The sequence below is a fragment of the Trichechus manatus genome, unplaced genomic scaffold (genome assembly GCF_000243295.1).
Source record: "Trichechus manatus latirostris isolate Lorelei unplaced genomic scaffold, TriManLat1.0 scaffold00132, whole genome shotgun sequence".
Classification (NCBI taxonomy): Eukaryota; Metazoa; Chordata; class Mammalia; order Sirenia; family Trichechidae; genus Trichechus; species Trichechus manatus.
The window spans coordinates 5,348,175-5,420,263 of NW_004444068.1; the positions used below are offsets into that span (position 1 = coordinate 5,348,175).

The 72,089-nt window shown below is 39.2% G+C and overlaps 1 protein-coding gene across 1 annotated transcript; it reads left to right on the forward strand.

Annotated features, from left to right (window-relative positions):
• The first annotated feature begins 11,009 nt into the window (after window positions 1-11,009).
• Window positions 11,010-45,282, forward strand: ZMAT3 (zinc finger matrin-type 3). Its single transcript, XM_004385091.2, has 6 exons — window positions 11,010-11,198; window positions 14,666-14,992; window positions 36,913-37,032; window positions 40,301-40,467; window positions 40,589-40,689; window positions 43,040-45,282. Exons 2-6 carry the CDS (start codon window positions 14,723-14,725, stop codon window positions 43,249-43,251), a joined length of 870 nt encoding a protein of 289 aa, XP_004385148.1. The 5' UTR covers window positions 11,010-11,198; window positions 14,666-14,722; the 3' UTR covers window positions 43,252-45,282.
• The last annotated feature ends 26,807 nt before the right edge of the window (window positions 45,283-72,089 follow it).

Below are 72,089 nucleotides of genomic sequence, written 5' to 3' on the forward strand. Positions count from 1 at the left end.
TAAGACGACTATTATTCAAAGTTATACATACACCAAACACTAAGGCCAAAGATGAAGAAATTGAAGATTTTTACCAACTTCTTCTGTCTGAAATTGATTGAACATGCAGTGAGGATGCATTGATAATTACTGGTGATTAGAATGGGAAAGTTGGAAACAAAGAAGGGTTGGTAGTTGGAAAATATGGCCTTGGTGATAGAAACAATGCTGGAAATTGCATGATAGAATTTTGCAAAACCAATGACTTCTTCATTGCAAATACCTTTTTCCAGCAACTGAGGTCCAGCAACTATACACGTGGACCTCACCAGATGAAATACACAGGAATCAAATCGACTACATCTGTGGAAACAGACAATGGAGAAGCTCAATATCATCAGTCAGAACAAGGCCAGGGACCAACTGTGAAATAGATCATCAATTACTCATATGCAAGTTCAAGCTGAAGCTGAGGAAAATTAGAAGAAGTCCACAAGAGCCAAAGTACAACCTTACGCATATCCCATCTGAATTTAGATACCATCTCAAGAATAGATATGACATGTTGAACACTAATGATCGAAGACCAGATGAGTTGTAGAATGACATCAAGGACATCGTACATGAAGAAAGTAAGAGATCATTAAAAAGACAGGAAAGAAAGAATAGACCCAAATGGATGTCAGAAGAGACTCTGAAACTTGCTCTTCAACATCGGGTAGCTAAAGCAAAAGGAAGAAATGATGAAGTAAAAGAGCTGAGCAGAAGATTTCAAAGGGCAGCTCAAGAAGACAGCATAAAGTATTATAATGACATGTGTAAAGACCTGGAGATAGAAAACCAAAAGGGAAGAACATGCTTCTCAGCATTTCTCAGGCTAAAAGAACTGAAAAAAAAATTCAAGCCTCAAGCTGTAATACTGAAGGATTCTAAGAGGAAAATATTAAATGACACAGGAAGCATCAAAAGAAGATAGAAGGAATACACAGAGTCACTACACCAAAAAGAATTGGTGGGCGTTCAATCATTTTAGGAGGTAGCATATGAACAGGAACTCATGGTACTGATGGAAGAAGTCCAAGCTGCACTAAAGGCATTGGTGAAAAACAAGGCTCCAGGAATTGATGGAATAACAATTGAGATGTTTCAACAAATGGATGCAGCACTGGAAGTGCTCACTCTTCTATGCCAAGAAATTTGGAAAACAGCCACCTGGCCAACTGACTGGAAGAGGTCCATATTTATGCCTATTCCCAATAAAAGTGATCCAACCAAATGTGGAAATTATCGAACAATATCATTAATATCACACATAAGTAAAATTTTGTTGAAGATCATTCAAAAACGGCTGCAGGAGTACATTGACAGAGCACTGCCAGAAATTCAAGCCAGATTCCGAAGAGGATGTGGACTCAGGGATATCATTGCTGATGTCACATGGCTCTTGGCTGAAAGCAGAGAATACCAGAAAGATGTTTACCTGTGTTTTATTGACTATGGAAAGCCATTCGACTGTGTAGATCATAACAAATTTTAGATAACATTGGGAAGAATGGGAATTCCAGAACACTTAATCGTCCTCATGAGACGCCTGTACTTAGAGCAAGAGGCAGTAGTTCAAACAGAACAAGGAGATACTGCATGTTTTACAGTCAGAAAGGTGTGCATCAGGGTTGTACCCTTTCACCATACCTATTCAATCTGTATGCTGAGCAAATAATTCTAGAAGTGAGACTATATGAAGAAGAACGGGGCATCAGGATTGGAGGAAGACTCATTAACAACCTGCAATATGCAGATGACACAACCTTGCTTGCTGAAAGTGAAAAGGACTTGAAGCATTTACTGGTGAAGAAGAGAGACCACAGCCTTCATTATGGATTACACCTCAACATCAAGAAAACAAAAATTCTCACAACTAGACCAATAAGCAACATCATGTTAAACGGAGAAAGGATTGAAGCTGTCAAGGATTTCATTTTACTTTGATCCACAATCAACACCCATGGAAGCAGCAGTCAAGAAATCAAAAGACACATTGCATTGGGCGAATCTGCTACAAAAGACCTCTTTCAAGTGTTAAAAGCAAGGATGTCACCTCAAAGACTAAGGTGCGCCTGACCCAAGCCATGGTGTTTTCAATCGCCTCATATGCATGCAAATGCTGGATGATGAATAAGGAAGACCGAAGAAGAATTGATGCCTTTGAATTGTGGTGTTGGTGAAGAGTATTGACTATATCATGGACTACCAGAATAACCAACAAATCTGTCTTGGAAGAAGTACAGCCAGAATGCTCCTTAGAAATGAGGATGGCAAGACTTCGCCTCACTTCCGTTGGACATGTTATCAGGAGGGATCAGTTCCTGTAGAAAGACATCATGCTTGGTAGAGGGCCAGTGGAAAAGAGGAAGACCTTCAACGAGATAATTGACACAGTGGCTGCAAAGATGGGCTCAAGCATTGCAACGATTGTGGGGATGGCACAGGACTGGGTAGTGTTTCGTTCTGCTGTACATGGGGTCGCTATGACTCCATGGCACCTAACAACAACAACAATGCACACATTCCTGGCTGACGTCAAACAAGGCAACATTCTGCCTTGTTTCAGCGCTCACATTGTAAACGAGTATCCTTTTTGCGACGTATTCAGTGTCATATACATATTTTTTGCATTTTTGTATTTTTTATTGATGATTTCACTATTTGAAATGGCCACGAATATAGTGCTGAAGTGCTGTCTAGTGTTCCTCCTTGCAAAAAGATTGTGATGTGCCTTATGGAGAAAATACATGTTAGATAAACTTTGTTCAGGCATGAGTTACAATGCCGTTGGCCACAAGTTCAATATTAATGAATCAAAAGTGTATATTAAATAAGATGTCTTTAAACAGATTCAGACATAAAGCAAGGTTATGTACTGCTCAATTGACAAAAATGTGACCAGAGCTTCGTAGGGACCTAACTCTGTATTTCCCCTTGGAGCGATGGGTCAATATTCTTGAATTCAATGTTCACGCCCACTTTGTAGAACATAACTACTGTGAATAATGAGAATCGACTGTATGTTCTCTTAGCCTAACAATCCTATGAAGCTGGTCTTAGTTTCTCTATTTTCAGATAAGGGAACTGAGGTTCAGAAAGTAACCATACTAGGAGAGGAGATGGGTATGACTTTGGACAATAACCTAACCATTCAAACTCATATCCTTCATTTGTAAAATATATAAAATAATATCTACAGCACTGGAAATGTGAGGATTATATAAAATAGGGTACAAAACCTTTAGTACAGTTCCGGATGTAGTATGCTCTTATTACAAGTGTCCTTCCCGTTATTAGATAACACTGAAGGACCTATGCACAGATAAGAATATATGGATGCATAATGAATAGATACTTCCTCCAAAGAGTATAGTGATTGCAAGAGTGAAAGATTAGGAGAAAGGATGGCCTGACTTTCTTTGTCATAATGGGTGTATGATATTGAGTTTACACTAGTGATGTCGATGGAAAAGAAACAGTTGGAAGCTAACTGTTCCGACAAAGGGAGACGTACTATTAAAACAAAAATTTGTTCCAGCATTTTTGAGAATTGTCAGAGAAGTTGTACAGGTTGAGAGAGGGAAAGGGATACTAGGTCAGGAAAAGCATATGGAGTTTTTAGGAAAGTAGCTAATTATTTCTACTGGTTGTAGATCTTAAGACCTACATTTGATAACCTGACAACTCATAGGATACAGAAAGGGAATGATTGTTATCATATTAAAAATATTTATGTTCTCTCTTGCATTCTGCCTGTAAGGAAGAGTGTACCATTCTAGCAATAGTAAAAGCAGATAATAAAGTTATTTTAAATGCTTTAGTATAATACAAAATATTAGTGAATTTTGTATATGCCAGCAATAATTACTTAAAAGAAAACAGGTTTCATTCACTAAAGCAAAAAATAATATATATTTACCTATTTTTATAGTAGAATAATGCATCAAATATTGTATCTATGATAAAGAAAATCACAGAATCTTACTGAAGTGAATAAGAGTCTTATACGGTGGCTAGAAAGACAGTATTGTAAAATTTTCACTTCTCCTCAAATTAATGTATAGGTTTGATGCAGTTTGAATTACAATCCCAATGGGAATTTTTCTTGAGGAATTTAACAATGTGATTCTAAAATTAATCAGTAAGTACAAAAGCAAAGAACAGGCAAATAAAATTAAAAAACAAGAGTAAGGAGATGTATATTTTTAACTATTTTAATTTTTATCAATGTAATCTATATACAAATAATAAAAGGCTTATATTAGTTATTATTGCTGCATAACAGATATAGCAGCTTAAAACAACAAACATTTATTATCTCTCTCAGTCTCTGTGGTTAGGAATCTGGGAGCAGCTTAGCTGGATGGTTCTGGCTCAGGGCCTCTCATGAGGTTGTTGTCAAGATGTCACCTGGGGCTGCAGTTATCTGAAGGCTCAACTGGGACTGGAGGATTTTCTTCTTAGCTCACTCACATGGCTTTTGCCAGGGAGGCCTCGGTTCCTTGCTATGTGGGTCTCTCCACAATGCAGCTTGAGTGATGCAAGGATCCTGAAAAGCACAAGCTGTTTGTTCGTCTTTATAAGTAGCTCTTTTAGTAGGTTCATATTTTTATCTTTTAGGAGCAAGTATTTCTTGGAGCAAGGCATTAGTTTTTTGTTTTTGTTTTTTTTTGCTTGTTTCTAGTTTCTTTTGACGTAGGTACAGGAAAGTATACATGGTCTCAGAATCATTTAACACAAAGACAGGAAAGTATATTTGGTTTCAATATTGTTTAACATGAGGGCAGGGAATTACATTGGTTTAGTTCTTAGATATGTGAAGGGAAGTACAGGAGACTTGCTATAGATGTACTTAAGAGGGACTAGTAACTGTGACTTGGGGTTAGAGTAAGCTTCATAGAAGACATGTCATATAAGCTGAGACTCAAAGGATGAGTAATATTTTTATAAGTCAAAAAATGTCATTAAGTAAATGACAAACTGGAAGAAATATTTTTAACATGAAATGACAACAGGTTAACATTTTCAGGAATGCTTACATAATCAATATGAGATTACTCACCAAAAGAAAAATGATAAAGGACAAGATCAGACAATTCTCAAAAAATGACTGCAAAAATGAAATAATCAAAGAAATAATAATGACAGCCTGTCATTTCATTGTCTATCAAGCTGCAAGGAAGAAAAAATTGTAATATGCAATTTTGTTGTGTGAACAGTGAGATGATTACACTCAGTCATTGCTAGTGGGAATGCTGAGTGGGCCATTGTATCTGGAAGGCAATTTGGCAAAATATATTAAAACCTTTAAAAGTTCATTCCCTTTGATCTAATAATTTTATATTCTAATAATTCATTTATAATAATTAAATTAGTCAGAACTTCAGATCAAGATATAGAAACAAAAATGATTGCCACTGGAGTGGTATTTATTTTAGTGAAAATTTGGAAAGATCCTCCAAATCCAACAATAGTGAATGTTTAAATTATACTGGGTACATTGGATGAAATATTATGGAGTCATTAAAAGTGACATTTCCTAGGATTAATTATTGAAAACGCTTATGATATAAGTGGAAAAAAGTACATATATAACATAATTCAGTTTCACTAAAATGAATATTTTTAGATGTGTGGATAGAAACCTGAAAGCAAATGGTGCAATTGAAAGTGCCTGGAGTGACTCCAGAAAGTCTAGATTTTCACTTTACATGTTTCTGCATTTTCTACAAGAGGCTCTAAGCTATATTTTCTTCTATTTTTAAAGGTTTATTTATTGTAAAATATGGCGTGTTGATGTTGTTGTTGTGTGCCCTTGAGGCGATTCTGACTCACAGCGACCCTATAGGACAGAGAGCTGCCCCATAGGGTTTCCTAGGCTGTAATCTTTATGGGGCAGTTCTACTCTGTCCTATAGGGTCACTATGAGCCAGAATCTACTCAATGGCAACAATTTTCTTTCTTTCTTTCTTTTTTTTAGTCTTTATGGGAGTAAATCACCAGGTCTTTTCTACCACAGAGCTGCTGGATGGGTTCAAACCACGACCTTTCGGTTAGAGATTTTTGTTGGATTGTGTTGCTTTGATTTTAAAGGGAGGGAAGGAATGGTTAGGTTGAAAAGCAGAGGTTAGTGGTGAAAGACAAAACTTTTGTATGCTTTGTCCAATGACTGCAAGAAAAGAAGTGTATCAAAAAGATGTCTTGCATCATGGCCTGAGCATGAGAGTAAAGGATGTGGATCTCAAAGGATAATGCAAATTTCCATACAAGAGGGGATCTGACCTGACAAACCACACGGCCTGTGGAGATGGGCTGATGTTTTTCCCCTTTCTGGCTTTGGGTACAGCATGGAGATTTCTGGCTTAGATTCCTAAAAGCTCAAACTCTGACAGCAAAAGTGTCTTAGAACCATCTTCTTGGTAAACAAACTAATAGAAAATAAAGGTTTTTCTCAGTATGGAATTTAACATAATGAAAAATAATTAGCTTCATTTTAAAATGAGAGTTTCCTCCTGATAAATTCAGAGAGTTTCTCATATAAAGAAACAACATTTCTATGAAGTCAGGTATTGGAATCCCTATTACAGAGGGGAGGAGACAGAAATACTTTGTTCATTCATTTATTCTTTCATCCATTTATTCAACAGTGATACAAATATACAGGTTCTGATATTTCAGGTCATAAAACTCCAGAGTGCAAAAAAATTAATTTTTTAAAAATAATGGAAATTAGTCTCAATGCTGTGACCCTATTTTTCCTAAATTCAGAAAATTTAATTCAGTCAATTCTACATGCACTAGTGTTTCCCCCAAATCTCTCCTGTCCCAAAGTCACTTCTGGTTAAAATATAATCACTTTGGAATGATCTGCCTCCCTCTTGTTCTTCTGAGGGTAACCTCTAAGTATTTTTGTGCTGGGGGGAAGCAGGTGGCAAGGGGAGGTATCTGGTTCTGCAAACACCCCTTGCCTTTGGCCTCAGAGGCTGATGTTCACTTCCCATTGCTTTAGAGTCACTGATCCATGCACTGAGCTCCATCCTTCCTCGTTCTGACCTCTAGGCCCTTCAACCCTCTACAATCCTCTCTCAGCCCCTTTGAATGGTCTCTAGTGCCATAAACACTAAAGAGAAAACAGGCTTTGGGCATTCCTCTGACTCTTCATGCCCAGATTCTTCATGCTAATATGCTGATCTCTGCTGGTTTCCTGAGGGGAAACCCTAAGACCTTGGTGCTTTTCTGATCCCCCCTCCTCCTCCCTGGGAATAGAACTCAGATCCCTTCTGTCTTCAGATCTTCAAACTCATCTGGAGGTTCAATTATTTGTAGTCCCAAATTTTTTAAGCGAATTCCAGGGGCTATGGGGGGGAAGGCTCAAGGCCCTTCTGGGGTTATATATTAATAACTCTGGGATAAGAAAATTGATTCACTATTTACTGTTTGTGGTTTGTTGTTGTTAGGTGCCATTGAGTCCATTCCAGCTCATAGCAACCCTACATACAACAGAACAAAACACTGTCCATTCCTGCGCCATCCTCACAATCGTTGTTATGCTTGAGCCCATTGTTACAGCCACTGTGTCAATCCATCTCATTGAGGGTCTTCCTCTTTTTCATTGACCCTCTACTTTACCAAGCATGATGTCCTTCTCCAGGGACTGATCCCTCCTGATAACATGTCCAAAGTATGTGACACGAACTCTCACCATCCTTGCTTCTAAGGAGCATCCTGGCTGTACTTCTTCCAAAAGAGATTTGTTCATTCTTTTGGCAGTCCATGGTATATTCAATATTCTTTGCGAACACCGTAATTCAAAGGCATCGATTCTTCTGTTTGTGGTAGGTTGCATTATTGCTTATAATTAATCACCCCCCTTCCTGTAAAAAGATTATAATTCATGCCCATTGCTATGTGATTTGCCTATGAAAACAGTAGTCTTCCTTCCACTGACTTTGGATTTGGACATATGAAAGGCTTTGGCCAATGGAATGTGAGCGGAGATGTCATGCTGCATTGGAGAAGAAGCTTTTAGAGGCCTTGCAAGTTTCCACCAGCTGTTTGTTCTTCCCATCTGCCATGAGAATTGCCAAGTCCCATGTAGGGACTACTTCTTCAGCCTGAGTCCTGGAATGAGAAAACCCATGGAGCAGAACCTCAACTGACTCACAGCATTTAATACAAGCAAGAAATAAACCATTGTGGCTATAAGCCTTTGAGATTTTGGAGTTTTTTTTTTAATAACGAAATTGACTAATATGTTGTTTATGACATATTTTTTTCTTTTCTTAGCTCTTTAGGAGCTGAAACTCATGAAGTCCAGCTATTACAAATGAAAAGTCCTAACTTGTGAGACTTGTGTCACTGCTATGAGCTTTAAATGCCTATTAAACATATGAGAATTACCTCCTTTATCCCTGAGGCAGGGAAGGAAATGCTCTAACTGTAAGGCCAGGAGTAGAGTACAAAGAAGCGTGTGTGTGTATTATCCTGATATACAAAAATGTATAAAACAATGAAATATAAAATTTGAAAATTCCAAGACAGGCATCCTTCCTACATTCAAGCGGTTTAGAGGGCAAATTAGGTGTCTTAGTTTCTTAGTGCTGCTAAAACAGAAATACTACAAATGGGTGGCTTTAATGAACAGAAATTTATTCTCTCACAGTTAGGAGGCTAGAAGTCCAAATTCAGGGCGCTAACTCTAGGGGAAGGTGTTCTCTCTCTGTTGGCTCTTTCCATCTGCGGTTCCTCAGTTCCTTGGCAATCTCCATGTGGCATTAATCTTCCCTAGTTTGTCCTTGTTTGCTTCTGTGCCTAATGTGCTCCTCTCACATCTCAAAAGTAATTAGTTTAAGGCACACTGTACACTAATACGGCCTTACTAACATAACAAAGAAAACTCTATTCCCAGATGGGATTATATCCACAAGTACAGGCGCTATGATCATATTCACATGTGTGTTGTTGTTGTTGTTACGTGCCATAGAGTCTGTTTCGACTCATAGTGACCCTATAGGATGGAGCAGAACTGCCCGATAGGGTTTCCAAGGAGCAGTTGGTGGATTTGAACTGCAGACCTTTTGGTTAGTAGCCGAGCTCTTAGCCACTATGCCACCAGGGCTCCATCCACATGTATAGGGACTGCTATATCCACATATTTTGGGGAGACACAATTCAATCCATAACATTAGGTATATCTTTAAGTAACTATAGTATGAAGCAATAAGTCTTAATTGTGTCATCAAAGGGGCAGAGAAAGTGTGATGGGGGCTCATGGAAGAAGAGGCCTCAAAGGGTTTGGAAATGTAAGGAGTGGGGAGGAATGGCATTGCAAGTTCAAGATGGAGATTGAACAAAATCATGGAGGCAGGGAAGTGAGCAGCCTGGATGGGGTCCAGTGAATACACATGGCTGGCCGTGGTTCAATGTTTAGGGGACAGGTAGAAGGTCAGGTTGGAAAGGGCTGAGTGGTGGTGCTGGCTAAAGAGTGTGGACTGTGAAGTTCTGTGACTGGCTAAAGATGATACAGAAAAAGAAGTGGAAAGGGGATTTCAGCAACATTTAAAAAAAAAAATTGTGACCATTTAAAATTTTGACACATTAAACATGTGTACATAAACAGTTGGGAAAACAATTCAGAAAATTCTGTGTTTTCTACCTAGCCATGATGGATTTGTTTTTGTGTTGTTTGTTGACATGGAGACGGCTCCAACTCAAGGTGACCTAATGTATAACAGAAGGCAGTGTTGCCCGGTCCTGCGCCATCTTCATGATCGTTAGTATGTTTCAGTCCATTGTTGCAGCTATTATGTCAGTCCATCTTATGGAGAGTTTCTCTCCTTTTTACTGACCCTCTGCTTTACCAAACATGATGTCCTTTTCTAAAGATGGGTCTTTCTTAATGACGTATCCAAAGTAAGCAAGCCAAAGTCTTGCCATCCTTGCTTCTAAGGAGCGTTATGGATTACTCTGCTCAAATGGCCTGTCTGTACTAGTTGTGTGTGTGTGTGTTTTGCTCAATGATCACTGTATTTGTGAAATCATTTTTGGAAAACAGTCAGTATGGTTTGTTGGTGGTGGTATGACATGGGGTATTTCTCAGCCCAAGAAACAGCCTCAATCTCTTCCAGTAGTTGGCCTACTACTAAGGTAGCTTCTGCTATACTTAGATCTCCTTGGTATTTTAATTAATGATTAAAAAATAACCCAAAAATTTTCATACAGATGAATTTATAAACTAATAGAATTTTAGAGCTGGAATTTCCCCAGCTCATCTCTCAATGTCAACCCTAAAGATATTCAGGTTGATTATTAGAGGATGTGACGTTCTAGCTTTAGCTAGTTTACCTTTAGCGGGGTCTCTTCCTCGTCCGTCCTGTCTTGCAGGTGAGGCTCTGGGGGTCAGGAAAAAGTCTTCTCTATCTTCTCCCACTGTAGTGTAGACGAGAGGGCAGAGGTGCTTATGTATGGGATCTTGTGCGACGGGACACCACTGAAGAGGCAACTTTGCTCTTCTTCCTCCATTCTGGGCAGGGCATGGAAAGACGTGCAGTTTAAAGATCTGTCGCAGCAGTTTAAAGGATCCTGGATATTTTGGCTGTTCCACTCAGCCACCATAGCCGGCTACCAGCAAGCTGAGGGAGGGGTTGGAATGAAAAAGGTTTGGATCTCAAAGACTGGAGATGAAAGTTGCAAGAGGTTACCCAAGCTTCTACTATGGGCCAACTTTCCAGGGTACATGATGCCTTTACGTGCTGTCTGCCAGGACTGGCCGCGGTGCATCCTGCATTGGACTCGTGCCTTTGTTCCCCACCCCGGCCCGACACCCCTGCGCTCGTAGTCGCGACACCTGCTGGCTCACCACCCACCAGGGATGCAGAAGCCGCGGCCGCCGAGGGCCTGCTCCGCCAGCACATGCGCAGTGGTGACGCCTGCCCGGCGCCCAGTCTCCTCCTCCGCCGCCTCCAGGTTCTGCAGTCACTTCCTGCAGCTGTTTCCTTCTGTGTCCGGTTGGACTGACTTTTGACAGTCAGCTTCAGCTGTGGAGGGGCTCGGCGGAGGCCAGCCGAGAAAGTTGCGCCGAGGACTGGCGGAGTGGAGCCGGTCCAGCGGGCGCCTGCTGCGCCGGCATCCCGGGGACCGTGGGGCCGAGGCTCCGGGCGCGTGCCGGGGTTCCGGTGAGTGCGGGCGACGGGGAGCCTCAGGCGGTTGTGACCTGTATGGGAGCGGCGAGGACCGGCGGCTCCTTCTGGTGCTGCGGGTCTACCTGCCCTCCACGTGATGGGGTTGCGCTGCTTGGATTGATTTAAGCATTTCACGTGTACCATTTGGACGGTGTCTGCGTGCAGCTGCCTTGGCCCTCGCACTGCCCCCGCCCTGTGGGAGTCGGGGATTCCATCTTCCGTGATGGCATCCTTACGGGATTGAGGTGTGTGCGTGCGTATGTGTGTTTGTATGCACGCACACCTTAGGAATGTAGAGTCTATGTGGGCGATGCTGAAGTATATGTAGCACTGATTCAGATATGTAAGCCGTTCCGTAGGATTAGGAAACCAGCAGGGCTGGGATTGGCAAACATTCGCCAATTCATCAAGGCCTCCTCTCCCCCAGGTTCCTGCGTTCTTTCGGATTCTTCCTCATATGATAAACCTTGTCTCAGCTGATGCTTTTTTTCCCCCCCCTCATTTCTTTTCTCTGCGTTCTGACGACCTCTGAGTAATGCTCACAGCTTTTTCCTCATATCCAGAATTCCCAATTACAGTCTGAGGGGCCAGTAACCTGCTCCTTTATTCTGTTCTCTCTCCTTCAAATGAGAAAGTAATTGTCTTTAGTACAGTATGTGGAAGTAGGCCCCAGCCCAATCATGAAAACTAAGTATGATACTTAATTTTCTTTAAGCAGGGTACATAGTGAAGCTCTGGTTTTCCCCTCAATCTCTTGCAAACCAGAACGTTAACCATCGTAAATCTTTTATTTATGCCACTTCAAGCCTCAAATTGAATGGTTTTTTAAGATCTGAGGAATATTTATTTGCATCACCCTTCCAGTCAGTCTCTTCTAATTTGTGCAGCAGTTGAACGAATTGGAGTTGCATATGCCTTGAGTCTCTATTCTACCATTCCTGCATTCTTTGAAGGCTTGGTTTTATTTATTTTAGATTGATATTTTATGCTAAGCTTTGTTTGCAAGCTTCGTAATACCAAACGTAGTTGCCATATCTAGATCTTTTTTGAGTTGACATTATAATTTTGATTGTGAAATATACCAGAAGAAATCAATGTTGAATATCTGGCTATTCTCTAAAAATTATAAAGATAAAATAATTCAGCGGATCTTCTCACCTCTGGAAGGAGGCCTTTTGTACTTCTGTGCTTTGAGAAGGGCTTTTATTTTGATGAAAACCTATGGGCAACACTGGAGGAGACACATCCTGAATTTCCTCAAGTGAGAACGAGCTTTCAAAAAACAAGTTCAGACATGTCTAGGCAATTGGTAGCATTTGATTTTCTCTTTATATTGCCGGTAGCTTTTATCCAGATGTTTTGCCGTCTCCTTTACCTTCTCTTTTCTGAACTAATAGCACGTTTGGGGCAGTTTGGCATCTGTATAACCCAGTACAAGTGGCATGTGTGGCCTTTTAACATTATGAATTTATTATAATTAGATAGCTGAACTTTGTTTCCTCGGTTTCCCTTTTAAAACATCCACATCGGTCATCAGTCTTTGCTTTCTGCATGTGTTTGCTTGATTTTATTGAGAGGAATGATTGCAGAGAACCTGAATTTTTAAGTGTTCTAAATCTGTATTGCTTTACTTTATGTTCTCAGAGATATGGGCAACACACTTCTGCTTAAGAATGAAATGATATTACTGTTTTTCTAAATATTATGATCTATGAAAAGTATCATTAAATAGTATGACCAGTAATGGATGAGTTTTGCCCTGAACTACGTTATTTCCCCATTGCACAGATTTCCTCTGCTGCCCCCAGACCCTGAATTTAGTATAAAAGTTGTAACTTGATTGCAACTGCTGGGGACCTTGTACTTCTCAAATGTGGTAAAAGAGACTTTTAACTTTTTAAAATTTACCTGGTTTGTTTTAGTAAATCTATTATTGCTGTAAAACGTACACATTTCCGTTGCAAATGGAAAATTTCAGCTCAGTATTTTTGCAGCTTAAAATAGCCGTAGTCTGTTGATCAAGAAAAGAGGTTTTTAATAATGTTGAGAGAGTGGAGGGAATAGTGGATTTTGAAATAAGGATTTCAATTTGGGTTAATGAGAATCTTGGGAACTGGAAGTATGTACTGTGGTTCATTTTGAGATATCCTGGTTCGAATATGCCATCTCGGTGGGAGGCAGGAGAGATCATGCCTAAAGATTGGAGAGGGAGTAGAACATATTGGGTCTTTTCTGAGGGAAACAGAATAGGGGCGATCAGTTATTTAATAAGAAGGGGAAAGGAAATAACCTAATGACTGGGAAACTGAAATTATATTGGGACTAATGGTAGTGTGATCCATTAACATGTTAGATATTTACTTGATAATTTCGTGTGTGTGTGTGTGTGTGTGTGTGTGTGTGTGTGTGCAGATAATTTGCCTCTAGAGGGAGAGAAAATATTTTTATTTTACAGGGGACTCATAAATACTGTCTAAGGCTATATGATGTGGAGTCCTAAAATCAAGGGCCTGCAGGGAGCAGGCTGAGTAGGGACCGAGGTGACCTGGAGAAGGCAGTCCTGGCTACAACAGACTGTCCCTCTCAGCGCTACCTAATTGTTTTCCATGTAGGAACATGGGTCAAGTGTTGTCAGATTGTCTCTTTATCAAGAGAAGCCAGGAATCTCTCCGTTTTAATATTGATAACAAGTTCAATTTAAAAATGAAAGCAAACCAGAACACTGTATATTGAACACTGTATATTCCAAACAGCATATCTGTGGCTGTGTGTGGCCTGTAGGCCGTCTGTTTGCCATCTCCGCTGTAAGGAGCCATTGGCTCAACTATTTAAATATTATTACTTGATCAGAAGGAACATTTTTATTTATTTCTGTCATATTTTAACTCTGGGTTAGTTATTCCTAGAGTTTCTTGATATTTTAGATAGTTCTAGAATTGTTTTAAGGATTCTCAGTGATGATACTCTTTATTTCACTCTTTTTGATATAGTTGGTATGGAAAGTCTAGTTTGGATGGAAAGGAGATATTTGCTAAGGTTCTTAGCTGATGTTGTTTTTGTCTGTGCATGATTGACATTAACAGTGTTTGAGTATAAGTGTGCCTGAGGGAAGAGGTCTGGACTAGGTGACCTTTGATGTCCATTTTAGCCATGTGACTTTTAGATTTAATTAGCCATGGATGCAAAGCTATTAATGTTCATGGGCCAGAGGGGCAGCAGTTGGAGCTGGGCCAAGCAAAATAAAACTAAATCTATAAAGCTATTCTCAATGGAAGGGCAGTTATGTCAATGTGGACTAAGAAACAGGGAAAGTCTGTTAGATGAGGCAGAAGGGAAGAAAGTCCTAAAGATGGGTTTGGAGAAAGAAAAGAAGGGGTCAGATGATGTGGTCATTTACATGTTGTACTGCTAAGTCTGTGAGGTCACATTTTTAAGTGAATATTCTTTTGCTGTTGATTCAGATCTAAAGCCCAGACTTGTCATCATCCACTGGATTATGCCCAACGCTTTTCTACCCAATGATCCTCTTGCAACACGCCGGGCTTCCTCCACCTAAGCGGCCCTCATCCTCTCCTCCTATGTCAGTTGCCACCAGGTCTACAGGAACCTTGCAGCTTCCGCCACAGAAGCCTTTTGGGCAGGAGGCTTCCTTGCCTCTGGCAGGGGAAGAAGAGTTACCTAAGGGAGGGGAGCAAGACTCTGCCCTGGAGGAGCTGTGTAAGCCCCTGTACTGCAAGCTCTGCAATGTCACCTTGAACTCAGCGCAGCAAGCCCAGGCTCATTATCAGGTAAGGGAAGAAAAGAAAATCAAGCATTTAATGGAAAGACATTTCAGGGCAGTGCCCGTTTAGGAATTGTCTCTCCAGGTCAGACCAGTTGTGCCTGGAATAATCAAGATGGCTTAGTGAACAACTGAGTATTCATTTGCTTGACTGAAAGCTTAATGTTCCTACTTTAAAAGAAGCCATCACTTTTTATGGAATGGGGTGTCAAATAATTTCCTACACTTGGCTGTGTGGCATCTGATAGCTTACTATTCTCTGTAGACAAATATGAATCATCTATGCTGGTGTTCGAACCTGTGATCCCAAGAATAAATATTTGAAACATGATGTACCAAACTCAATTCAGTGTCAAAATTATTCAGAAGAATTAGTCTTACATACATTACTTTCCAGCTATACAATTTGCGTCAATTCAAGGTTATCCCTGTGCATCAATTTTACGCTTTCCCTTTTTGACCTCTGTGTCTTTCTGTATATCCTGTCATTGCTAAAGAGAACACAGGTTTCTTTCTATAGTGAGAGTAAAATGACATTGGAGTATTGAACCCTCGCCCTATTCATAATAAGTGGACTCTGATTTCCTTTAGCCCATTAGTGTGTGCTGATACTTATTTTTAAGATTTAAAGCTTTCACCTCCATGTAGAACGGCCAGTGGAAAGGATAATTTTAAAGAGTATTATCACCTAAGAACGAAGGGAAATTTTGGCCAGAAAGAGAGGGTACAGTATCTCTTTTTATTCTAGATTGTTGTCTGTATAAAATTACATATGCAGTTTCTGTTTTGGAGAAAAGAGGTCTGAGAAGGAATAGAGATCAAATCCTACTGAATGAAGGGATGCCTTCTGGGCCATCATTGATTTGACTGTCTGTCCTCTGCTTGAGTATTTCCAGGGGTGAGACACCCTATGCCAGTGTGGTAGAAAGCTGACTGTTAGAAAGTTATTTCTTTTAATGTGTTACTATAACACTCTCCAACTTAAACAACTTTTATTTACTTTGAATGTAAGTTTTCCCCTCCCCCATACCAAAGACTGGTAATTGTATTACTTTGTGGCTATGCATCAGAAGTGTTTTGATGATGAATTGAGATCTCTGGGATTTAGGGGAAAACATAATATGTTGCTGCCTTGAGTTCCCTTTGGTTTTGTTTTTCCCTGAGGTGCAGCAAGTTGAGTTAATTATATCCCTCTCATCTTGGCACATGTCATCATTGGTTCATCAAGGCTCCCCTTCTGGTTTTATTTTACCTTCTTCCATTTTTCCCAATCCCCATTCTCATTTTCTCCGCATACCCCTTCCCCTAACCGCAGTGGATTGCTATAAGGTCTTCCTTTGTCTGTCTGCCATTCACACGGAGTCTGTGAGGATGATAGCGTAACACTCACTTGGAAAAATCAAGCCTGGGTTCTAAATTTTTGAGTTTTAGCTGTATAAAGCCCATAGAAAATGATAAACTTGGGACCAAACCTGCTTGTGTGCCATACACGTACATAATTACCTTTTAAAAAAGAATTGCTTGCTTTTATGAGGGAATATTCTTGGGCAATGTGTAATTTAAATATGCTTGTGCATGGATTGTACTTATACCTTGTGCCTTTTTTTTTCCCAGTATCACTCTGTGGCTCTGTAGACAACGATGGATGCTTCTAGTTCTGCGTAGCGAGAATTCAGTTTGATACAAGGTCATTGGATGATAAGGCTAAACTGGATAAGAAACAGAATCCATGTTTATTTAGATTTTTTCATTTATTGTACATTTTTGTGTTTGCCCTAAACTTATGAGTTAAGATTAGTAATTCTATTTAATTCCAGCTCCCTCAGTGACACACTGAATAAGTAAATTAGAAAATATAAGAAGTGGGAAGTGAGATTTAGGTTGATTCCTCAATAATCAGATTTTTTAAGCAGTAAAGTTGGAGAAGGGCAGCCTGTTCTGATTTGCAGGAATTCTAGTCATAGGGGACAATTTAAGTAGCCAAAAACAAGGGTAAAATAAGGGAAAGAAGAAGAGGCAAGTGGGTATTAAGAAAGTAGAACCTAATGGTAAATGGAAAGTTTGGATATAATAAAGTGTGTTTCTAAGAGTTTAGAAGCTAAGATTTGAATGAGACTGATGAGGAAGAAGTTTCTTACAGAGAACCAAGGCAAAGCAGTTAATGTATAAAAATTACAGAGCCATTTCATTCAGGTAGCATAGAAGAGGGTTAATCTCCACAGGGAAATCTGGATTTCAACAAGATAGAAATAGTCAAGATGAGAGAGTCTATCAAAGAATAGATCAGAATAATAAATAATCAGAGCATGAACAATGACATAGAGGTGGGTGAACCAACAAAGCAAGAAAGCATGAAAACAATTAGCCTGAAAGATGTGTCAGAGCCTACACAGAGGGTTCATAAATAGGCAGTGATGAAAGAGGCTACTACAGTCAAAGATGACCAGTAAGGCCTACCCAGCACAAGGAATAGGCAGAATGACAATGACTGTAAACTAATGAAACGAAATGGTATAGGATTAAATGAGATGATGGGTTAAGTTTTATTTCAACTCTACAAACCTTTTTTGTAATTTTTAATACAGAGTAATACCAAAGCCCCAAATTCATTATTTCAGTATGTGTGAGGTAAAAGGAGTCACCGGTAGCCTGTTGATAAGCTATAAGTACATTCCTGTGAGATGGTAAATCACTGATTACATTACTCAAAACTTTTTAGTCAGTTGATGCCATTGTTGAAATCTCAGTGTTTCAAGTCACTGAGGGTATTGTAAACAACCATCGCTCCAGTTGGAGTAGCGTTACACTAGAGTCTGACTGTATCATGTTCCAGCAATCCAGGACACACAAGGAAACTGCTCAAAAATTCCTTCCCTTAACCTCACTACCACCTTTCCCTGATACCCCTGGTATTCCCAAGCTAGGTCGGCCTTAGATCGTTATCCATGTGTGTTGTGTCTGTGGTTGCCATGGATTTAGTTTTATTCCTAGGACTTTTTAAACTGATTGGTCTGCTCCAAAACACTCTTGGCTGTTGTTTTATTTTTAACAAGATTATCTATTTTTGCAGTCTCAGAATTATGGCTTTCTTTGTAACTTAATTGAAAATAAGATCATTGGAGGGAAAACAGATCTTCATTGTATTAAAATCTGTCTGCAGGCTCTAGGTTACTTAGGACAAGCCTGGCATGGAGTAACAACACTGTTTCATCAGCATTAATGCCTAGAGGAAGAGCCACTTTTGGATGGAAGATTATTAACATAAATAAAAAATAAGAAGGTACATGGCTCTCTTACTGTTGTTACCCTTCTGGCCACTAACTTGCTGTAGGACCTTCTATAAATGAGTAAAACTTTATCCTCATCGGCCAAATCTGGCACAAAATTCTCCAAAGATACCCTTCCAGATTCAGATACCAAGTAATCTGGAAGGATTTTCATGAAGAAAAAAAATTCAGCCAATTAATGAGGTAACATGAAATGATTCTCAAATATAAGAGTGCTTTCAACCTTGCTCCCAGGTCTGTCACCTTAGTCCGTTTACTGAAGAATGAGTCCTTGTGGATCTCTTGTTTTGCTGTCTGAAACGACCTATTCTTTAGCTCTTCCAGCTCTTGATTTGGTCACATCGAGAGACAGAAGCTTCCTGTGCTCTTGCCATCAGCCGGATCTCAGCAGCTTTCTGCTTCCCTTAAGGAGCCCACCTCTGCCTCTTTCCTTCTCATTTCCAAAGAGTAGATAACCCCTCTCCTGTCCGAGGTGTTCCTCTCCCTGTGCTCTGAATTTCATCACTTGTCAGCCCCTCTCCACCTTGATCAAATTAAAAACATGTGCAAGTCTCTTTCATATAAATAAAAATAACAGCAACGATCTTCCTTTTACTTTTAATCTTGTTAGTAATCTTTCTCCCCTTCTCTCCTGGCCTTAGAGTTCTGCAGGGTATAACTGTCCTCTTTAGGTCTTCATTTCCCACTCACTCCCCAGCCCACCACAATCTGGTTTCCATTCCAGTATTTTACTGAGATGCTCTTTTCCAAGGTCACCAGTGATGATACAGGTCAAATCTAGCTCTTTCTTACTTGACCTCTTTGTAGCATTTGCCACTGGTAACAACTTCTTTAACAATTTTAAAAGTATTTTTGCTTAAAATAATGCCTATAGAACAAAGCCCTTATAATGAAAAGCAATAATCACCAGTTCTCCTCTGTCTATTCTGCTTTCTACATCCCAGCTTGGGTTGACTATATTTTCACTTTGACACTGTCAAGGTCAATCACATTTTTGTCTATTCACTAATCAAATTAAATTTTCTATGCTCTGTTTGCAGATTGATTGCAGTTGTTGAAAATTGATATTCAGCTTTTGCGTTATTATAATTAGGGAAATATTCACTGGTGGCTATTTCCTTCTCTGTTTCCAATGTCATGGTCCTATTTACTCAAAAGAGATGTTCAAATGGATAAACCTTTCTTGGATGCCATGAGTTGCTCAAAATCATGCCTGGTTTAGTTTGCCTCAGGAGCCCTGGTGGTGCAACAGTTAAGCACTCAACTGCTAACCAAAAGGTTGGTGGTTCCAACCCACCTAGTGGCTCCAGGGGAGAAAGACCTGGCGATCTGCTCCCATAAAGATTAGAGCCTAGAAAACCCTATAAGGCAGTTCTACTCTGTCACACGAGGTCGCTCTGAGTTGAAAATCGACCTGACGGTGCCCAACAACAATAACAACATAGATTTGAAGTAGCTTTTTGTCCTTCCTTGAGTTTCTGACACTTTTTTTTAAAAGATAGAAATAGATAGCTACCATTGAGTCAGCTCTGACTCATGACAACCATATGTACAGTAGAATGAACTGTTGGCCCGATCTTGCATCATCCTCACAATTACCGAAATGTATGAGTCCATTGTTGGGGCTGTCATGCCAGTCCATCTCACCGAGGGTCTCCCATGCCCTCACTGGCCCTCTGCTTCACCAAATGTGATGTCCTCCTCCAGCGATGGATCCTGATGATGTGTCCAAAGCAAGTGTGTCGGACAGTGTTCTGCTGTGATCCATAAGATTTTCACTGGCTAATTTTCGGAAGTACGTCACCCTACCTTTCTTCCTAATCTATCTTAGTCTGGAAGTTCCACTGAAACCTGTTCACCATGGGTGACTCTATTGGTCTTTGAAATACTGGTGGCATAGCTTTATGCAAGCCACCACAATATGATAAACTAACAAGATGGGTGGTGGTTTTAACCATCTACTATTTTCTTAAGCTTTATTTTTATGGTTTACAGTCCATTTCATTCATTCATCTTCTTGGAACCCATTGATTTCCTGTTCCTAAGTTGGATTAGTTGCTTTATATTTGGCTCATGACTTCATTGTGTAGCTTTTTGTATTTCCTAGAGTTTCTATAGGGTCTCTGTGAGTCAGAATTGACTTGATGGCAACAGGTTAGAGTTTTCTAATTGCTTTTCTTCTTTTTCCTGTTTTTCTTGCATACAGTATCTTGATTATATCCTCATTTTCCCCTCAAACTCTCAATCAGACTATTTATTGTATAGAATCCCCCTTTTAACCTAGATCCGTCTATCTTCTTGTTCCATTTCAACTGGTTGCCTCTGGGTTTGCTGTAGAGCTGTGAGTTTTGAATTTCCCTTCGTTGCCCTCTGGGATGGAGCCAGTATTTTCCAAATGCCATGTTTTCTTCCTTTTTTTTCTAAATTTTTTTTTTCTTGTTGGAGTACATCCTCACATTACTTGAAAGAAGAAAGAATAAATATGAATGTGTGTTATTATTACACGTCTCTCTACAATAAAACAAGGGGGTAATGGGAAATAAGTTTTTTTCTGAGCCCTTGTCTGCATTTCACCTTCTCATTTGACTAGTAGTTCAGTTCAGTTCTAGGTCGAAAATGATTTTCCCTCAGAATGTTAATGGCTGTATTCCATTGTTTTTTATCATCCAGTGTCGATGAAGAGACATTTTATTGTGTTTCTTATTCTTTTGTGGGTGACCTGTTTTAATTTTGGGCTTTTTTTCCCCCTGGAGGCTTTTAGGCTCTCCTTTTTATCCTTGGTGTCTGAAATTTCACAATGATGGGTGTGTCTGGGTCTGAGTCTTTTTCATTAGTCCTGGTCAGCACTAATGGAGCCTTTCAGTTTGCATACTCCTGCTCCTCTTGAGCCCTGGGGGATTTTCTTAGAGACTATTCTCTCTATCTTCTTTGTCTCTCTTTCTGGAAATCCTGTTAGCTCTATCCTGGACCTGCTGGATTGATTCTTTATTTTGCTTACCTCTTCTCTCTTTTATCATTCCTTTATTTCTTTAATTTCTAAAAGGTGTTCTTGACTTTAACCTCATATTGATTTTTTTATTTTGACAATTTTTGATTTTAAAGATTTCTTGATTTCTGATTGTCTCCTTTTTACTAAACTTGTTTTATAGGGGATTAGTTGTTGTTGTGTGCCGTTGAGTCGATTCTGACTCACAGTGGCCCCGTATATGACAGAATAGAACTGCCTCTTAGGGTTTCCTAAGCTGTAATCTTTATGGGAGTAGATCTCCAGGTCTTTTCTCCCTTGAGTGGCTGGTGGGCTCGAACCTCTGACCTTAACTATTGCGCCACCAGGGCTCCTTAGGAGACTGGTTAAGAACATGAAATCATGGACTTTAGAGTCAGACTACTTGGGTTCAAACTGTAGCCTTACTTCCCCATTGCTGTCGAGTTGATTCTGACTCATAGTGACCCTGTAGAACCGAGTAAAACTGTCCGATAGGATTTCCAAGGCTGTAATCTTTACAGAAGCAGACTGCCACATCTTTCTCCTGTGAAGCCACTAGTGGGTTGAAAAGCTGACCTTTCAGTTAGCAGCTGAATACTTAGCTACTGCGCCACCAGGGCTCTTTGTAGCCTTACTACTCACTACAAAAAAAACAAATCAAACCAGTTGCCATCAAAGTGGTTCTGACTCATGGTGACCCCATGTGTGTCAGAGTAGAACTGTGCTCCATAGGGTTTTAATGGCTGATCTTTTGGAAGTAGATTGCCAGGCCTTTCTTCCGAGGTGCCTATGAGTGGACTCAAACTGTCAACTGTTCATTTAGCAGTCCAAGTGCTTAACTGTTTGTACCACTTAGGGATTCTTACTACTTACTAGCTATATGATATTAGAAACATTTCCTAACTTCTCTGTGCCTCTTGAAGATGATGATGATGAGGAGGAGGAGGAGGAGGAGGGGGAAGAGGCTTGCAAGTTATTATGTGTCAGGCATTTGGAACAGTATCTGACACCTAAGATGGTCCTCAATACTGTTGAGTGATCATAGGATGTAGTGGACCATGGTGGCGTGGAGTGCCCAACTCTGCCACTTACTTGTGGCTTTGGGCAAGTTTTGTTTCATTTTATATATTTTTAAACTTTTTAGTTTGAATATTTTTAGACTTAGGAAACAGTTTCCACCATGGTACAAAGAATTCCCTTGTATCCTTCACCCAGATTCCCTAAATGTTGACATTTTTATGTAACTACAATACAGTGATCAAAATCAAGAAATTAACGCTGATACAATAATATTATCTAATATACAGACTGTATTTCTCCACTTGTCCACGAATGTCCTTTTTCTAGCCCCGGGATCCAATCCAGCATGAAGTGTTGCGTGTAGTTGTCATGTCTCCTTTCATCTGGATAGGTCCTTAGTTTTTTTTCTGCCTTTTACAATTTTGCAATTTTTGAAGAGTATCTTATAGAATGTCCCAAAGTTGGGCTTGTTGGATGTTTTCTCATGATTAAATTCAGGTTAGGATTTTCTTTTTGGTAAGAATACCATAGAAGTGATATATCCTTCTCAGTGCATGATATGAGGAAGCACATGATGTGTGTATGTTGCATTGCTGGTACTGTGAACGCTGATCACCTGGTTAAGGTGGTGCCTGCCAGAGTTCTCCTTTGGAAAGTTACTATTTTTCCTTTTGTGTTTAACAAGTATTATGTGGGAGATACTTAGAGACCCTGTGAATACTGTATTTCTCATCATACTTTTCACTCTGTGATTTTAGCATCTGTTGATGATTCTTGCCTGCAGTGATTATTACTGTGGTGTTTGCCAAAAGATGAGTTTTCCAGTTTAAACATTGTTTCTATATTTATCAGTTGGAGTTTTACTTTAAGGAAGAGCTTTCCTCTTTCTCCCATCTATTTATATATTCATTTATTTATTTATATCATTATGACATTTATTCAATTATTTATTTATACCACTATGGATTTATGGATTCTTATTTTATTCTAAGCATATAATCTGTTGCTGTCATTTATGTGATGTTGAAATAGTCCCAGATTTGGCAAGTGGGAGTCCCTTCAAGTTGATGCTTGTTTCCTTTTGACGTGTCCTTATCTTTTTTTTTTGCATACTTTTTTACTTTCTGGCAATACAAGTTATTCTAGCTCCTCTTGTACTTTCCCCATGTCAGTCAGTTCTTTAAGGAGCTTGGTTTCTTTTATTGGAGAATGATATTTAGAAACCAAAGTCTGGATGCTACGTATTCTCTTTGGTACTAGGATGGCATTGTTTCTAGACCCTCTCAGTGGGCAGAGCTAGTAACATATGTGTATGTGCACATACATCTATATCTGTCTATATGTACCTATATTGAAAACTGAGTTCATACCGATTCCTCCAATTCCAGTATACCAACACAGTGTTTGTTCTAGCCTTCCGCGTTTCCTTATGTTTAACTTCTTTGATATTGAGAAACCTGGGCTTTCATTATCCACAAGATACACACACACACAATACTAGAATATACATAAAGTAATTCGGGAATTGATAATCCATATGCCTGTGAAAAGGAGCCCTGATAGTGCAATGGTTAAGCGCTCAGCTGCTAACCAAAAGGTCAGCAGTTTGAACCCACCAGCTACTCTACAGGAGAAAGACCTGGTGATCTGCTTCTGTAAAGATTACAGCCTAGGAAACCCTATGGGGCGGTCCTACTCTATCCTATAGGGTCGCTGTGAGTCAAAATCACCTCAGTGGCACACAGCAACAACATGCCTGTGAAAAACAAATCTACTAACGAGAATAATATTTGTGTACTGTTCTTTTTGTCTTTAGCCTTACAATGTACAGTCAAAGTTGACTTAAGGTAAATTTTTTTCTCCCTTTCTGCTTCAGCATGGTTACATTATTCATTCCTTCTTACAGTTAGTTTTGTGTGTGTGTGTGTGTGTGTGTGTGTGTGTGTTGGTATTTCATTTTGGGTCTTCCCCCATCCTTGTTGGTTTTGATTTTTTTTTTGAAGTCTGCAAAATGTGAATATAATTCTAATAGAACTATAGAAAAAGATAAACTTAGAGAAGTGCCACACCCCACCATCCCTTGTCCATTCTCACTCCCCTGGCCTTTGTATCTTTTTCAATGACTTTACTCCTCTCTCTAGTTATTTAATATTTTACTGTATGGTTTGTCAGTGTTTAATGATATCCCAGCTCTTGCCTCTTGAAGAATCAGTGAGCTTATGTTACTTTCCTCTGTTTTTTTCCTTCCCATGTTTTTGGTCGCATTGTTGTCCCTATGTTATAGTATGTAACATTCAAATATAAATCTTTCACATTCATTTCCACCTTTGATTTAGTCTTAGCCTTACAGTTAAGAAATTATGAAAATACTCCCTATCAGCCCTTTTGCTGAGATTTTTCCTTGTCATTTTTTGATTGAATGAAGCTTGTCCTCTAATAGATTCCTCAAGAAGGGGGTACTGAATCGATCAGTTCTTGTATGTTTTAAACTGTTTTTCTGTAGTCTTGATACTTGATACAGGGACACTTGGCTGGATATAAAATCCTTGGATCACTCCTAATCCTTAAGTCTTCAGAACACTGCTTGGCACATGATAAGTGCTCAAAAAAGCATTAGCTGCCATTATTATTGTTTTTATGGACACAATATCTTCTTAAATATTACTGTGGGTGCTGCTTTGGAAATAAAGTACCTGAGCCTATCTAAGGTTAACCCTTAGTGTACTTCACTACTTTTGTCCCTCATCTTGTGCCTTTTTGTGGACTGTACTTCTGTAGCCACGCCCTTTAGCTACTGGATTATCTGTTTTGGTGTTACTAATTTCTTTCTGTTATCATGCAAGCAAGCCTAAATAATATCCATCTTAAAAAAAAAAAAAAGAACAAACTGACTAACTTCTCATGATCCTGTGTCCTCCTCTAACTCTATTCCCTGTTTCTCTGTTCCCTGTCATAGCCAAATTCTTAAACAGTTGCCTATTCTGGCTGTCTCCATTTTCACATCTCCCATTCTGTCTTCCTACTACCAGTCTATTGAAATAATTCTTCTAATGTCACTCTTGGCCTCTTCCTTCCCAAATTCAAGCATCACTTCTCTGTCCTCACTTAGTCAACCCCACACTAGCATTTCAGTTGGGGAACTACTCCCATTTTTGCTATTTTGTTTTAAATTGTTATGACTTCCTTCAGACATAAAGAAGTACAAAAATAATATAATGAACATGTGGATTTGCCATCCAGTATTAATTCAATTGAAGCCCCCTTTTATCCCTCCCCAATTATATCCCTCCTATCTTCCAAGATATAGCCACTGTACTGAATTGATATTGTTCCCACATGTTTTTTGTATTTTTGCTACATATGTTTATCCCTATGTAATATGTTGTGTTGTTTTTCTTGTTTTTAAACCCTATATTGGAGTCCCTGGGTAGCACAATTGTTTAGGCACTCAACTACTAACCAAATGTCTGTGGTTGGAATCCATCCAGGGGTACTTTGGAAGAAAGACTTGGTGATGTGCTTCTCTGAAAGATCACAGCCTTGAAAACTGTATGGAGTACAGTTCTACTCTGCACACATAGGGTTGTTGTGAGTCAGAATGACTCGATGAAACTAGTTATATGTCTTCTTTTGCATCTTTGTTCTTTTAATTCAAAATTTTGTTTTGACAATAATTTATGTTACCATGTGTGGCTCTAGTGTATTTATTTTCACTACTGAATATTGCTCAGTCCATGGTATTTTCAGTCACCTTATATGCATGTGAAAGCTGGACAAGGAATAAGGAAGACCAAAGAATAATTGATGCCTTTGAATTATAGTGTTGGCAAAGAATATTGAATATACCATGGACTGCCAGAAGACCAAACAAATCTGTCTTGGAAGAAATATAGCCACATAGCTCCTTGGAATGGAGGATGGTGAGACTTTGCCTGATTTACTTTGAACATGTTATCAGGAGGGACCAGTCCTTGGAGAAGGACATCATGCTTTGTAAAGTAGAAGGTGAGCTATAAAGAGGAAGACCCTCAATGAGATGAACTGACACTGTAGCTACAACAATGGACTCAAACATAACAACGAATGTGAGGATGGCGCAGGACTGGGCAGTGTTTCGTTCTGTTGTATATAAGGTCACTTTCTGTTGTATATAAGGTCGCTATGAGTTGGAAGACTGAACGGCACCTAACAACAACAACATAGTGTTCAATTGTATGAATACACTATGTATCCATTATCCTATTGATGGACACTTAAATTGTTTCTACTTTTCTGCTATTACAAGTAATGCTTCTAGGAACATTCTTACACATGTTTCTTTATATGTGTGTTTCTATTTGGTAATACCTAGAAGTAGAATTCCTAGGTCATAAGGTATCTTCAACTGGGCCCTTTTCTTTTGAAATACCTTGCTCTAGGCTTCTGTGATACCACCCTTGCCTGTTTTTCATCTTACTTCTTAGGCTAGGCATTCCCGATCTCATTTTCTGGATCCTTATTCTCCATGACATTCTATATTGTAGTGTCCTAGGGCTTTGTCTCTGCTCTCTTCTCTATCTCACTCTGTCTAGGTAATCTTATCTAGTTCTAAGGCTTATATACCATCTACATACTGATAAGTCCTTAAATTCTATCTCTAGTCTGACCTCCTCCTGAGCTCTAAGTTGATCTCTCTTTAGACTTCTAAAAGGGATCTCAGACTTAACATGGCCCAGCTCTTCTCCCTTTCCCCACAATGCACAGTGAGAGTCTTCTCATTCTTCAGACTTCAGCTCACATATCTCAGAGAACCTGGTTTAACCCCATCTTCCTCTTGCCTAATGTCTTAGTCTGGGTTCTCTAGAGGAGTAAAACCAGTGAAGCATATATAGATACATTAGAGAGAAATTTACTTCAAGGAAATGGCTCACGCAATTGTGAGGAAATGACTCACACAGTTGTGGGGGCTGGCAAGTCCCAAATCCATGGCTCAGGCTGGCTCTTGTGGTTGCAGGGGCTGATGAACCCAGAATCTTCAAGTCAGGCAATAGGCTGGAAGCCTCTGCTGGCTCACAGGGTTGTGTGGCTTGGCAGATCCAAAATCTTCAGGTCAGGTGACAGGCTGGAGGCCTCTGCCGGCTTCCATCCCAAGAACAGAGGTCAGACGATTGGAAGATTACAGGGGAGAGAGAGAGAAAGAGAGAGCAAACTCTGCCAGGACATCCATTTATATACCTGAGGCAGGTAACTCCCCTTGCAGCTGATTGGCTGCTCACATCAGATCACAAAATGGAAGATGATTACTTGGTATCTCCCAAACCACTGAGAATCATAGCCTAGCCAAGTTGAACATTACATTGATCATCATACTCAGGCATTATCTATCTTCCTATTTTATTTTCTGCAGAGCAGTTATTGCTTGCTCAAATTATCCTTTTTTCTTTGTCTGTTTACTTATGGTTTTCATCCACTGGAAAAGTTGCTTGAGGGCAGGGACTTTGCCTTTGTTCACCATTTTATCTCCATTTTTCAGAATGATGGCCAGCCCAAAGTGGATAGTCAGTAAATATTTAACCCTATTATCCTTCTTCAGATCTATGGATTAAAAATTCTCACCTATATTTGAAGATTCTCCAAACCCTCTTATCCTTGACCTCTAGATTGCTAATCCCCATGCTGCACTGTCTCTCAGACTTTATCTGAATGTCCCACAGCAGTCTCAGTCTCAACCACGACATGTTGACTTTGATTCTCTTCTTCCTCAAAGCCTCCTTCTCTTCCTTCTGTTTTTCTCATTTTGACAAATGTACTGCCATCTACCCTGTGGTTTACCTCCTGCTCACCCCAATATCTAATTTGTCATTATTTGTTTTTACCTATTCTATAGCTGTTGTGCCTTCCCCACTCAGCTTGGTTCCAAGTGCTCATTTTGTCCTGACTCTTTCCAAAGCCTCCTAGATAAATAGCCTCCCAGCTTCCAGCTTTGGGTGTACTATAATTCATCCCTCCTGTTGATTTCAGGATTATCTTTTTCAAATGCCATCTAACTGTTTCACTGCTTTGCTTAAAGTCCATCAGAGGCTCCCTGCTGTGTCTAAAGTCCAAGTTCTGTGTCATGGACAGAACCATTAAGGAGCAGCCCCTGTGGCTCTTGTCTCTAACCTCTTCTCTATAGGCACCTTGAGACCATTTCTCCTTGTTGGCTCCTCAACACAGCAGGCTAGGCCTTTGTTCATGCTATTTCCTCTGTTCACTCTTTTCTTTCCTCTCACTACTTGTCTGTCTGGTAATCTTCCCTTTCAGGGAAGCCTTCTTTCACACATACAGGCAGAATTAAGGAATTCCTTCTGTGTGTCCTCCAAGCAGTTTATTACCTCCATTATGTGTTGTTAGGCGCCATCGAATCAGTTCTGACTCATAGTGACCCTATGTACAACAAAACGAAACACTGCCTGGTCCTGCACCATCCTCACATTCATTGCTATGTTTGAGCTCATTATTGCAGCCACTGTGTCAATCCATCTTGTCTAGGGTCTTCCTCTTTTTCACTGACCCTCTACTTTACCAGGCATGATGTCCTTCTCCAGGGACTGATCTCTACTGATAACATGTCCAAAGTACGTGAGAGAAAGCCTTGCCATCCTTGCTTCCAAGGAGCAGTCTGGCTGTACTTCTTCTAAGACAGAATTGTTCGTTCTTCTGGCAGTCCGTGGTATATTCAGTATTCTTTGCCAACACCATAATTCAAAGGCATCAATTCTTCTTTGGTCTTCCCTATTCATTGTCCAACTTTCACATGCATATGAAGTGATTGAAAACACCATCACTTGGATCAGGTGCACCTTAGTCATCAAAGTGACGTCTTTGTTTTTGAATACTTTAAAGAGATCTTTTGCACAGATTTGCCCAATGCGATATGTTGTTTCATCTCTTGACTGCTGCTTCTATGGGTGTTGATTGTGGATCCAGGTAAAAGGAAATCCTTTACAACTTCAGTATTTTCTTCATTTATCATGATGTTGTTTATTGGTCCAGTTGTGAGGATTTTTGTTTTCTTTATGTAGAAGTGTAATCCATACTGAAGGCCGTAGCCTTTGATCTTCATCAGTAAGTACTTAAGTACGCTTTGCTTTCAGCAAGCGAGGTTATGTCATCTGCATATCTTCGCTGAAAGCAGAGAATACCAGAAAGATGTTTACCTGTTTTTTATCGACTGTGCAAAGGCATTTGACGGTGTCGGTCATAACAAATTATGGATAACGTGAAGAATGGGAATTCCAGAACATTTAATTGTGCTCATGAGGAACCTGTACGTAGACCAAGAGGCAGTCCTTCGAACAGAACAAGGGGATACAGCATGGTTTAAAATCAGGAAAGGTTTGTGTCAGGGTTGTGTGCTTTCACATACTTATTCAATATGTATACTGAACAAATAATCCAAGAAGCTGAACTATATGAAGAAGAACAGGCATCAAGATTGGAGGAAGACTCATTAACAACCTGTGATATGCAGATGACACAGCTTCTATTATAATACTTGGTTCATTTATCCCACAACTGTTTATCAATTGCTTGGTACATGCTATTTCTGAGCAGTGGGGATAAACAGTAAACAACACACATAGGGCCATATTTTTAAGGTGTCTACATTTTAGAAGAAGGGAAGAGCAAGTAAATAAGTAATATTTTAGATAGTGAGAAGTGGTATTAGGATAAGGTAAAGCTAGATAATGTGGTAATGTGATGCAGAGGGAGCAGGGATTTGGGATGTGACATATAGATTGAGTAAGATGTTTGTCTTAGTTATCTGTACTGCTATAACAGAAATACCACAAGTGAGTGGTTTTAACAAACAGAAATTTACTTTTCTTGCAGTTTAGGAGGCTAGAAGTTTGAATTCAGAGTACAGGCTCTAGGGAAAGGCTTTCTTTTTCTGTTGGCTCTGGAGAAAGGTCCTTGTCTCTTCAGCTTCTGCTTCCTGGTTCCTTGGAGATCTCCATGTGTCTTGGCATATATCTTACCCCATCTCTCCTCTGCTCCCTTGTTTAATTTCTTTTATATCTCAAAAGAGATTGATTCAAGATAACCCTGTGCTACTCCAGCTTCATGAACATAACAAAGACCACCCATTCCCAAATGGGATTATAACCACAGGCATAGAGGTTAGGATTTACAACACGTATGTTTAAAACCCAAAACCAAACGCATTGCTATTGAGTTGATTCCGACTCATAGCAACCCTACAGGACAGAGTAGAACTGCTCCGTAGGGTTTCCGAGGAGCGGCTGGTGGATTCAAACTTGACCTTTTGGTTTGCGGGCAAGTTCTTAACCTCTGTGCCACCAGGGCTGCACACATGTGTTTGGGGAGGACATAATTCAATCCATAGCAATGTTATTTGAGACCTGAAAGACAAGAAGATGCCAACTCTGCAGAGATCTGAAAGATGAACATTCTTTACAGACGGAACAAGTACAAAGGCCCTGAAACGAGAATGAATTTGGCATGTTTAAGGAACAGAAATAAGGACGTAAGGCTGGAGCACAATAAGTAGAGGGAAGGGTTGTTGTATGAGTAACTTCTAAGAGGTAGACAGGGCTAGATCACGTACGACCGTATAGGTTACGGTGAGATTTGTTGAGTTTAATGGGAAGCCACTGGAAGAGTTTAAGTGTGGCTGTAACATATTTAGAATTCTTGCTCTGGCTGATATGAGGAGAATTATAGAAGGACTCAAGTGAGAGCAGGGACCAGTTAGGAGTTGTTGACTACTGCAAGTGAGAAACGATAGTAGCTTGGGTTACTGTGGTATCTGTAATGTCCATGGAGAGAAGTGAAATGACTTTAAGGTAGGCTGACAAGACTTGCTGATGGATTGGATGTGTTGGGTTTAGAGAGGGTAGAATCAGGAGGGACACCTTGGTTTTCTTCAGTAACTTGGTGCATAGTGGTGCCGTTTACTGGCATGTTGATGGCCCATGTTAGTGGTAGTGATAAGGTTTTTGCAAGAGGAATCAAAAGTTATGTTTTGGGCACGTTTAGTTGAGATCCCTCTTAGACTTCTAAGTGTGGACGTCAAGAAGGCAGTTGGGTATATGGTTCTGAAGGTTGGGGTGGAGATATATAATTTTAGGGGGTCACCAAATATTGTATTTTAAGTCAACAGAACTGGATGAGATAACCTAAATTTGAGCGAAGGAGGAGAGAGAAGAGGACTGAAGGGAAATTTGGCCACTGCAGAGTTCAGAGATCTGGGATTGGAGGAGAGGTAGGGAAGTCAGAGGGAGTCACAGAAAATAACAGGAAGAGTGTTACAAGAAAAAGGGATTGTCAACCATGTCATGCTGCTTAGAGTTTGAGTCAGATGAAGGCACAGATGTGACCACTGGATTTGACTCTCTGGAGGTCACTGTGACCATGGGAAGAGCTCCTTTAGGACATTAGGGCAGGCAGCTCATTAATTGACTGCTTACAAACCTGTCTCCTCCTCTAGGCTATGTGCTAGTCCTTAGTTTATTTCTTGGGTTTAGCATATAGTAAGTCCCTGGGTGGCACAAACGGTTAAGCATTTGACTGCTACCCACCCAGAGGCGCCTCGGGAGACAGGCCTGGCAATCTGCTTCCGAAAGGTCACAGCCTTGAAAATCCTATGGAACAGTTCTACTCTGCACACATGGTGTTGCCATGAGTTGGAACTGACAAGATGGCAACTAGCAACAACGGTGTGTACTAAATGGTGAATAAATATTTGTCTACAGGTTGAATTTTACCATGCACTTTATATGTATATATTTTTTAATTTTGTTGTGGTGAAAATAAACATACCAGAACATATGCCATCTCAACAAATTCTACATGTACAATTCAGTGATACAACACACTTTAAAGAATAATATGCTGTTTTACCCTCATTTAGAATGTTTTTGAACTGCTGACCCTTTCCACCATTTGATGTGTCAGTCTGAGGAATACAATTTTAATGTAGTAAGTGAATAATAACTTAAACAAAACATGACGAGAAAAGCAAATCCATTTTCACAGATGTTCGCAGTGCATCCTGAAACCTTCATGCTATAGTGAAAAGAGTTGTGCTTCGGATTTGGAAAGCTTGGCCCAGGCTCTGGCTCCACTGCTCAGTCTGCTGGAGGTGTCCTGGGGCAAGTTCCCCATACTTTGGATTGCAGTTCCTCAGCTGTCATATGTGGATAATTTTAGCAGGTTCCTCTTACAGGATTTTTGTGAACAGCAAATGAGCTAACGCATGTGAAAGTCCATTGCATGTTAACGGATATGCTGCAAGAGTTATTTTTGTAAATATAATTGGATTATCCATTGCATTATTGACTTATAGATTAAATCAAAGTGTCATGAAATTCATAGTATTCAGACAGTGGCATATGAGTGGCAACAGGTTGGAGAAAGACATAGATCACTGGAAAATGTGATACTTTTCCATAGATATATAGAAAATTAATTTCTTTTGGCTTTGTTCCCTTATCTCTCAGATAAATTTAATCATTTTGTTAGAACCAAAGAGTAGACTCTTTTACTTTAAGATCTACAGTAAGTAATTTCTCCTTTAATGCTCTTTTTTTAAAAAAATAATTTGTTGTGTTTTAGGTGGAAGTTGACATAGCAAATCAGGTTCCCATTTAACAATTTTTATACAGATTATTCCATGGCATTGGTTACAGTTTTCACAAGGTGTCAGCATTCTCATTATTTCCATTCTGTTTCTTATGTTTCCATTTATTTAGCTTCCCTGCCTTTCCTTGCCTTCTCATCTTGACTTTTGGGTAAATGTTGACTATTTGGTCTCATATCGTTGATTGTTTAAAGGAGCAAATTCCTCGTAGGTGATACTGTTTATTTTATAAGCCAATCTATTATTTGGTTGAAAGGTGACCTCCAGGAGTGGCTTCAGTTCCAAGTTCAAAAGGTATCTTAGGGCAGTAGTCTCAGGAGTTTCTCTAGTCTCTATTGCTCCTGTAAGTCTGGCCTTGTTTAGGAATTTGAATTTTGTTGAACATTTTTCTCCCATTCTATCTGGGACCTTCTGTTGTGTTCCTGGTCGGAATGGTCAGTAGCAGTAGCCATCTAGTCTTCTCATCTCAGACTAGAAGAGGCTGTGGATCGTGTGGGCTGTTTGTCCTGTGGACTAGTTTCTTCTTTGAGTCTTCAGTTTCCTTCATTGTTTTTTGCTCCAGAGTAGTGGAGACCAATATTGTTTCTTAGATAGCTGCTTACAAGCTTTTAAGACCCCAGATGCAACTTACCAAACTAGAATGTAGAAGATTGTCTTTATGAACTAGGTTATGCTAATTGACTGAGTTGTCACACAAGACTATGGTCCTAAGCCTTTTAACCCTGTACACCAATCCTGCGAGGTGTTTGGATAAGTCTAGGAAGTCTTTGTAACTGTGTCCTCTATGTGCTTTTTTATATGTATGAATATATATGCAGCACACACAAACATGTATATACATATGCCTACTGATACACCTATACATGCATGTGCATGTGCTCACATACGCCTTCCTATACACATATATTCATACATATCTACCTTTGTAACCACACATATTTTTTGGTTGTTATTATTGTCATTGTAAAGTTGTATATGGTACTGCATTTACCAAAATTATTCCTTATTCTTGCATACTTCTTAGTATCTTTATTTACCGTGGTCAGGTAGTACAGACTTCACCCATATTTGATATTGCCATTCTCATTGCCAGAAAAACACAAGTGTCTGCTATCTAGAAAATGATTTTCCCTTCCGCTTCCATCCACACCTGGTAACCATCAAAGAACATTGCTTTCTGTGTGTATACCTGTTCTTGACTTTTTCCGATAGTGAAACCATACAATATTTGCCCTTTTGTGATTGACTTATTTCGTTCAGCATAATATCCTGCAGATTCATCCATGTTATAAGATGCTTCATGGACTCCTCATTATTCTTTATAGTTGCGTAGTATTCCATTGTGTATATGTACCACAATTTGTTTATCCATTCATCTGTTGTTGGGCACTTAGGTTGTTTCCATCTTTTTGCTATTGTGAATAATGTTGTAATGAACATGGGTGTGCATATGTCTATTCGTGTCACTGCTCTTATATCTCTTGGATATATACTAGGAGTGGAATTGCTGGATCATAAAGTATTCCTATTTCTAGCTTTTTGAGGAAGTGTGATACCATTTTCCATAGTGGTTGTACCATTTTACAATCCCACCAGCAGTGTATAAGAGTTCCAGTCTCCCTACAACCTCGCCAGCATTTGTTGTTTTCTGTTTTTTTGATCAGTACCATTTTTGCAAGGGTGAGATGGTATCTCATTGTAATTTTGATTTGCATCTCTCTATTGGCTGATGATCATGAGCATCTTTTCATGTGTTTGTTGGCCACCTGAATGTCATCTTTGGTGAAGTATCTGTTCATGTCCTTTTCCCATTTTTGGATTGGATTGTTTGTTGCGTTTTTGCAGTTTTCTATGTCTTTTAGAGATTAGACCCTTATCAGATAGGTCGTTGCCAAAAGATTTTCTCCCAGTCTGTAGGTTCTCTTTTTACTCTTTTGGTAAAGTCTTTTGATGAGCTTAAGTATTTAATTTTTAGGAGGTCTCAGTTATGTAATTTATCTTCTGTTGTCTGTGCATTTTTAGTTGTGTTTGCTAGACTATTTATGTGAAAAATAAGGTCCACTAGTTTTGTCCCTGTGTTATCTTCCAGTAACTTTATAGTTTTAGCCTTAACATTTAGGTCTTTGGTCCATTTTCAGTAGGTTTTGTAGCTGGTGTGAGGTTTGGACCCTGTTTCATTTTTCTGCAAATGGATATCCAGTTTTGCCAGCACAATTTGTAAAAGAGACAGTTTCTTCCCCACTGAAGTTTCTTCCCCTTTGTCTAAGATCAGCTGCCCGTAGTTGGATGTATTTACTTCTGGGTTCTCAATTCTATTCCATTGGTCTGTGTATTTGTCATTGAACCGGTACCCGGCTGTTTTGATTACTGTGGCTGTATAGTAAGTTTTGAGATAGGGAAGTGTGAGGCCTCCTAGTTTGTTTTTCTTCAGTGTTGCTTTAGCTGTTTAGGGCCTCTTTCCTTTCCATATAAAGTTGGTGATTAGTTTTTCCATTTCATTAAAGAATGTTGTTAGGATTTGGATTGGGATTGCATTATATCTATAGATCACTTTGGGTAGTATTGACATTTTCACGATGTTAACTCCTCTAATCCAAGAGCATGGAATGTTTTTCCACTTATGTAGGTCTCTTTTGGAGCTCTGGTGGTGCAGTGGTTAAAGAGCTTGGCTGCTAACCAGAAGGTCGTTAGTTCATATTCAGCAGCCACTCCTTGGAAGCCCTATAGAGCAGTTCTACTCTGTCCTATGGGGTCACTGTGAGTCGGAATCAACTTGACGGCAACCGGTTTGGTTTTTTGGTAGGTTTCTTTCAGTTTCTTGGCAGTAGTGTTTTATAGTTTTACTTGTATAAGTCTTTTACATCCCTAGTTAGGTTTATTCCTAGGTATTTTTTCCTTTTGGAGGCTACTATAAATGGTATTGTTTTGTTGATTGTGTTTTCAGAGTTCTCCTTGTTAGGGTAGAGGAACACAACTGATTTTTGTGTGTTGATCTTACACCCTGTCACTTTGTTGTGGTTAAGAGCTACACCTGCTAACAAAAAGGTCAGCAGTTCAAATCCACCAAGCGCTCCTTGGAAACTGTATAGGGCAGTTCTACTCTGTCCTGTAGGGTTGCTATGAGTTGGAATCGACTCTACAGCAACAGGTTTTGTTTTTTTTTCCTATTAGTTTCAGTAACATTCTTGTGGAGTCTCTGGGATTTTCTAAGTATAGAATCGTTTCATCTGCGAATAGAGATAGTTTTACTTCTTCCTTCCCAGTTTGGATACCCTTTATTTTCCTTTCTTACCTTATTGCTCTGGCTAGGACTTCCTGTACAATATTGAATAAGAGTGGTGATAATGGGCATCTTTGTCTTGTTCCTGTTCTCAAGGAGAATGCTGTTAATCTTTCTCTGTTGAGAATAATGTTGGCTGTTGGTTTTGCATATATACCCTTAATTATGTTGAGGAATTTCCCTTCTATTCCTATTTTGCTGAGAGCTTTTATTGGGAAAGGCTGTTGGATTTTATCAAACGCCTTTTTTGCATTGCTTAAGATGATCATGTATTTCTTTCCTTTGTTTTATTTTTGTGATGAATTATGTTCATTGATTTTCTAATGTTGAACCACCCTTGCATCCCTGGTGTGAATCCTGCCTGGTCATGGTGTATTATTTTTTTGATATGCTGTTGAACTCTGTTGATTAGAATTTTGCTGAGAATTTTTGCGCCTGTATTCATGAGGGATATTGGTCGGTAATTTTCTTTTTTTGTGATGCATTTGACTTTGCTGTCAGGGTTATACTGGCTTCATAGAATGAATTTGGGAGTATTCCTTCCTTTTCTGTGTTCTGGAATAGTTTGAGTAGAATTCAGCTCTTCTCTGAGTTTTTGGTAGAATGCTCCAGTGAAGCTGTCTGGGCCAGGGCTTTTTTGTTGTTGTTGTTGTTTTTTAAGTGAATACATTGATTAACTCAATTTGACACCATTTCCTCATGGTGATTACTCATTTTATTTTACTTCTAGGGTAAAAATCATGGTAAGAAACTCCGAAATTACTACGCCGCGAATAGCTGTCCGCCCCCTACCAGAATGAGCAATGCAGTGGAGCCCGCAGCCACTCCAGTTGTTTCAGTCCCTCCGCAGGTGAGACACGTGCCATGAGGGTCTGGCACGGTGAACCCATGCCTGAGATCACTCTGAGCGTCAGGGCGAAACAGTGTCAGGGTGAAAACTGTCGTATGCGCAGGTTGTCCTGACTGCCCCTCAAGGTACAGTTGGGCAAATGCTTTTGTACCACTGATCTACATGGTACCTGTATGAGCCTTGAGATTTCTCATTGACTTCAGTTGTGATACATGAAATGATGAAACAAATAGTGTTATTTTTGTTTGTTTGTTTGTTTGTGTATTTCTCATAACTCTGGGTTAAAGGACCCTGAATATTCAGGCTAAGCCCTAGATTAAAAGAAGGATTTTTAAGCATTTATTTCTTTATTCCTGTTAACCCCATTTATATTTTATCTTCCAGTTGCAAGATCAGTTTCTTGAGTTTGCTTCTTTCTTACCTCTATGCAGAGAGCCATAGAAAACTCTCTCTAGACTTGAGAGCTGCGTTCCTTTAGCTCTTGAGAAGGTAAAACAGGTGATTGAGGGAAGATACTCCTGCAGTTTAATAACCTCTGAATATAGATTCTACTCCTTAAACTCTTTGAAGTATTATATATTCATGGAACAGTAGCCGTAAATAATAATAATAGCGCACTCTCATTGAGCACTCGCTATGATAGGCACTCTGCTATATTCCTATATTAATTTATTCAGGCTGGGACTAGGGTGAGGTGAGGAAAGCATTCACCTCAGGCACAAAATTTAAGGGAGTGCACAAAACTCAGTTATCAAGATAAATAGAATTTTAATGCAATATGTTAAAACATCAAAGATAATGTAAAAATTCTATAGTGAACCAAGTAACAACATCTTAAATAAACACAGGCTAAGTATTCCTGAGTTTCTTTTGCCTCAGACTTCAGTGTGGCTTGGCATAGTACTATTACTGATCCTATCTTTTTTAAAAAATTTGGATATTTCATTCATTGTGGATTTTTTTTTTTTGTATTAGGTTTGATTTTATAAAATATTCTATTAAAATATTTAATTTTATTAAAATAATATTTATCTTAGTTACTGAAGTGTTGGTGCTCTGTTAAATTTTGTGCTGGAGGCGAGCACCTCACTTGCCTCCCTCTAGTTCCAGGCTGAATGCTGACAACAATTTAGAGGCTTATCAAACCAAAAGTAAACCCGTTGCTGTTGAGCCAATTCTGACTCGTAGCAACCCTATAGGACAGAGTAGAACTGCCCCATAGAGTTTCCAAGGCTGTAATCTTTACAGAAGTAGACTGCCACACATTTCTCCTGTGGAGCAGCTTGTGATTTTGAACCGCCGACTTTTAGGTTAGCAGCCAAGCTCCTAACCACTGTACCACAGGCCACCTTTTAGAGGGTTAAGGCCTTATTAAGAAACTCAAGTGGCACAATGGTTAAGCGCTTGGCTGGTAACTGAAAGGTCAGTAGTTTTGAACCCACCAGTGGCTCTGCTGGAGAAAATACCTGACGATCTGCGTCTGTAAAGATTACAGCCTAGGAAACCCTATGGGGCAGTTCTATTCTGTTGCAGGGGTAGCTGTGAGTCAGAATTGACTTGATGGCACCTAACAACAGGGCCTTATTACTCAACCGTATAGGTCACGGAGCAGCAGCGTTGGTACGACCTGGGCTTATTAGAGGCTCAGGTAAGTAAAGTAACTTCTCCATGGTGTTACACATTTTGTAAAGTGGTGGAGCCAGAACTTCTTTTGACCCTTAGACCTCTGCTCATAACCTCCATGATATAATTTTGCTTTTCTTAATGTCAGTTTTCCAGTTCTTAAAGTGTGGATAACAATATCAGCTACTCCCTTATCCCCATGGATTTTGGGGAAAATGAGATATGTTAAAATCAGCATCAGAGGATGGGAAAATGCCCAGAGAGATCTTTAAGCTGAGTAGTTTTCACATTACTAGTTCCTGAAGGTTGTTCTAGAATTTGATGACTGCCCCCTACTGGGGTTTGTTTGCAGTTGGTTCTGCCTTCCTGGGCAAACCTGGTTATATTATATCTCTGAGCCCCTGTTCATAGCAGCTCTTTGTGATTTTTGAAGATAGATATCCTGTCCCCCTAAAAAACCTTCCCTTCCAGGTAAAACAGTGCTACTTCCTTCAACTGTTCCTGATATACTATGGTTTTCGGACTGTTTATCAACCCTGGGGTGGTGCAAACAGTTAACATGTTCAGGCGCCATGGAAGAAAGACCTTCTGAAAAGTCAGTCACTGAAAACCCTATAGAGCGCAGTTCTTCTCTGATACACATGGGGTTGCCATGAGTCGGAATTGGCTCGACAGCAACTGGTTACCATGCATATTATCTCCTCTAGCCAAAATCTAGTTTGTTGTTTGCATATTAACCCAACAGTATTTACTGAGTGCCTACTATCTGCCAGGCACTGTGTCAGGTTACCTTTAACGTATTATTCCTCAACCTGAATACAATTGCCTGGCTCTGCCGGTTATTTTTCCTTGGTTGTATTATATCTCAGTAGCTGGTTTGTGGATTCTTTGAGGGGTAGGGCTGTTTTTCTTGTATAAAAACCAAACCAAACCCATTGCTGTTGAGTCGATTCCGATTTATAGCGACCCAGTAGGACAGAGTAGAGCTGCCCCATAGGGCTTCCAAGGAGTGGCTGGTGGATTCGAACTGCTGACCTTTTGGTAGCAGCCGAGCTCTTAACCACTGCGCCACAGGGCTGTATGTTTCTCCTGGACTAGGCAGCAAGCCAAAAAAAATGGTAGGCATTCAGGAAATGTTTGTTGATGGATTCTGGGGAGACTTACCCTTTCTGGTAATATTATTTTAGGCCTTACCTACACTGCCCTTGCTCTTTCATACTGGGGTTTTTAAACTCGTTTTTTTTAATTTCTTCAGTAGAGATGGCAGTGAAGCATTCACCTTCTGCTGCTACATAAACCCGTTGCCATCAAGTTGATTCCGACTCATAGTGACCCCATAGGACAGAGTAGAACTGCCCCCTAGGGTTTCCAAGGAGCGGCTGGTAGATTTGAACTGCCAACTTTTTGGTTAGCCGCCTGAACTCTTAACTACTTCGCCACCAGGGCCCCCTGCTAGTACATAGGTGTTTATAATGCAAAACCATGATTAAATGTCTCCCAGTGAATTATTTCCTTATAAAGCTGAGTGCTTGTGGTCATGCCACATTCTGTGCTTATTTTCAACTCATAGAAGGAACTTTGAGGAGAAGGAGGGAATAAAGTCCACGTTTTTTAATCCTGTTTCTGCTTGTGTCTTTGATGTCAGATGGGCTCCTTTAAGCCGGGAGGCCGAGTGATCCTGGCCACAGAGAACGATTACTGTAAGCTCTGTGATGCCTCCTTTAGTTCTCCGGCTGTGGCCCAGGCTCACTATCAAGGGAAGAATCATGCCAAGAGGCTGCGGCTGGCGGAAGCTCAGAGCAACTCATTCTCGTAGGTATTGCTGTTTTCTCTGAGGCCAAAGTGTTGTGTGAGACTGACTGTCTTTAAATAAAAAGAGTTGAAAGGGATCCTTGTTCAGAAGTCTGATTCTTTTTAAATTTCTTTTCTCCAGGGAATCCTCAGAGGTGGGTCAGCGGAGGGCCCGGAAAGAAGGGAATGAATATAAGATGATGTCTAATAGGAGAAATATGTACACAGTACAGAACACTTCAGGTATCTTGTGTTGTTCCACATACCTTGGCTGCGTTCTGTAAATGACCGCCTTCATTTTTATTTCCTTTCACGATAACAGATAGCCTTGAGAATTTGGGGTTAGTCATTGTTTTGCTGAATTGGCCCCGTGGCTTCTCAGGCTGGTGTTCATTTCAGGTTTTATTTATTTCCTATTTGGTGTATTATTTACTTTGGTTTTAAATGATAGGCTTCTGTTTTAGGGTTTCTTATCATAGTCCCTTTATGCTTCTTCTGGTATTCGCCAGTTGAGAGAGATAAAATGCATTATAAAAACGGGGTCTTTGGTTTAAAGTTGCATCATGTTAAATTCTCATTTTTTGGGGGGGCGGGCAGGAAATAATTATAAAAGTGGTTTTTAACTAGAGTAGCAACTCAGAATCACCTGGGGAGTTTTTACAAAATATACGTGCCTAAACTGTGCCTCAGAGATTTTTAATCATTCCATTTGTGGTGGGACCTAGAGATACATGTATTTTGAAAATGCTTCCTCAGTGATTCTGATATGCACCCTCAATTCAGAACTACTAGTTCATGGGAATGTTTTCTACATTTTCTGGTTATTTTCAGTAGGACTGAGCAGGTCCTTCTTCTATACGGTCCATCCCCCCCAGCCCTACCTCCAATACAAACACACACCAGCAGAGGTCATTCATGTGAAAAGTAAAGCAAAAAATCCAAAAAGTTATTTGAAAAGGGAAGAGAGAAGCATAGAAAGAAGCAGAACTATAGAAGGCAAAATGTAACATAATTATGAAAAAGTCTAAACAGGTATCAGTAATTATAATAAGTGTCAGTTTATTAAAGTCCCAGTTAAAAGGCAAAGATTTTCAGATTGAATAAAAGAAATTCAAATAAAAAGGTTGGGAGAGATGTGTTAATATCAGATAAAAGAAACTTTAGAACAGAAGGCATTATTAGGGATGGAGAGGGAAAGATGTAACAATTTGAAAGTGTATATACTTAATTAAAAAAAAATCTCAAAGCATGTAAAGCAAAAATCAATAGAATTGTGGGAGTATGTTGACAAATCCATCATCATATTGGGAGATTTCAAGACGTGTCTTAATTATTATGGGCCAAGTAAATAAAAAATTGGTAAAGTTTTGCATAATGCAGTTAACAAAAGTGACTTACTGGGCTGACATTATATATATATGTGTATATATATACATATACATAAATATACACACACACATATACTCATGTACCCAATAGAGCATAGACATTTGTTCAAGCATATATGGAACATTTACAAAAACTATACTAGGCATAAAGCAAGTTTCAACAAATGTCAAAAATTGAAGCTTATAGACTAAGTTCTCTGACTAGAGTACACTTAAATGAGATGTCAGTAATAAAAACAGAAAATACAAACAGGATATCCATTTGTTTGGAAATTTTAAAACACTTCTAAATAACTCATGAGTCGAAGAAACCGTATTGAAAATTAAAAATTCTTAGAACTGAACAGTAATAAAAACATCATACCAAAACTTCTAGGATGCAGTGAAAGCAATATTGTGAGAAAATTTATAGTCGTAAATACTTATTGTTATATTAGAAAAGCAGAAAACTAATGTGCTAAAGGCCCAACTTATGAAGTCATTTATGTAAAAAGAATAAAGTTATTGATAATTCCACCAATATTTTCATCTATGTCCTTCTAGTCTCTTTATATATATTTCTTTAAAGTATAAATGGGATTATTTTTTGTGATAAGTTTATTTTAGTTAATAGTATTTTATATTCAGATTTCAATGTAATGGAAGACTTCTATGGCATTATTTTTTGTGACTGTATGGTTTTCTGTTGCATCAATTATATTTTTTCTAATCCTCTTTTGTCCTCCCTTCCCCCCACCCCCAGTTTTTGCTACTATAGCTATTGCTGAAATAAAGATCATTTCTGGTAGCTGTCTGTGCTGAAATTCTCAATATTTCCTTAGGATAAATTCTTAGAGAATTTTTTGGGTCAAAGAGCATAATTGTAGGACTTTTGATATAATGCTTGAAACAAAAAATGTATTTTTTAAATTGGATTCACTTTTAAGATATGTAGCCATTTAGAGTTTGGGATTGATTTTAAAGTAGCTTTTCTGACAATAGTTAGAGGATCCATTTTATCCTTTTAGATTGAACCTGTATAAAATTATAATTAAAAATCATTAATTTCACATTCATTTAAAGCTAAGAATCTGTGAATGTTATAATTTGAATTAGAACTTAAATAAATAATCAGAATCACAGATTACGGTGATAATTGATCAGCCCACCACTCAAGTGATTATTTTGAAGGTGAATGTATAGATTACTTTTATCTCTTGCCTTAGGAGGTCCTTACTTCAACCCCCGCTCTCGGCAGAGAATTCCACGTGATCTGGCCATGTGTGTTACTCCCAGCGGCCAGTTTTACTGCTCGATGTGTAACGTTGGGGCTGGCGAAGAGATGGAATTCCGGCAGCATTTGGAGAGCAAGCAACATAAAAGCAAGGTGTCTGAACAGCGGTACAGGAATGAGATGGAGAATCTGGGCTATGTATAGTGATTGTCATGTTCAGATAGAGCAGCTTGACCTCCCTGTTGTTTACCTTCTGTCAACATGCCTTTGCCTTGTGGTCCTTTTGATATGAGTACATTCCTCTGCTTAACGTGAATACGTGTAACCCGCAGTGGTACCATGAGATGTCAAAACCGGGGGAGGAAAAGAATGTGCTTCTTAGGCCATAATGCTTTTTCAGGTCAGTTGTGTTGAGCTATGTATCAGCATGTGACCTAACTACCCCCTCAGAAACAACTTTTTATCTTGACCAAGTTCTGGTCGTCTAGTAGCCTGACCACTTAGAGCTATGACTATTTAGAAATGTCATCTTCGTTTGTGTTTTTAATTTTATGTACTGTTAAGTAAAGAATGTTACTGAGTTTTTACTTCTGATCACAGTAAAAACACGTAAGCAGAGATTTTAGCACCCCAAAGGTTCATTGGAACCACCACCTCAGTCGTTGTCAGGAGAGTAGTCTGAGGGTAAAGGGCATTAGAGTCTTTCCCAGGACATATTCCCCTTTATTGTGTCCCTCCGTCATCCAATTGCAGGTTTTCTGGAATTCAGACACTGTGTGTGTGTGTGTGCGTTTGTGTACTTCTGAACAGCTAAACTTCATTTCCAGGTGTGGATTTCACTCATTTAAATGCCACCTTTTTCCCTCCTCTTTTTTTTTTTTTTTTTTTTTTTTGAGAGTCAGTTTGTCTATCAAGCTCATTTTCATGCCACAGCTGTGCTGTGGGTTTTCCAAGCCCCACTTTTGAATATCTAATGAGTTTAATAAGGGTATGATTTTTTAAAAGTATATTTTTTTTGGCTGGCTTCAGGAAATGTCAGGAAGTGTTTCATATTTCAGTTGAAAAGTACTTCACTGTAGTAACATTCACTTATGTGATGGTCTCAACCGTAATTTCAGATCTCTTGATATTTTGGCAGACTTTTTAAGTAATACGATTCTTACACTTACAATCTTTTCTCTTTATCCAGTTAGTTGGCTGTTACGAGAATACAGCTACGTACTGTTTCATAGATAGAGAAGAATTTTAAAAAAAGTTAATCAAATTTCAGTATGATCATTTCCAGTAGAAAAATACATCAACTTTGGTTTTAGAGCCAGTTTTATTCTTTATAAAGTAAATCTTTAAAGGATTCCTTGAAGATACTGAAAATGTAGATTACTTTGGTATCTGATAATAATAAGTATTCTTCTGTTTTTTCTTTTAAAATAAGAAGCTGTAGTGTATGTCTAGATTAACGAATGGAGTAATCTGTGGACTTCCATTAACTGAATTCTATCTATTTACTATATTTTATTTTACATGGATAAGACTGCTGCTCATTCATGTTTCTTTTGAAAGGCCACATTCATTAGGAAATTTATCTTGAGCGGTATCTTTCACTATGGTCAATTCACGTTTGATTGCTTATGTTACTAAATAAAAATAAAACACCTGTTCTTCCTGATAATTGTATAGGTAAATAGGTGGGGAGGAGGGAAATTATAATCATCATTCCTTTTCTGTAACACTTTTGAACAATCTAGACCCATATTTAAATACCATTTTTGCTATTAACCTTGGTACATATCAAGGTACGCTCTTCTCTTGAAGTGGTAGTTTACTGAAAAGCAGAATTGTTTATGGAAAGGTATTCTCCCAGATACAGAAGAATGAAGTAAAGTTCTGTTGAGATTCCATCTAGACCATGACTCCATGTATAATAACCTATTTTTGCAGTAATCTATAAATTACAGCTGATTAGAGCAATTTAGGGCTTATCTCATTGACCAGTAGGTTACTCATTTGCTGCTAAGTATATTTTTTAGTAGATTTTAATATTACAGTGCTGGCCACTTGGTTCTATGATTATTTAAAAATCTCATTTTCTGTTTCTACATACATACAGATGTGATACCATAGAGAGAATTTCATTGAATACTTTTTTTCAGATAACAGGAAAAGATTGTAGCTATGAATTTACATTTTGTAAAAGTGACATTTCATCCACTTTCAGTTTTTCCTTTGCAAATAAAATTAAAGGACGGATTTCCCCGCTCTTCCCATTTAACAATCTTATTGTGTACGTATAAAAATCATTGGATTTAAGGGCTTGATTTTTTTCCAGGCCTTGTGTATTCAGGTTTCCAGTTTCCCAGTGCCCTTAATGGATGTTATGAATGCATAAGCGCATTTTCTTTTGAAGAAAGAAGTTAAATTTATAGTGTTATTTCTTACTTGCTATATTTTCTTTGCACTAAAAAAAGAGTGATGCGTTTGTTTTATATGACACTTTAGATACCATATTGCCTACAATAACTCAGTTTACTCCTTAATTTCCAAACTTTAGGGAGTAGATAAATAACTTCCATGATCATTTGTAGAAGTTACATGCACATCCAAAAAAAAAAAAACCACAAGTCTTTATGACAGTGGGCTGTTTTGGGCTTGCTACCTTGCAATATTTTCCTGTGTTCTGTTGCTTAAACAGAGGGTGAAAGAGGTTATCAGGCAGGAAATGCCTAAATAAGTATATCTCTGCATGGTACTGTATCTTATATTCATGCATTCCTTATAGACAGTGTTTTTTCCCTGTCAAAATAGACTGTTGTTACTACTGCAGCCAGTGATACGTGATCTCCATTGGTTTCATTTTGTGAGGTCCAGTCCTGCTCTGTAATGTGCTTTAGGATTTGCCACTTGTTCCCTCCCCCACCACGGGAATCATGATAGTATCTATATCCTGTATACAAGGATGAACAGAGGCCTAAACAACTGAAAACCTTTAGTCAGAAAACACAAGTAGATTTCAGTAATCATTTGCAAGAAGAACTCATAGCATCCAAGTCTCTTTTCTCTGTGACTATCTTTGTGTAAGTTGTCATTCCAAGTCAATACTGGAAGATAACAGAAACTCAATTTTAAGGTAGCAAGGGCAAGAAGTTGTAAGGGAAAAATTCCATATTCCAACTAAAAGATTGGATTGCATATGCCTTCGAAGTGGTTTTTTTTTAAAAAAAAGTTAAGTTACAAAATTGAATGTGCCATGTACCCCTTTTGACTCCACACTGAACAGAAAATACTTTGTGGGTCTTGTCTTTGTGTATCATGTACTGCAACTTGTAAATATGTGCATGTTCTTTATTATGTTTGTCTGCTTGTCTCTTATTGCACTGAATTCTGCAAGGTGAATAATTTTTTATGCCATTCATTTTGAAAAAGTTCCTCCCCCAACTCTTCCTCACCATTCCCCCTTCTTAGTTAGTAAACTTAGAAAACCATTTAGAATTTTGGAACTCTGAATAAGAATCTTGGCTGAGATCATTCTTATGTCCCTTTGACTTAAACAGCTAAAGGGAAGCATGCCACCTTCACTCTCATTTTTACAAAGTGAGTCTATAGAGCTAGTATTGTATGCTTGCTTATAGATAACTATCTACAGTTTTGAATAAGGATAAAAGGAGAAATATATATATTATAACATATATATATATATATATATAAATGGTATCTGGTTAAGTCTTCCTCTGTAGATAGATTCTAAGGCGTAGTGGTGGAATTCATGATTCCTTTGCTCCTGGATTGACTGGGACTGAAGCAGTGACAGGTCAAGGACTGTCCAGCGACCAGTATAAGATGAATCTTGCTTATGTCAGATGAGACATGTAACTCTTCTGCATAGTATTCTCTACAGAGAGGCCCAGGATTGGTGGATTTGGAACTGAATCTATTTTGTTTCCTCAGAGTTGGAACTTAGATTGGAAGTACTGTCTTAGGAACTTGGTGAGGCATGTCTGAAGGACAGTAGGGCTTCTTTAGAAGTAAATTGAGAAATGTTCTCTCAGTATAGAAAAAAAAATATTGTAGGCTTTGGAACAAAATATGTATTTTTTAAACTACCTTATCTTTTTTTACCAGCCAAATCATCATTCAGGAGTTTCATATATAATAAAAAGTGTTTTGTTTTGTTGGGGGAACCCTTGCCATTGTAAGCTATTACTGTCCATCTAGCTGGATGGACAAATAGCTGTGTAAATAGCTTCTCGTAAGACATTTCTACTGATAGCTGTTTGACTTTTTCTGCCCGTTAGGAATGGGAGGATCATTTGTAAACTCCCTTTCTGGGTAGCTACCAAAAAAAGTACTGGCTTATGGTCCTCCGTGACCCTGTCTCTGTTAAGCCCAGAATATGAGTGCCTTTAGCAAGTGTTAGCATTTCACAGAGAGAAGAGATGACTGAATTATTGCCATTAGTCACAATTCATAAAACAGGAGCTTGGAACAACCAAGATCTGTGTGAATTGTATTCTAACACCTTTTGGTTTATTTAAATACAGACTCAATTTGGTACTGAGTAAAACCGTTATTGTTATTGATCAGGAACCATATCCCCTGAAAATAAATCCAGTTGTCTCAGGCTGCCAACAATTCATAGATTATTTTTCACCTTGCTCTGCTATGTTTTATATTATTTCATATGTATTTAGTGAATGGTAGCGTGGTGGATTGACACTGATGCTTGGAAAAACTCTATTCCAGTGGTCTTTTAAAAACCTGTCTTTTCTGTAGAGAGGAGAGAATTATGTATTTGCAAATAAAATATGTGAAGAGACTGTCTTGTACAATAATGTAAATTGCATTAGTTCATCTCTACATTTAAAAGAGGCATCTTGAGAAATGAGGCCTTTAGAGGAAAAATTTCCCTACTTCAATTAATTTAAAATTCTAAATTGTCTGAGTGCTTCAAGTCTTTAAAACACACTGCTAAATTAATTTTATTGTAGAAATGTTAACATTTTATTATGAAAATTTTCAAACATCCCTCACAGTTGAAAAATGTTGGCAATATACCCACCACTTAGATTCTACCATTAACATCTACTATATTGTACCATCTATCCATGCCTGTATCCATCAATCCATTGTTTTTTTTTCTTAAATACATTTCAATGTAAATCGCAGACAATACACTCCCATTAAATACTTCAGCATGGTGTCATTAGTGAGAGTTTAATATTTGTTTAAATATTAATATCGTTTTGAAAGCAGTGTGATGATGTTGATAACCTGAGCCAATTAACATAATCTTTTTTTTCTTCTGTGGACTTTAGTTTTCCAGTTTCTGATTTTGTCTGTGCTTAGAGGGCAGACAACTCCTTTTCAAAGTGGAGTTTTCTAGTATGGTCACTTTAAATGCTTAATTATCATAAATTTAAAAGTTCCACGATAAGAATGTTTTCTTTATCCCTGTTCTTAAGATATAGTTTTGTTGAACTATGTAGCTTCTTAAAAAAAACAAAACAAAACTGTAAATTACTGATTGGGGTTGATGAAAAGCTTATACCTCATTTTAAACTATTGCTGCTTGCTTTTCTTACCTAACTGTTGTCACTTCTTTTGTCCATTCCACTACTTTCAGCTGTTCTGCCAGACAAGAGGGGAATAGAGAAAATAGTCAAACCCATATGTGATGAACTGTTTTAAACAACTCTTGGAAAACAAGTAGTTTACAAAGTCAAAACTCTTAATTTGTACAAAGCCTTTGAATTCCCTGATAATTTTCATTGTCCAGTCTTCCCCTAGCCATAATCAGCAGGATTAAAAATGATTGTACTATATAATGAATTGTTGAAATTGTGAGCTTTAGTAACCATTGTTAGCTTGAATACCATCCAGAGATTTTTTTTTTTTTTGACATATGCCTTTATTTTTATGTTCACTTTTTGTGGACAAAATCTGAAGAACTTAAATGACTTGCTGCAGGTCGTGACAATTCGTGGATAAGTGAGAATTGAAAGTTAAATGCTCCTGATTCATATTCTTTTATTTGTTTGATAAGAGTATGGCTTCCAAAATCACTGAACACTTCCTTTGGGCCCATACATGGAAAATACGTATTTTTACTAATTAAACTTTTATTTTTAGACATTTCATGACTCTGAACTTAAAGACTTTCTCAGTAAGCCCAAGGCAATTGCTAAACCTCTCACTGCACTGTTGAATAATAACTAATAATGCAGGTTTCATCAGATTTCTTTTTGCATTTAAATGACCTTCGTGATTCATTCATAACTTTCTATGTAAGTGCTTCCATGACCCCCTCACTAGTGAAAATAAATGTTCTCTATCACTGATTGTACATGTTATTCTCTACATGATATATTTTTTTAAGGAAAAGTAACCCTGTATGTTATGATGAATGTTAATAGCCTAGGGCAAAGTACATATAAAGCAGTTTATTTCTATTCTGCAAATCTGACATTTAGAAGAACAAAACTTTCTTTTAGAGTGGCTGGTCATTGTTTTGCCTTCTTTTGGTGCTTGGGTACCTTTTTTGTGGTTTTGTAAATCAGTGTGTCATTTTGTAAGCATTTCGTGTTGATTCTGCATTAGTTGGTGTTCACCTGGTGGTATCTTTGACCGTAACAGTTCAGTTTGGGTGTGGTATGTCTGCTTTGAAATGCCTTACTAGAGTATTTCACACTCTGCTCTAGAGCATTCCATGTGTTTGCTAGAACTATACATTGGCTCTCCTGGCTCGAGATCCAGAAGCAGAGTGATGTCGCTTTCCCTGCTAAAGTTGCATTTTAGCGCAGTTATTGCTTTAAATTAGAGAATAAAATTGTGGAAAACCAAGGGAAATTTTAGAACCCTTCATTTAAAGGCATGGCAAACTTTTCAAACTGCTTTTGCTATTTCACTAGAACTGCTTCTCTGGTGAAGGATATAGCTTTAAAAAAAAAAAAAAAAAAAAAAAAAAGCCAGTCCAAACTGTATGAAATTGGTGGTTTCCTAAAATTTTCTCTCAATGTCTCACAGGGATTTAAGATCTGTGTACACTGTTGGGGCTAAGTGCCATTCACCACTTTGGAAATCTGTTTGTGTCTACAGAAATGGCAAAAGTGTCATGGGATTAAAACCAATCAACTGTGAATTGTGAAATTGAAATTGCTTTTTTAGTTTTCTTTCTTTCTTTTTTTTTTTTTTTTTAGCATATTGAATATAGAAATCTGGAAGTTATTTAAAATTTACACTGCTTATGTTGATGGCTCATTTTGGCTGTGTATCCTCACTTCTGTACTGATTTCTGATAAAGGCTTGATGTTATTACAACAGGCATTTTATGTTCAATTTAATAAAACAGTTTCTGAGTCTTGTCTGCAAATTGTTTGATTATGAGTTGGAGATCAAGGGAAGAAGGTAAATTGTTGGCACTGAGGTGTTATTTTCACAGTCGAGGACTAGCCTCACCGTTCATCAGTCTGCACATAATCTGCCTCAGACTTCGTGAACTCACTCAGAATAGGCTGTCAGCTCCTGGGATTGCTCTAAAACTGACCTATTGTGCATGCTAGCCCCTACACCCATCACTGGAGCTAGCCTGGGACAGGAGTGAGTTCTCAATTTTTTGGATCTGTTTTAAACTTTATCTTCCCTTCAAATTCTTAGAAAAGTTGGATTTAGCATGACCTTAACTGCTGCTTCTGGAAATAAACACATATGGAAAGGCATGCAGTTGCACTCACTAATCTTTTGGGTCTTTCAGAGATAAAACATTCTTACAAATACAATCAATGTATACGTGCAGTGTATTACTGGGGTGTGGGTCATTTAAGCACTCTGGTGTACTGTGTGCTTTTGTCTTGAATACTCACTTAAAAAAGTAGATCATAGGCCTGGAAGGTGCTGTTATGGTTTGCTTAATCTAGATGCGAGGCACATACACTTACTGTCGTGGGAAAAATTCTTGTGTCTGCACACACAAAAAGTTTCTGAATGAAGTGAATAGATCACATTGAATTTGTCTGTGTATTGTGAAATACTCAAGGCATCAGCACATTTTATTAAATCATCTCCCAGAGATTTTAAGCTTAAATGAAAACCATGTTAATGGACATCAGAAAAAATCTTAAAGTACTAGAGCTTCTCAGCTTTTTTTTCTTCAGTTGTTTCTGAGGCTTACTCATTTGCTGGGAATCTATTTAAGATCTGGCTCTGTTACCCTTTAAAATTGCCGGAATGTAAAAGACTATCATAAATGTTCCCAATCGATTATAAGGTGATACAAGATTGAAAAGAGGCATCAGAAGTAGATCTTTTTGTGATGAGTTTTGAGATTTTCATCATCTGAGTTGAGACTTAACCTACCAAGTTTTGTTCCTATTTATGGGATACTCATAAACTGTTGAAAATTGGGAGTTTATAAAAAGATGAAAACAGTTAAGTATTTGAAATGTAAATCTTGGTTAATAGGGATGTGATCATGAGTCTTTACCAAAAAAATCACCTACAAATCCATTTCATTGGTATGAGGGTGCTTATGTGCATGGGAGAGAAAGAGAAAGGGAGAGGGAAAGAAAGACATGGAGGGGGGCGAGTATACAGAAATATGTTTAAGATGATCAAATACTAACAACGAAGTAAGTCCAAAGGAACAGATACAGATTGCCACTGGAAGAAATATGCTCCACCATAGGCAGTCTATAACTTCTGCTTGTCATTTTGGGTAACTTTTTAAGTATGTCATTAGGGTTTCAAATGTGTTCTGGCTGGCAGCAGTCCCTCCAGACAGAACAGGATATCTTTCATACTAGCTTCAATTTTTAATCTTTGCTGATACCAGAGGTGCTTCTCTATCCCTGTTTTCTAGAAAGAGCTTACGGGGTTATGGATTTTGACCAAAGGTATCTAGTGCCACCCTGTGGACTTTCTAAATCTAACAATCATTTGAATGTGGTTGGTACACTACATTTGAAGCAGGATCTTTGGCCAAAAACCATTGTATAAAGAGAGTCTAAGTTTTTATCCATAAGTAAAGCAAAGGCAGATATCATGCCTTTAAGAATATTGAGGAGTGTATTCTTTTGTAACTTAAGCTGCTAAAAGCATGACAGAGTGGGAAAAGCAGTGGGAATCAGGATGCATATGTACGTGTATACAGTGAAACCTGTGAGAGCCAGAACTCGATGAGACTGCCTTGTTTTTCGAGGTCTCGAAAGTTTTCCGCCTTTTAATATGGTGCAGCCTTACCACTTTTCTGTTGCTCTCCATTAGTGAGAAATATCTGTGTTTTCCCTCTCTGGCGGTTCCGTCTTACGCAGGTTCCAGCTTTTGCAGGTTTTAGTGTACGTGTGTGTATATACACATACACATAACTATATCACTATATGGTTTTGTTTTATGGGCCACATCTACCACAGCCTCCACCAGACTGAGTCCAGCACAACTAGATGGTGCCCGGCTACCACCACTCACTGCTCTGACAGGGATCACAATAGAGGGTCCCAGACAGAGCTGGAGAAAAGTATAGAACAAAATTCTAACTCACAAAGACCAGACTTGCTGGCCTGATAGAGACTGGAAAAATCCCAAGAGTATGGCCCCCGGACACTCTTTTAGCTCAGTAATGAAGTCACTCCTGAGGTTCACCCTTCAGCCAAAGATGAAGGAAGGCAGGCCCATAAAAATAAACAAGACTAAAGTGGCGCACCAGCCCAGGGGCAATGACTAGAAGGCAGGAGGGGACAGGAAAGCTGGTAAGAGGGAACCCAAGGTCAAGAAGGGAGAGAGTGTTGACATGGCGTGGGGTTGTTAACCAATGTCATAAAAACAATATGTGTACTAACAGTTCAATGAGAAGCTAGTTCTGTAAACTTTCACCTAAAGTGCAATTTAAAAAAATGTTTTATTTTAAAAATCCATTATCAGTACATTTTGGGGCATGTGAACAATAAGAGACATGGAAACTAAAAATAAAGGTCAATGGGAGCCCTAAACAAGGAGCTACAGGGCTAGAAAAATCTTTCATCAAAGAAGACTTTGGAAAATTCAAAAGAAAATTACACACAAGAGCAAATGTTAGACCAAACGTGGAAATCACGCTGATAATAAAAGAAACTACAAAATACTTGTGTTTTCCCAAACATAGTTTATATTGGTCCCAACCGAGAACTGTTGCTGGCAAGTGGATTCCAACTCATGGTGCAGATGATTAAGTTCTCCACTGCTAATCAAAAGGTTGGCAGTTTGAGTCTACCCAGAAGTGCCTTGGAAGAAAGGCCTGGTGATCTACTTCTGAAAAATCAGCCACTGAAAACCATAAGGAGCACAGTTCTACTCTGACGCACATGGGATTGCCATGAGTCAGAGTCAACTCAACGGCAAGTAGTAATTTATATTGAGGGGAAGGACATAATATTCTCTTCAATAGGTTAGCAATACAGAAGGAGACATTTTTAAAGTCTGTTATTATGTATTTCAAATATTTAGAAAAAGTACACACCAGGATAACTGGTCCCAGTTCTGTCACCTGTGTGTTCTTGGGTGTGTCACTTAACCTCTCTGAAATCCAGTTCCTTAGAATTGGGATATTAGGTGTGGATTCAGTTATTTTCATCTGTTTTCCTCAGCATGAATAATTTAGAGAATTAATCTTTTAAAAAAAGCAGTTGATTTTTTGAATAGATAAATCCTGAATTCCCCCCTATATTCCATGCTCCCCTGCCCCCTTCCCCAGAAGCAATCACAGTCACCAGTTTCTTGGATATTTTTCCAGAGATATTCTATGCAGCTTGAATAGTGGCACTCTATACACACTGTTCATTGCCTTGGTTTTTTTTACAGCGACCTCTGTGTCTTGGCAATCATTCCGTACCAGCACACGTGGACTTATCTCATTCTATTTGACCGTGTGGTGTTCTCTTCCATAGTTTCCCAATTTTCTTTTATTGATACTCTGTTGATGGGTATATATGTATATCCTCAAGATTTTTAAAATTAAACTCTTTAAAAAATACAATATTTTATATATAAAGTACAGAGAATAATCATAAACACATAAACACATCTGTCCGTGCTATCAAATCCTGACATTTTGCCATATTTTATTCTGATATTTTTAAAAGAAATAAAACATTACATTTCAACTGAAGCCTACTGTGTACCCCTCCCCAATTCCAATCCTCTCTCTTCCTCCCTAGACAAACGTACAATCTTGGACATGGTAGTTATTCTTTCCATGTATATTGTTATATTAATACAGATATCCCTAAACAATACATGGTATTGTTGTTTATGCTTTCAGAATTAGTGTAAATGCCATCATCATGTATGAATAATTCTCTCTTTTTCTTAACATTGTTTTTGAGGTTTATCCAAGTTGATACATGCAGCCCTAATTCACTTATTTTAAATGCTGTATAAAGTTTTATTGTTTGAATATATCACAATTGATCCATCTTTCTGTTGATGGACATTTAGGTGGTTTTCAATACTCACTGATTGCAAACAACTGCAGTGAGTATTTTTCTATATGTCTCTGTGAGGATGTATATGAGAGACTAGAAACTAGATGCTCGCTACATCACCTTGGGGCTAGTTAAAAATGCAATATCCCACACCCCACTCCAGACCTACTGAATTAGAACCTACCTTTTATTCAAGATCCCCAGGTGATTCACAGACATATTAAAGTTTGAGAAGCACTGCCCTAGAGCAGTTGTTTTCAAATTCAGCAGCACATTAGAATCACTTCGAAAGTTAAAAACAAAACAAAACAAAAACCTGTGTCCGAGTCCCACCCCTAGAGTTCTAATTTAATTGTTCTAGGGTGTGCCTGGGCCTCGAGGGATTTTAATGAGCTCCCTAGGTGATTCAAATCTGTAACCAAGATTGACAACCAGGGCTTGGGCCAAAACAGTGTGGCTGTGGTATGTGTGGTCGCCAGACTTTTACTGGGATGTTTTTTCAGTTGTCCAGCTGTTCGTAGGACAGTTCTTCCTGTAAGGGGCTGAGCAAGCAGATAGACTGGTGTGATGGATCACTTTTATATGACCTTTCTAGCCAGGACCTTGTAACTCCTACCAAATGATTGCGTGAGACCATGCAAATAAAATGCTTATGGCCCACCAAGGGGATTGGACAGCTTGCTAATAATGCAAATAAGTGCATGACACCCTTGTGGGGGTGGGACCATGCAAATAAGATGTGTGGAACCCTAATGAGGGGATTGGTCAGTTTTGCCATCCTGCTAGGCTTAAAATGAGCCATCCCAGAGGCAGAAAGAGAGGACCTCACTACCACCAAGAAGAAGAGACGGGAGCGGAGCACGTCTTTGTACCCTTAGTCCCTGTACTGAGAACCTCCTAGACCCAAGAGACAGAGAGAGAGGGAGAGAGAGAGAGAGAGAGCTGCAATATCGGAGATGGTGCAAGATGACGAGAAGCAGCAGCAGAGAAATGGCAGCAGTAGAACCAGGAGACCAGCAGGAGACGGCGTGGTGGGCTTCCCAGCCCATGGAGCGAGAGAGCCGAGCGCCTTAGGGCAGGAGGCTTACTGGCAGAGTGGGGTGCCTCTGGGCACTTATCGGTAGAGCTGAAGAGCTTTGTAACACTTGCCTGAGCAGGGCAGAGGCCGTGCTGTCCCAAGAGGCCCAAGGGTCAAGAGGCCGATGGCCAGGAAGAAGCCTGCCTGTAGGCATGGCTGAGAAGTTGTCCTGACTGAAAAACTGTAACTTGAGTCGTTCCTGCTTGTGAATTGTAAGCTGGCACTTTGCTAATAAACCCTATTACTGTGAGTATTGTCTGTGAGTTCTGTGTGGCCTTTGCAATGAAACATCAAACCCAGCAGAGAATAGAGAGTGCTGTGGGAGGGACAGCTGGTGTCAGAACTGTAAAAAGGTTGGAGAGAGGAGGTATGTCTGACCTCCACCTCTTAGGAATCAGCCTTGGGCTGTTGATCTTGATTCTCCTTCCCCCTGGTGAAGTTAGAGGAGGTCAGACACCCACGTGCTGCCATTTTTTTTATATAGATACTGTGATGGATCTTTCTAAGCCATCAAATTATCAAAACACTTGAGTAAATGCTTTGACCTATTTTAAGTACAGTTAGTTCTTAGTTGATAAGAGTTTAATTAACAAACCCTTTTAAGGCAGCAACTCTACTATCAGGTGATACTCTAAGTTCTTTATCAACATTAAATCACTTAATATTTGTTAGAAGATTTCCCCTCTGCTTAAGAAAACTTTGAAATTTTGAATGAAAGAGTAGTTTATCAGAAAGTCAGAAGAATAAGTTAGTAATAAACAATGTGCTGAAGGTTGGTGAGTTTACTTTGCTTTGTTTTCAGTGAGATGAGCTATCAGTTTACTTTCAACATCTAGTATGGGACTCTTTGTAGGGGAAATGCGTCTCACTCGCATGCATATGGCGTGGGCTTTGAGTGCACAAAGCTACCGCTTCCTAAAGGAAGAGAGCACAGAACTTTGCCCATGTAATGATTTAGGTTTTTCTGCCCAACACTACAATGCCATTGTGGTCAAAACTGAAAAGATTCTTGACCTTCCAGTGGGATATGGGGCTAGTTATTTACCAGAGATCTGGTCACTCTGCATCTTTGGGAATAAATTGCAGAACAGAGCACTTAAACCACAACTCGACTGCTGTTTCAAAGTATATTCATGTGACCTGAAGAGCTTTCTCAGAGAGAGGAAATACTTTTTATCCACTATTTAAATTTATGTTTAATCACAGAAGTAAACGTGCATTTACTCTTCATTCTCACACATTCAAACATTTTTGGAAAGGGAAAAAGCCACTTTAACTCCCCATTTACCCAATCCTGTTCTTCCCTTCCCAGAGATAATCAGTATTTTTAGCATAATGTGTATCTTTCTCATGCTTTTTCTATATGTTTCTAAATATATGGTTTTTACATTTTACTTGAGAAGAAAGATCCCTAGGTAGCACAAGCAGTTTGTGATCGACTGCTAACCTAAAAGTTGGTGGTTCAAACCCACCCAGTGGTAACACGAAAGAAAGGCCTGGTGATCAGCTTCCATTAAGATTACAGCCAAGAAAACACTATGGAGCAGTTCTATTCTGTAACACATGGAATTGCCATGAGCGGGAACTGACTTGACAGCAGCTAACAACAGCCTGAGGCATTTCAAAGTCCTCTACTTTTAATACATATACCCGCTGCCATTGAGTCGATTCCGACTCATAGCAAACTTACAGGACAGAGTAGAACTGCTCCATAGAGTTTCCAAGGAGCGGCTGGTGGATTCAAACTGCCAACCTTTTGGTTAGCAGCTGAGCTCTTAAACACTGCACCACCAAGGCTCCTTTAGTATATATAGTGCTCCTTATTTAATTGTATTTTCTCATTTCTCACCATCCCAGATTTGCTAAATTCTTCCATGTGTTATTATAGCTATGAATTTATTCACCAAAGATACAGCTTAAAAATACACTGTAGAGAATTAACACAATTCCTGAAGTCAAAGCGTTCACTGCTGTATCAGAATTACGTTTTAAAAGGCTGACAGCAACTCCTTAGTTGTATATCCCCAGTTTTAGATGGATAAAACAGTAAGGACACAGTCTTTCCTGGGGATGAGAAATATGTCTCTGTTTTTGCGTTTGGATTCCCTTTCCTCTAGCACCAGTGGCTCCTTTAGTCAGCAGCCTGGGGGACTGTCATTTGATGAAGGCGATGCTGTTCTTCCTCTGCTCCCTTTCTCCACCTATGCAGGGGGCTGATGAACCTTCTTCTGAAGAAATTCTCTCCGAGAGCTGGCCGCACGGTATAGGCAGATGGTTTGTGTTATCATCAAGGCCTTAGGAAATATTCATAATGTTCTGCAGCTGTGCTAATAGACAGGCGTTATCAGAACAGTTGTCATCTAATGCCATTATACATTTCTTCCACATGCTCTATTGCCAAGTCCTTAGTGGACCAAGGACTGGGAGAATGAGCAGCTTAGTGTCTCCTTGCATATCATCATCATTTTGTCACTTGGTAGCTGGGGAGGAAAACAGGAGCTCATCTTTGGGCTCAAGGACTTTACAAAGTCACCACCGGTTAGGAAAACTGGCCTGGGCTGGATTTCAAGAGACAAATGTATGCTACCTCATAATTGTCCTATTGCAGGAGGTTGCCCCCGGGAATTCATGGGCTGAAGAGTAAAAGGAAAATGGACAGACTTTTAATTTATTTATATATTTCTTTATTGATTGTTTTGTCCTGATTTTTTGTTCTGTTTTGATATATCAGAAGCTTTGTTTCTTCTTTCTCTTTAGAATGTCTTTCTTTGTGATATTGTAATGGTTGTTGTTTTGTGATACTGGTCTATGTGTGACTTTGGTGGTGTTGATTGACTGGACATGATTTCCTCTTACTAGTGGAGCCCTGGTGGCACAGTGGTTAAGATCTTGGCTGCTGGCCAAAAGGTCAGCAGTTCGAATCCACCAGCTGCCCCTTGGAAGCCCTATGGGGCAGTTCAACTCTGTCCTATAGGGTCACTATGAGTCAGAATTGACTCTATGGCAACGGGAGTGGGTATGGTGGGTCACACCCACGCGTGAGTCCTCTCTTTTTAGGCTTGTATATCTTCCCTTACAGGACTAAATGGAGGTGTGAGAGCAGATTCTTTCCCTAATGTTGGGTGGCAAGTGTTGGGTGGTCAGGGTCTCTCCACAGCCCTTATGGGACCATAAGGTCCTTCCAAGTTGGTGCTAGCAGTTAGTGCATCTGCTGAAGGGCAGGGTAGGACATCTCCGTAGGCGCTGTGAGGCAGTGCTACCTAAACAGATGGAATAGGCCCGCTGTGCGTGCCTGAATTGGCCTTTCAGTAGGTGGTAGGGAATTGAGGGTTGTCAGTGCACATGCTGTCGGCCTGCAGGAACTGTTTGGGTGTGGGATGTGTGAGGTTGCAGCTGGGTCCACATTAGATGAGGGCACTAGAATCTCCTGCTCATCGTTGGGCAGAGGTGTGGATGGCACCTTGCTTCACTCTGAGTTTGTCTACACAGTATCTCTGTCTCCTATGGGGCATTCTGTGAAGTTTCATTCCTGTACTCCTGACCCAAGAATGCTGATCACTTTGTCTCAAGATGGCCACGCTCCATTCTGGCTGGCAAGGCGCCTACGATCCATATATTTCCTCGTTCACTGTTTTCATTCAGTTTTTCCTTCCATTCGGTGTTTGATCTAATTCTTTATCCTTCTGTTTGATACTAAGGGTTTCAAGATTATCTTCTGTATCTGTTTTACTTGGTTTCTTGCTTCTTTACTTAGGGGGATGACGTGGTGTATCTGGAGCCCTGGTGGCCCAGTGGTTAGGAGCTCAGGCTACTAACCAAAAGGTCAGTAGTTCAAATCCACTGGCTGCTCGTTGGAAATCCTATGGGGCAGTTCTACTCTGTCCTATAGGGTTGCTATGAATGGCAACGAGTTTTTTTTTTTTTTTTTTTGTATAGTGTGTCTGCCACCTTTGGCCAGTCCACTGCAAAGTTGATAGACTTGAAGAAATGGAAATTTTTCAGATAAAATCAAATCAAGACATTCTTTTGCTTAAAAACTTTCGCCAGTTCCCCATTGCGTAAAATTTAAATTCTAATTTCATAGAATTAAATCAAAGCCTTTCTTATATTAACCTTAGAACAGAGATCACCAACCAGCAATCTAGGGCTGAATTTAATCTATAGATGTGTTTTGTCTGGCCCTAGAGTGTTTTAGAAAAATTAGAATTACTTACTAAGAGATCAAAATCGAGATTTGACATAAAAATTTGGATTTCTGGCCATAATGGCCAAGATTTTCGCTTGAATCAGATGGAAATGAGTTGTGGCTACACTCTTTGGATGGGGCATGAGCTCTCTGCTTTGCAGCGGTCTACCCTATACTGGACCCCATGGGACTACCTTTTTAATCCAGCTGCTGCAACGTGTAAGTGTAAGTCCTGCTTTCCATACTAGAGCTTCTCTGGTGCTACAAGGTGGGAGACGTGAAGCAATTCAGTATCCATTCTGATGCAAACCGGCAAGTGTGAAGGTGTTAATACCCTGTGGGGCAACCCTTGAGTACTGAGGACCAAGAGCCAGTTGATGTATCAAGAGCCTTTTCTATGTCGGGAGGAGAATTGCAAAGTGCATTCTACACAACCACTCAGAGAGTCCTTGGTGGAGTCGAGTTGCAGTTTCCCACAGCAGTAGAAAGATCCATAGTTCACCCATGGTACTATTATCCTCATTTTGCAAATTAGAAAACTGAGGCACAGAGAGGTTTAGTAATTTGCCCAAGATCACACAGCTGATAGGTAGGCAAGGTGCCAGATAGTTTGGTTCCAGAGTTCGTGCTCTTGACCTCTATGCCTCACTACTTCTTAGAGCTAATATAGAAAATATATACATGAGGGCCTTTCTGAGATAGTCTATGTCTGTTGGCTTAAATTTTCTTAAAGAAGTAGGAGAAAAGGTCAGCCAATGATAATGTACAAGGCAATGATGCTATTTTCCTTTCTCATTTTTACTCTTTCCAGTCCCCCACTGACATTCCTTGGGAACATTTCTAAAATAAAATACACTTCAGCCCATGTATCATGCTCTGCTTTTAGGTGGGAACCAAGGCTAAGACACCCTCCATAACGTATTTTCTTAAATCCAGCTTACTTGACTCATTCAATTTACCTTCCTGACCCCATAGGCATTTGAGGTTTGACCCTGACTTATACAGTCACCTTTAGGAATTCTTCCTAGACATTCTACACCGTGACCACCCTGAGCAATTGTTCAAACACTTCATGCAATTTTGAAGCTTTCAGCTAGTACTGTTTCCTTTGCATGAAACCCCAACTCCTATTACCTGCTACCTTTTCAATTAAGCGAATTCCTACTCAGCCTTCAATGACAGCTTCAGTTTAGCTTTCTCCCGTGGACTCTTCTCTAACTCCTCCACACTCAAGCATCTTTACGGCTAAGGAGAAAGAGCTAAGAATGAGGGAGAGATTACAGATAGAAGAAAGAGAAGACTCTGAATCAGTTCTTGCTGGAGATGGATAGGAATGGCATTCGGGGCACAGGTGCAGGAGTTTACCTCAAAGAGGAGAAGAAGTCTTCATTCTCTGAGATTGGAATGATAATGATAACAAACACCTATATGCCCATTGTGTGCCTGATACTGTCGTGAGTGCTTTCAAAATATTTAGCAAATGTTAGACATTTTTCCTTATAAGGACCATGTAAGGTAGGTACTATTATCCTCATTTTGCAGATTAGAAAACTGAGGCACAGAGAGGTTAAGTAACTTGCCTAAGATCACACAGCTGACAGGTAAGCAAGGTGCCATGTAGTCTGGTTCCAGAATTTATGCTCTTGAATTCTATGCCTTATCACTTCTCAAAGGGAGCTAATGTAGAATATACATACACAGGGTCCTTTCGGAGATAGTTGTTTCTGTTGGCCTAAATTTTCTCAGCGAAGCAGGAAAAAAAGGCCAGTCAACAAGAATGTAGAAGGCAATGACCCTATTTGAATTTGACTAAGGAGTGAGAGAAAGAAGCAGGAAGATTAAATTGATCTTGGTCTCGTTATTCAAAAGCTTCTAGAATATCAGCAATGCTATGGCTGCCTCTCAACACATTGCCAAGTACTTGGCAACCAGACTTCTACTTTTGCCAAGTGGCACCATTCTTTTTTACCGATTTTCCTTGCGGCACTTCCAGAAACCACAGTGCTGGAGGCCCTGACATGTTTTGAAAAGGACTGGTGCAGGCATAGACCTCAGACTGTCCAGAATCCTTAACCTGGAGGAACATGCTTCTGGAAAAAGGACTTTGCTTTTCCTAGCATCTCTGTAAACACCCAGGGAGAGTTTGGATGTTTTGTAGTCAGGCATAGCCTAGATGGTTTCTACAACAGACAGGCCTCAAACACCCTGAGAATGAAGGGAGGCAAGAAAAAAATGCTTCTCATGCCTGGCAGAATTCTCGTTCCACGAGATTGATTTATCCACATGGTGCATCTTCCCATGGAACATGGGGGTGCCTGGGATGTTTTTCTTCTATTTGAGTTATTGCCTGATTTAAGTAACCATCTCTGAAATTTCATATCTTCTGTCACTAAAAACAAAACAAAACAAAACAAAAAACTTTACATCCTTGATGCCTGTGGGGATATTCCCATCATTTTATTACCACCTGATGATGGTCAGAGGGTGCAACTGACTTAGCATAAATGGGCATGAATATAGTAGCGTGGAGCATTGGAAGGACAGTGTGCCTGATTCAGAGGATGAAGTACTCAAGTTTGTTATCGTGGCTATTTGACAAAGTTAGTCAGGAGCCTAGATTGAAGGAAGCAACAAACAAGGAAAGAAAAAAAGGAAGGAAGGAAGACAGAAAGAAAAAAAAGAAGGAAGAAAGAGAGGAAGAGAGGAAGGGGTAAAAAGGAGGAAGGGAGGGAAGGGTGGGGAGAAGAATTTTAACATCCCTCTATCAGTAATTGACAGATCCAGCAAGCAGAGTTCATAACGATGTAGTTGAACTGAATAGCACCATCAATAAACTGGATCTAATTGACATTTCTAGAATACCTCATCCAGTAAAAGCAGAATACACATTTTTCTCAAGCTTCACATAGAACTTTCAGCAAGATAGACCACATCCTGGGACATAAAACATATCTTAATAAATTTAAAAGAATAGAAATTATATCAAATATGCTCTGAAACTACAGTGAAATTAAACTAGAAATTTAAAAACAAACAAAAAACCCAGAAAGATAGCTAGAAAATTCCGACATATTTGGAGATTAAACAACACACTTCTTTTTTTTTAACTAATATTTTATTGTGTTTTCGGTGAAAGTTTACATAGCAAATTAGGTTCCCATTTAGCAATTATTACTTAAATTGTTCAGAGACGTTTTTTCACAACATGTTAACATTCTCATTAATTCCCTTCTGGATGTTTCACTTCCAGTAATCTGGTTTCCCTGCTCCTTTACCCTTTCATCTTTGATTTAGGGTAATTGCTGACCATTTGGTCTCATACAGATGATTTTTTAAGGGTTCTTAGTACCCACTGGTATTATTCTTTATTTTATGAGCCAATCTGATATTTAGCTAAAAGGTGACCTCAGTGGGTAATTTTGGTTCAAGGTTTATGGAGTATCTTGGGGCAATAGTCTTGGAGGTCCTCTAGTCTCAACTGGTCCAGCAAGTATGAAATTTTCAAGAATTTGAGTTCTGTTCCACATTTTTCTCCCCTCCTGTTAGGATCCGTCTATTGTGGTCCAGATTAGAACGGTTGTTAGTGGCAGTTGGGCATCATCTAGTTCTTCTGAGAACAAAGTTTATTAGCAGTTACTAGGCGTGGGAAGGAGGGAAAAAGGGGGGTGTTTAATGGCGATGGAAAAATTGAATTGATTAAGGGTAGGGTTGCACAGCCAATTATTGCAATTGCTGTCAGTAAGTTGTACACCTGCAAAAAGTTGAACTGGCAAAAGTTAAGTGATAGATATAACAATGACAAAAAAAAAAAAAAAAAGAGTAGTTACTGAGACTTCTTATGTGCAACTAAAAACCTCATGGGATTTAGTTCCATGGTTTGGAGGTTTAGGGTCATGGTTTCATGGGACATCCCAGTTAATTGACCTAATAATGTGTTTAGTGTTTCTGTTCTACCTCCTAGTTTGTTGTGTAGTGCCTAAGATCTTAAGAGCTTGCAAGTGGCCATCCAAGGCACAACTGGCAACTATTTACCTGGAGCAACAGAGGAAGAAAGAGAGTCAGGAATAGGAGGAAGATATGAAATGTGTGGCTAATTGCCTCCATGAACAACTGCCTCCTTTGCCATGAGACCAGAAGAACTGGATGGTGCCTGGCTACCATTACTGAACATTTTCATCCAAAATTCTACAGAAGAATCCTGATCAAAGGGGGAAAATGTAGAACAAAATTTAAAATTCTCATGGACTCCAGACTATGTGGAGCCACAGACGCTGGATGAACCTTTGAAACTATTGCCCTCATATAATCGTTAAACCTTAAACCAATAATATCCTCTGAAGTCTTCTTAAAACCAAACAATAGTTTAGCTTAACTAGTAAAGAATGTCTGGCTTGAGCATCGCGCTCTTTCAAGATTTATGCATATGGGATCAAACTGACAACAGCAACTGGAAAGATTAGATAGGAAACTGAGGGGGCAGTGAGTTTATGTTAATGAGGGAGGCACAACTCAGAAAAGGAGAATGAGAATGGTTGCACAACTTGAAGAATGCAAGCAATGTCACTGAATTATACATGTAGACTGTTGAATTGGTATATGTTTTGCTGTGTATATTCTCAACAACAACAACAAAATAAATTTTTAAAAAAGGGAAAAAAAAGCAATTATAGAAAGGTTGCAGGATACAAGGTTAATATATAAATAAAAGTCAATTACTTTCCTATATACCAGCAATGAACAATTGGAATTTGAAATTAAAAACATAACACCATTTACATTAGCACTAAAAAAAGAGAGAAGTACTTAGGTATAAATCTAAAAAATATGTAAAAGATCTATATGAGGAAAACTATAAATCTCTGATGAAATAAGTCAAAGATCTAAATAAACGGAGAGACACTCCATGTTCATGAATAGGAGAACTTGTTACTAAGATGTTAATTCCTTTCAACAAGATCTATAGATTCAACACAATCCCAGTCGAAATCTCAGCAAGTTATTTTGTGGATATCAACAAACTGATTCTGAAGTTTATATTAAGCATTTGTCAAAACCCATAGGATATACAGCACAAAGACTAAACTCTAAGGTAAACTATGGACTTTAATTAATAATGATGTTTCAATAAAATCAGTAGCAATAAAAGCTTGATAATCTAAGTTACTCGACATATGTGATAGAATTGCGTAGAACTACAGACACACACACACACACACACACACAGAAACACATAAATGAGTGCATGTAAAACATGTAAAATCTGAATAAGGTCTGTGAAATGTCAATTTCTTGATTTTGATATCGTACTGCAGTAATGTAAATTGTTACTACTAGAAGAAACTGGTTGAAGGGTACATGGGACCTCTTTGTACTATTTTTGAAATTTCATGTGAATCTTTAATCTTTTAAAAATAGAAAGTTAAACAAGCAAACAAACCTTGATAATTAGTGTCTTCTGTTTTATTTTCAAAAACATTATTCTCTTGGAGTATCTGAACTAGTTTGGCTCTTCAACTAGTTTCCTTCAAAGTTTCTCTTCTTAGAAGCCAGGGACAAGTGAAATATCTATTCTAGGTGTCACACCTGAATCTGATATGGATCATTGTCCTTGCTCAGAGGGAGCCCTCAGTCCTATTGGGCATATCAGATATCTGGTCAGGAGGTTAATGACAAGCTGAGCTGGGCAGTAGTTCCATCTCGAGGCAGCCTGACCTTGCTTCATGCCTTGTTTCTGACTCATGCCTAGACCTGGAGTTTCTACTTCCCATTTAACTCTACTGCTGGGTGGGGTGTTGTGACTCCTGCCATTTGACCCAGCTGAAAATTGAGTCTATTCTGTCCTTTGCTTTTGCCAGAAGGGAAACTTATAATTGTCTACACAACCCATGGCATTGGGGGATTATGAAGAATATTGACAGATGGTCTCTGATTCAAAGTAAGAACAGGCATATAAAATGATAACATTTTAAAATAGTAAGTGATGTTCAAAATATTATTATAATAGTAAGGAAAAGTTTAAACTACAAAAAGAGACCAATGTGTAATAATACTTCTAGGTTGTCATGATACTCCCCTGTTGGGCAGTTCTGGGGCCAGGACTCAGAAGGTTTTCTTTCCAAGTCGTTTTGCTTGGAAAGAAATTAGAAATATGTATGATCTCAGTGTTGAGATTATACAAGAAAGCATAGTCCTGTGAAACAGATGAAGAACATTAGGTTTAAGCTCATTTTATATTTAGAAGCATTTTGAATTGGATCTGCTCCCATTGTAATAGAAATCCAAATACAACTTTCACAGTTCTGATTTAGGCTATATATAAACCATATTCACTTATGACATCAAAATTAATGTGCCTTGTAGTTGTAATCCCAAGGGACATAATTGACAAAGTATTTTATCCAACTCATTATCTCAAATAGCATTAAAATTTAGTTTCATCTTACTAAACCATCTTCCCAGGTGCCGTTGTACTTGAAAAAAGAAATCAGGAATATGTGCATGATTTCAGTACAGAGATTTCACAAGAAAGCAGAGTCCTGTGAAAGAGATGAAGAACATTGAGTTTAAATTTATTTTACATCTGGAAATATTGAATGTATTTGATGTTTTGAGATACAATTTCAGATTTCATTTACTTCTGAGCTTTTATACAATTTAATAGTGAAATAAAATATCATTCAGATGATTCCATATGAACCAAAGAAGTCATCTAGTTTATGCTCCTGTTTAGAAGACATTCAACTTATTCAGAAAAGTAATTCCTTTTTTCCTAAGGAGGAACAATATTTATCAATATATTTTGATAATGAATAGCAACCATACCAACATATCTATATATTTTGATAATGAAATGTATCTCCCACTGTTGTAGAGTTAAACTCTCAGATTCTGCTAAAGTAAAACAATGAGATTTATTGAAAGCATAAGAAACATTTGAATGGGGAGACATTAGCCCACACAGAGTGAAGAGCAAAGAATCCAAGGGGTGGCTGTTTCACAAGGATAGATATAGGGCGGAATCAGGAACCTCCCAGCAAGATTCTGATTGGTTGACCCTCCCTGGACTTGCTCTGGCTTGCACAGGCAGAGCCACAGTGTCTATTGGTTCCTCCTAGCCAAAGGCCCAAGTCCATGTGCATACGAATGGGAAGAAATCAAAGTTACATTCTCTGGAATGCAGAGGCAGGAGTTTGTAACAAAATGGAGTTGGGCTGCCCCTAGGCCAGCCACCCTAAATATGCCAGGCACCTCTGTTCAGAAACTCTTATTTACCACTTAAGTATCTATCCTCTTATGGAATATTAAGATTGGAAGAATTTTTTAGCAGATACAAAACTCTTAAATAGACATTTGTTGTCCAGATCAGAGAAGGCAATGACCCAATTGGTCCCTGAATTAGTAAGAGGGAGTCTAGAATATTAATATGGATTGAATTATGTCCTCCAAAAAGATACGTTGAAGTCCTAATCGTTGTACCTATGAATGTGACTCTGTTTGAAAATGGGGTTTTTGAAGATGTTATCAGTTAGGAGCTTGTGTTGTGCAGTGATTTGTGATTAGCTGCTAACCTAAAGGTTGGCAGTTCTAGCCCACCCAGCAGCTCCATGGAAGAAAGGCCTGGAAACTGATTACAGCCAAGAAAACTCTATGGAGCAGTTCTATTCTGTAACACATGAGTTTGCCATGAGTCAAAATTGACTCCATGACGAGTTTTGTTTTGTTTTAAATCAGTTAGGTTAACATAAGGTTATGGGGAGTAGGGCTGGTCCTAATCCTGTATGACTGGTGTCTTATAAAAGAGAAGATACAGACAGACAGAGGCAGAGGAAGGATACCATGTGATGCTATAGGTACAAGGCAAAGGAGTCCTGGAGCTACCAGAAGCTAGGAGAGAGGGATGGAACAGATTCCACCTCAAAGCCTCAGAAGGAATCAATACAGCTGACACCCTGATCTCAGACTCCCAGCCTCTAGAACTGAGAGACAATAAAAGTCTGTTCTTACAAGCCACCCAGTTTGTGGTATTTGTTATGCCAGCCCTAGGAAACTAATACAGGAGACATGTCCAGTTTCTAACACCACACTTTAATATGGCATGGATTTACTAGTACAGTCTCTCCAAGGGTGGGTCTTAGGCCACCTACATCAGAAACGGGAACTTAAACATTGTGATTTAGGGCCCCATTCCAGATATTCTGACTAAATCAGAGAGAAGGGTGGGGGCTGGCAGTCTTTAACAAGCATCCCAGGGGATTCTTAAGCACACTGAAGTTGGATGCCAAAATACAGCCCCTAGGGTTTTTCAAGATCTGGAAGTCATGCCGTCTGAGGAACAAAAGGAACGGTAAATACAGTAAAAACTGCAAAAGCCAGATCCTGTATAAGATGGAAACCTGTCAGAGAAACCAAAAATCAAACCAAACTTTTTGCCTCGTCAGAGAATGAAAACTCAAATATTTTCCACTAAAAGAAGTGATAGAAAAATGGTAAGACTGCACTCTGTCAAAGGTGGAAAACGTGCAAGACCCAGAAAAACAAGGTAGTCCTGTTGAGTTCCAGCTCTCACAGATTTCACTATACTTAGTTTGGAAAAGAGCAGGAGAGGGACTGATAACTGTTTTCATTTTTGAAGACCTGTCATGGAGATTATTCTCATTAATCCAGGTGTTCTAGGATCAGTTGATAAGAGTTAGGTAGAGGCAGATTTGGCCAATGTAGAAAGAAAATTAGCACGCGAAAATGTTTAAGACACAGCCTTTATAGTGACCTTTTGGACACTGAAGCTATGGAGCAGTTCTATTCTGCAACACGTGGGGTTGCTCAGAGTCTAAATAGACTCCATGACAACAGGTTTTGTTTTGGTTTTTATCAGTTACGTTAACATAAAATCATAGTGTTACCGAACGCAATGGGTTCGCAACTTGTACTCCCGTTAAGAATAACTAAGAGTCAAGTGGATTCAGAGCAAGGCGTAGTTTATAACTTGCAGCGAGTAAGGAGACGGGGTTCGCGCCCAAAGCACTGTCTCGAAGAACAAAGAGCTGGAGGAAGTTTTGTACTAGGCGGGAAAGGGGAAGTCATACATATTTATTAATTTCATACATATTCAAACAGTGGTCTGGCTAGGATTTGACATGGAAGTGGCTGACGGACTTCTCGCTTCTGAAATGGGCTTGGTCACCGCTCGATGACGTATGTCCGGTGATTTTGGTTCCTTGGCTTGGGTCTTTCGGTTCCTAGGCAATACTTATTATGGGGTAGGGCCATCTGGCGGTCAGCCTGGTCTCTTACCACGCATGCCCAGGATTCTAGCTTTAAACGGTTGATCTGAAAGACGGCTGCAAGCGGGAAGATTAGGAGGAAGCAGCTTAAACTTTAACCGCCGGTGAGGTAAACAATGTTTTGTGGTTGGCACCATTCTTCTTCTAGAAAATTTTTTAACTGACATAACTTGTTGCTTAAGGCCTTTTCTGTCGCTAGCTGAAATCAGTAGTGAGTAGGGCGCGTCCTAATCCTATGACTGGTGTCCTTATAAAAGAGAAGATACAGAGAGACCGACTTGTTGAATAGAATAAGGGTCGATATCTCTAAAATATTTTCCAAGAATCTGTTACCTATGGCCACTTATTAATTCTTTTGTCTTCAGAAGAAATATATGTTCCAAGAATCTACAGAACTTACATCTTCCCTTGCTAAGCCTTGATAATGAGCGTGTTAACTCCTTTCTTCTTTGAGGTGATTTTTCAGATCATACCTAAATCCCTCTTGATATGTTGAGCCTCCTTCAATGCCCAATAGGTCTACCCAAAGCTGAATTTGAAAAGTTTCCAGGTACCACAGTGTTATTGACGCCTCACATTATCATTCTGCTTCTTAAATGACGGCCCTGCTTGGCAGAAGCAGGGAGAATCAGCAGAAACATCATTGACAATGGAGCCTCATCTTCTTCCGTTTTGTAATCTTTCTTCTCCATTTTGTAATGGTGCACAACTTTTACCTCTTCACTTTCAGAAAATGTCTGTAGTTATTTCTGTTTACCCTTTCACTTTTCTGAGGTGATTCTGAATTTGTTGTTTTGAGTAAATGCCTGAACTCAGGGTCTGGGATTACTCTTGGACTGCTTGATTGACAACTATGAATTTAGTGAACTTCTTTTCCATTCCATCTATGCCCATGAAGCTTATCAGCAAGTTCAGGGTCAGGACAGCTTGTATGCAGTTATATACTCTGCGTGTGTGTGTGTATGTGTGTGTGTGTGAGAGAGAGAGAGAGAGAAAGGGACATTAAGATAACAGAGAACTGATTGATAACAATGGGCCCCATGATCCTCCTCTTTCTGTGTCTTAGATGATGGGGCTAAGGGTGTGGTGAGAGAGGGCTTTTTTGGTTTCCATGTTAATACTGTTAATATTTATCACAAGGGCAGATTCTGGGAGAGCACAGTCCATATTTAGCCAGCATCTTCAAAGAGCAATTGATCTTTCTAAGCAGAAGAAAGTGTGCGTGTTCCAGGGTAAAGTGGCAGGTGACATGCTGTGGCCTTGTGTGGAAATGCCCAAATGCCCCACTTATCCTTGTTTGATTTGAGTTTTCCTTTCAAAATGGAGTAAATGTAACAATGACTACTTACCACAGAGGAATGTGATTAACTAACATGGTGCAAGATGTGAAGCGCTCGATTACTAGCTGAAAGGTTGGTGGTTTGAAACCACCCTAAAACGCCTTGGAAGACAGGCCTGGTGGTCTGCTTCTGAAAGACCACAGCCTTGAAAACCCTATGGAGCCGTTCTACTCTGCACACATGGGGTTTCCAGGAGTCAGAACAGACTTGATGGCAACTAACAACAACAATGAAGTTAAACTTATTTGAAGTCCTTGGGGAAGCTTGCTTTGGAAGATAAAACTTTATTAATGTTAAGATGATTAATAATCCTTTTTCTAAATGATTTTTTTTTTTTTTTTACCATAGATGATTATAAATAAATTCTGGGATTTGAACCCCCCTCCTGCCATTTTTTAAAATTAAATAGTACGTCTATGTCTCCCGTATAGAGCTACCAATTTTGAAGTGCTTGTTGAGGCTGGAGGTCACTACAAGTTACTTCTTAGTGGTTCCTCATTGTCTTTGTCATCATAAAGCACTTTACAGTCTAGGCGGTGGTTTCACAGAAGCTGTCTCCTTGGCTCTTACAGCAACCCAGTGAAGAAGGCTGAGGATTAGGTCTCCAGGCTTTGCTGCTCAGGGATTCTGCTCTGCAGTGAGCTCAAGATCCTGGTCCTGACGCAGCTTGTCAGTGCTTTTGTTGCCTTTCCCCACTCCTCACGTGTCCATGGAGGGGAAGTGACTGCTGTGCTTTGTGCCTTCTCATCCCCCCAACTCTTCTTACCAGTGGTAATTGACACTGTGCTACAGAAGGGTTCTCTCATTTGAATGGTAGCATCTTAAGATTCTATCTGACTATTTTGAAAAGATTCTCAGTAATGGTTTTAAAGTCTTCTTTCTATATCATGTTCTCTTCATTTCCTATAGGTCGAAGAGGGTGAAGATAATGAAAAGAAAAATTAATAAATGTCTCATTGATTTGATCATTTTCAGTCATAATAAAACAATGTATGGCATGTGATAGATGGTCAATAAATCGCTGATGAATAAATGAATGGATAACAGCATTCTATATCTGTGCTGGGAAGTGGGGTATGTAGTTGTAAAGAGCGTGAGTCTGGAACTAGATTACCTGGATTTCAGTCTCAGCTGGGAGACCTTAGGCAAGTTACTTTATTTCTGTGCCTCACTTTTCTCATCCGGAAGCTGGGGATAACATAATCTCTGCAGTATAAAATTGTTGTGAGGATTAAAATAGTGAGTAAGTGCTAAGACAGTGCCTAAACCCGTTGCCATCGAGTTGATTCAGACTCATAGCACGCTATAGGACAGAGTAGAAGTGCCCCATAGGGTTGCCACCAGGGCTAATACATGGTGCCTAGGACATAGTAAACAGTAAATGCTATTAAAGTGCATTTCCATACATAATCTCATTTTATCCTAACAGCAACCTGATGATATAACTGAGATGGGTATTTCTGGATTTCACAGGTAAGGAATCTCAAGTTCCCAGAACTGGTAAGTAGTAGAGAAACCAAAACCAAACTCGCTGCTGTCAAGTCGATTCCGACTCATAGCGACCCTGTAGGACACAGTAGAACTGCCCCATAGGGTTTCCAAGGAGCGGCTGGTGTGCATTTGAACTGCTGACCTTCTGATTAGCAGCCGAGCTCTTAACCACTGTGCCACCAGGGCTCCAAGTAGTAGAGAAGTGTCTAAAATTCAAGTTCT

Bases quoted from the DNA above. Each gene is read 5' to 3' on its own strand.
- ZMAT3 (XM_004385091.2), top strand. From the start codon at position 14,723: ATGATCCTCTTGCAACACGCCGGGCTTCCTCCACCTAAGCGGCCCTCA. The intron at 40,468-40,588 runs GTAGGTATTGCT...TCTTTTCTCCAG, and splicing joins GCTCAGAGCAACTCATTCTC to GGAATCCTCAGAGGTGGGTC. The intron at 40,690-43,039 runs GTATCTTGTGTT...CTCTTGCCTTAG, and splicing joins CACAGTACAGAACACTTCAG to GAGGTCCTTACTTCAACCCC.